Below are 72089 nucleotides of genomic sequence, written 5' to 3' on the forward strand. Positions count from 1 at the left end.
GCTCGTGGAGCAACCTTGATGGATTCTTCTGCAAATCAGTGCAACAGCCGTTCTCCTAGACACAGAGAGGCTTCAATTCCAAAAAACCATTTGGCATGGACTTGCTACACTTTTACCCTTTGAGAGGCTCGCTGGGCCGAAAACCCGGAAGGGCGGCCCAGGCAAAAGTTAGAGCAAGAGAAAAATACAAAAAAAAGAGAAAAATACAAAAAGAAAGATTAAAAAAAAAAAGAAAAAAGAAAAAAAGCAAGAAAAGAAAAGAAAAGAAACGAACAAAAGAAAATGAAAAGAAGCTCGCAAGGTCGAAAACCCGCATTGGGCGCCTTGGCAAAAGTGAGAGCCAAACAAAGTGAAGGTTAAAATACCCGAGTGGACCTTAACCGGAACTACGTAAGGCTTGATTCCCATGTTTGGGATACGTAGGCAACTTCATCATGAAGTCCAGCCCCCAACGCTTTCATAAGCGTCTCAGTCCATGCAATGGTTTCGATTTCATCTCAAAGTCCAGCCGCCAACACCCTTCAAAGGCGACTGTGTCCATATATTTGTTGTGACCGTCTTCGTCATCTCTGCGTCCAAGAGCTCGACCACCGCCAATGAAGACTGTCTGCGGATTGCTGCGGCACCATCCCAAACAAGGGGCAACTTTCCGTTGCCACGAGCCGCCGTGAGCCGCCATTCAAACTAGGGGCAACTTTCCGTTGCCTCACACCCCCCTTCAAACCAGGGGCAATTTTCCATTGCCTCCGATCCGAGGTTGCGCGTCTCGAAGGGTAAGCTCCATGCTCGTCGAGCATTGACTGTTTGAAAAATAGTTTTTGAAAATTTTTACTGAGGTTGACTATTTTCTCGAAAACTATTCCATTTTCCAAAATCGGACCATTGTCTTGGACCCAAAAAGGGAAAATTTTCAGTGCTTGCTGCCTGACTTGCACGGTTTTCAAATCAAAAATTGAACAAGTACGTTAATCCGACTCTCGTTTTGATCAAAACCGTTTTAGTAGAAGGCAAAAATGAAAAAATGGTTAAAATGATGAACTAGGGGCACAGTTGAGCCAGGCGTTCTGTCTTTCCCCCGTCATCGACGTACTTGCCAGAAGGGCGCTCTGCCCGCCAGAAGAAATAGCTGTGAGCTAACGGCATCGGGCGTGAACCCACACCTTTCTATTTATCCATCAATCACCCCGGGGAGGGATGAAAAATGAGAGAATGAAGAATAGAGAGGTGTAAGTTGAGAGAAAAGTGAGGAAAAGGGTTTTGAGAGAAAATCCGAGCTCGAGAGCCGAGTGATGTGAGAATCACAAATCAGACAGGGTGGGAAACAATACCCAAATTGAACTGGCTCCTCGTGGTCCGAGGTCCCCCATCTTCGTTTACGCGTCTGTGTGTCGTGTCTCTTTCATTTGACGGTCTCGTCTTTTGTTTTGAGTCTCTCCCGAGCGTGTCTCGTTGTGTTTAGGTCGTGTACCTCTATATTTGAGTCCTCCCCGCTGTGTTCAGTTGTAGGCTCGATATCCCGGTTTGAAAAACCCTCGTTTGATTTCAAAAATCATTTATGCTCAGAATGCTGTGCCATTCTCTACATTTGAACATGTTTCGACTCCAACCAGTTCCATCTTTGAGGTCCGTCCTGTTAGATTAGGCTGTTTGTTTGAGAATTGCCGTGTGCAGATTGAATCGAATGTTGTGTTATGAGCTGTGTGCAGATTAATCCCCAGTAAAGCAAGGGCTGTGTGTCCAGAATTAGGCAGTGGGTTGCTTGGGTTATTTTGCTGTTGGCTGTTTAGTTATCTGATTATTACAGTGCGAGCGTTTAATTTTCAGACAACCAATCAATTCCATTTACATTGAGGTGTAACATGATGAGATGCGATGCAATTCATGAAATGTGTAAATGTAAACATTTTTTCAGATAAAAAGTCCGTTTCATTTCATTATCTTTTCAAATGTACAAGTTTTGGAAACAAAATCTGCCTACGGCAGTACAAGGTAATCTATCTACCAACAAAAAGAAAAAGTACAAGAAAGAAAAGATAGCAAAAATCTGCATCTGTGTCAAGCACTCCGAAGGGCCGTCAGTCTGTCCTGGTCCTCTTCCTGGACGAGGGTCCAGGAGCATCATCAGCGTCGTCATCAGAGCCCGAGCTAGAACCGTCTCCGGTCTCCTCCTCCGATGACCCTGCCTCCGCCTCTGACTCCTCGTCGTCGTCATCGTCCGGGACTGGAGCTCCCGAGCTACTCCCGACGTGAGTACGCCCTCCCCTGGTACGGGGAAATATCCTGCCCTCCTCATCTCTCCTCCGAGCAGGGACAGAAGGTCTAGCTAGAGCACCTCCTGCCATGGGAATCTGGAAAGGAGGCTGAAAAAGTACACAAAAGGGAAATGCATCAATATACTGTAGACATTTTATCAGTACAGAATGCAGTGTGTGAGTACAGTGTATGAATGCCGTGAGCAGTTTAACAGTGCAGAATGCAATGCCGAGTATGGTGTATGAATACCGTGAGCAGTTTAGCAATGCAGAATGCAGTGTGTGAGTACAGTGTATGAATGCCGTGAGCAGTTTATCAGTACAGAGTACGGTGCAGAATGCAGTGTATACAGTGTGTCAGATGCTGTGAGATCAGTGTATCAGGTGTTGTGCCGTGCATCAGATTATGTAAAGCAGTGTATGAATGGTTTCAGGCCAGTGTCAGAAGGACATACCGGTATGCTGTAGACGGCTAGGAGGTCAAAAGTCCGCTGGAGCATCCCCATCATCGAGGCATTCATCGCCAACGACTGACGGGTGTACTCAGAAGAGGCCTGCAAAAGTATCAGATGCATCAATATTCTGTGGAATATCAAGTAAACTGAGATGAATGACTGTACAAAAATGCAGTAATACGTACCGGAGGTAAGTCGGGGACATCAATGAACTCGTGACCAGCCGGTGGAGGGGCGAAGGGGATCTGATAGGTCGACCCACCCTGCCCCTGGAAAGTCAGTACAGCAGGCAAGGCAGGCCAGCCAGCTCCTCGTCCTCCCTGCACTCCGCCCCTACCACGGACCCGGGCCCTCCTCGAAGATCCAGCCCCTGCTCCCGCTCCGGCCCCAGCCGCCGATGCTACAGGCCTGGCCCCCTCTGCTCGACGACCGCTCAGGGGGCGCATCAGGTACGTCCGCACGTACTCCTGATAGTCGCCGGTGCCTCGGAAGCCGACCTCCTCCCAGCCGATGGAGTAATCATCCAGCTGCTCAGTGGTCAGCCCCTCGGTCTCCCTCATCTCTACAGGAGGGTGAGCCGGGACTATCTGCTCAGGTAACCCGCGGGTCTGGCGTAGAAAACGCTCCCCCAGGTACCAAGCCCGACAGACCGGGCCCTCAAGCAAAATCCGAAAACGCGAGGTCTCCTCAGCACCAGGGAATCGACCCCGCATCGCCGACGGCAAGGAAGCCCATGGCCGCCATGTGATCTGAAAGTGACGCACAGTTTGTTATCTACTGTTATTGAAACATGCAGTGGGAAAGCGAAGCTAAATGAACTGAAAGTAAAGCATACCTCGGCCGGGGTGATGGTGTCAAAATATCGGCGGAAGAAGCCGAATGTCTCCCGTGGTCGCCGGGTGCATCTCCCGTCGAAGCGACTCGAGAACGGGACAGCCGGAGGAGGCTCCGCGACTGGCACGGGTGCAAGCCTAGGAAAGTAGGCGTAAACCCACAACTGCAAAACAGATGTCAGTATGACCATCAGATAAAGCAGGATATATAGAATAAAGCAGAAATGGCAGAGCCGTGTTTTGTGCAGTGTATTGTGTGCAGTGTACAGTGTGAGCAGTGTACAGTCAGTGTAAAACAGAATGTATGTGTGTGCCGTGTGTACAGTATACAGCAAATGTAAGGCAGACTACAGTGTGTGCAGTGTACAGAGTACAGAGAATATCGGACAAAAATGAAAAAGCGGAGAAGAAGTATACCTCCCAAGCCCGCCAGTAGCCTCCGAGGAGCTGGCCGCTGCCACGAGAAGCCGAGCTCATATACCCATAGAGAGTGGCCAGAGCAGCGCCACCCCAGTCGTAGTGCAGGATGTCCCGGACGTCCACCAGTGCGCTGAGAAGGCAGAGAGGCACGGTGTTCGCCCGGTCGGCGAAGATGGTAGTCCCGAACAAGAACATGAGGAAGCCGCGAGCATACCTCTCCTCGTCCTCTAGGGTCATCTGCACCTCCTCCAAAGCAGGCTGGACCCGAAACTGTGTCTCGAACCAGGAGTACCGCACGAAGCCTGGGCGAGCTAGTGGTGGGGCCTCCCCCAGTAAATGGACCTGAGCGGCGATCCACTCATCCATGTCGGTGTCGAAGGGGATCGGATCACCCCCTACCCCGATGCCTGTGAGCATCGAGAAGTCATAAGGGGTCATCGTCATGTCCTCTGCAGCAGAGAAGTGGAAAGAATCGGTGGTGTCCTACCACCTCTCCGCCAAAGCAGTAAGAAGAGGTCTGCATGTGGACAACCTAGAGAGCCCTCGGCAGAAGGTGCCGAAGCCCGCTCAGTCCACGATGCGCTGGACCGCATCAGGGAGCTCACCATACCACTCCCGTGCACCAGTATTCCCATACCCACGAATGGTATGGGAACCCTCCTGCAAACAGAAAATGACAATTGCAAGACAACATTCAAAATGCAGTTTTGAAAGGACAGATATGGCATGTATGCAAGTTTGTCAGATTCAGGCAAATACCGGATGCCGGTGTGCTTACAGTAAAATACGTGTGCTGTGTCAACGTGTTTAGGTGTTCCAGAACAGATGTAGCGTGTGTGCAAATCTAACAGATTCAGATAAATACTGGATGCCAGTGTATGTAGTGAAATACAGTGTGTGCCGTGTGTTTGGGTGATTCAGGGCTAGTGCAGTGTGTGTGCATGTGTCACTCTCAAGCAGATATCAGTTGTATGTATGTTTACAGTCAACTACGGTCTATGGTGTATCAGATTTCAGCAGTTAAAGAATACAACTAACTATGGCAGTTTTGTATCCTACATTGCGGAAAGTAAAGCAGAAAGAAGAGAGTTACCTCGGAAGTGCCGAATGAAAGGTGGGAGGTAGGCTCACGCAGCAGTAGCTCAGGCGCCGCGTACCTCTCAAAGCTCCGGAACTGACGCAGGCCGTCTGGGGGCAGAACGTGGATCGCCGGCCGGTAGGTCGCCGGGTCGAACGGGCGCTTGCTCAGTGGTAAGAGCTCGACCCCGGGACCCATCTCGTGGTCCGGGGGAGTCCCGTCACGTGGAATGTCGTCCGCCATGTAGAGAATGGTGTGAAAATGGCCCGGAAAAGGAAAACTGGGTCGGAATACGAAGAGTCAACCGGAAAGTCAACTCCCGAGAAGGTCGGAAATGGCCGGGAAGGCCGGAATGTGAAAGGGCACGGAAATGAAGAGGAAAGTGAGGGGAACAAACCCCGAAAAGGCGAGAACGCCAAACGAGGCACCGAAACGAGAATGTGATCGGTGGAAAACGTCCGAAACGCGAAGAGGAACGCGAATCCGACGACGAAACGGGCGTAGAACGCGAAGAAACGGAGAAACGGGAAGAGAAAAAGCTCTAGAGAGAGAGAACAAGGGTTTTCGGCGGTGGAGAAGTGAAGAAATAGGGGTTGAAGCCCTATTTTATAACACCCAAGGTGAAAAGTCAAAACTGCCCCGCACCAGCAACTGTTTGCCGGTCGACAATGTTTTGTGCCGGCCGGCACTTTTTTGTGCCGATGGAATTGTTTTTGTGCCGATGGCCAGCCGGTGGCCTCATTTTTCGGCCGGTGGGGTTCCCACAGCCTTGTTTAGGCCATATGAGAAGTTCGTGGTCTTCATAGCTCAAGAAAGTGCAAGAAAGTGCATCTCCGACATTCAATCGGCCTCCGTTTTGACCGCGGGCCGTGTCTCCAGTGCGTGGCACTCGAATTCATGCAAGGTGTATCCTTTTTGTATCCTTTTTTAAATTCACAAGTTGCCCCATGTGTGTTGCACGAGTTCATCACACTACTTCGGTGCATTACATTGCGCTGTCATGCGCCACACATTTGCATTGTTATGCACGTGTTACATGCGTTGCAACACGCACCCCTTTGCATTATCGTGCACATTTCTCATGCATCATCATTGCATTTCCATTCCATGCATTGTCATGCATTCTGGAATACGTGCGTTGTTGCGCATTCAAGCCCATTTACACTCCGTGTGGCCTGCGTGTCGCACTTAGCGTTGCATTGTTTTGTGCATTTCAAACCTCGCGCTGTTCTGCGCATCGCACTGTTTTGTGCACTTCAAACCATCGCACTGTTTTGTGCATTTCAAAATTGTTCGCGCTGTTCTGCGCATCGCACTGTTTTGTGCATTTCAAACCATCGCACTGTTTTGTGCGTTTCAAATCGTCGCACTGTTTTGTGCATTTCAAATCGGCGCACTGTTTTGTGCATTTCAAACTATTGCACTGTTTTGTGCATTTCAAATAGTCGCACTGTTTTGTGCATTGCACTCCGTTGCGCGGTTTTGCGCATCTCATTACATTACCTGCGTAGACCGCATGTTTGTAATCAATTCCTTTACTTGCGTAGACTGCATGTTAATTACTTTCCCTGCGTAGACCGCATGTTTGTAATCTTTTCTTTCATTGCGTAGACCGCATGTTAATTACATTACCTGCGTAGACCGCATGTTTGTAATCATTTCTTTACTTGCGTAGACCGCATGTTCATTACATTACCTGCGTAGACCGCATGTATCGCTTGCGTAGACCGCATGTTCATTACATTACCTGCGTAGACAGCATATATTGCTTGCGTAGACCGCATGACTGTTCAAATTCTTTCCTTGCGTAGACCGCATATTTATTGTTCAATTTCTTTACCTGCGTAGACCGCATGTATTGCTTGCGTAGACCGCATAACTGTTCAAATTCTTTCCTTGCGTAGACCGCATATTTATTGTTCAATTTCTTTACCTGCGTAGACCGCATGTTTTGATTGCGTAGACCGCATGTTTAATTCCATTACCTGCGTAGACCGCATGTTTTGATTGCGTAGACCGCATGCTAATTTCATTACCTGCGTAGACCGCATGTTTTGATTGCGTTGACCGCATGCTTAATTTCATTACCTGCGTAGACCGCATGTTTTGATTGCGTTGACCGCATGCTTAATTCCATTACTTGCGTAGACCGCATGTTTTGATTGTGTAGACCGCATGTTTAATTTCATTACTTGCGTAGACCACATGTTTTGATTGCGTAGACCGCATGCTTAATTCCATTACCTGCGTAGACCGCATGTTTTGCTTGCGTAGACCGTATGTTTAATCCCATTGATTGCGTAGACCGCATGTTCATTACAATATCTGCGTAGACCGCATGTTCATTACAATACCTGCGTAGACCGCATGTTTTGATTGCGTAGACCGCATGCTAATTCCATTACCTGCGTAGACCGCATGTTTTGATTGCGTAGACCGCATGCTAATTCCATTACCTGCGTAGACCGCATGTTTTGATTGCGTAGACCGCATGCTTAATTTCAATACTTGCGTAGACCGCATGTTTTGATCGCGTAGACCGCATGTTTAATTTCATTACTTGCGTAGACCGCATGTTTAGTTTCATTATCTGCGTAGACCGCATGTTTTAATCGCGTAGACCGCATGTTTAGTTTCATCACCTGCGTAGACCGCATGTTTCAACTGCGTAGACCGCATGTTCATGATCAGTTTCGTCGCCTGCGTAGACCGCTTGCTCCACGTACCTATTTGTATCTTCACAGCATTATCATGCTCCCCACTTGCTTTGCGCTGTCACGCATTTCGAGTACACCACTATCCTTGCATTGTCATGCATGTTGCTAACAATATTGTACCTGTTAAGTTTGTTTTCTTTGCAGGCACGATATTGTATGTACGGTTCATTTGAAGCTGGTGCAACCAGACGAGCCGCACAGGTATTGTATCTCCCGAGTGAGACGTATTGAGAATTCCATAATTCTCTTACATTATTTCTGCATTGTAGTGTAGTTTGGTATGCTAGCTTAAAATTGTCGCATGTTTGCTTCATTACAGCTTTCTTTGCATGATCATAAGTTATGCTCGACTCCGTGCATTGTCTTGCATTTTGCCCCTGCCTTCGGGCGCATATCTTATTTGTCTTGTATGTTTGTCTGAGTCTTCGGCCTTGTCAAAAATGGGTCGTCTCTGGGCTTTGAAATTCACTCCCGTCATTGTTATGACTTTCGAGTTCTGTCAAAGAGGGGCAACTGTAGACACCCCATTTTTGACCGTCCTCAAGACTTGGACGTCACCGTTTGAACACTCGGTGATTATCCATGTTTGTGTTCGTTTGGAGTTCCCGGAGGTCTCGGCTCGCGCGCCTTGCCTCAGGATCCTCGAACTTGACCGTTTAGTGTCTGGTTTTGCACCAAACACTTGCATCTTGCCTTTGAGAGGCAGGGTGGGGCTTGTAGACCATCCCCACCCACCACCGGCAGTGGCTAGATGCCACCGGCTGGTTTTTGCTGCCACCGGCAATATAGTTTGCCGGCCGGCACTCTTTGTTGCCGGTCAGCACTATTTGTTGCCGACCGGCACTCTTTTTGGCCAAGATGGCATTTTTGGCCGGCCGATTGCTGTTCATCTGCTTTTGCAGATATTTTTAGACAGTTGTATTGCTTTTGCTCCCCTCCATACACGTGTATGGAGGGATCTCCCTCTTGCAAAGCTTGTCTTGTAAGCTTTACAAGAGGCATATAGAGAGAAGCCCTCTCTAAGGCAAAAGGGGAGAGCTTTTAGACATTTTTGAGAGAGAAAAATACAGACCAAGCTCTGGTTTTTCTAGGGTTAGGGTTAGATATACACTCTCTATCTCTCTTTCCCTCTTATTTGCACACTAGGTGTTTTGTGTCTCACTATTGCACACAAACACCTAGTGTTCCACCTTCCTCTTGGAGCTGAGGTTCTAAAGGGTTTGTTTTGAGATTTTGGTGTTGGATTCAAGCTCAAGGAGGCCATTGGAGCACCATTTGTGAAGAGGACTACAAGGGTAAGAAATTAGTCCCTTTTTCCCCCATTTTTGCATTGATTTTCCACCTGTCTTAGAGCTGTATTTGTGATTATTGTATAACATAAAAAAGTTCTGTTTTTAGGCCCTCTTTATTGTTTATTAAGAGTGTTTTGTTGTTTGAGGGTTGTTGACCACCCTTAGGCCTCAAAAGGCCTCATTTTGAGCCATTTTGTGTTAGCTCCGGGATTTTGGTGTTGAGGTCTCTTCACCACTGAAATCTTGAGGGATTTCAGTGGTGAAGATGATGCTTTGATGTCCCAAGAAGGAGAGGGCCACCCCCTCTCCTTGTTGTCCTTGAAAAGGGCATATTTTGGCCTCTAAAGGAAGCCTATGCTTGAGTGTGTGTTGAGCATGTTTGGTTTGTTTTTCATGCTTATATATCCATAATATAACATGATTTCAAGTTGGTTTTGGAACTCCATGCATGTTTAGCATAGTTGCCATGTAATGCCTTATTTGTGCCTTAACATGTTCTAGGTTGTTAGCCTTTGTTGGAGCATGTTTTTGGCTTAGTCTTGTGAAGATTATGTGCTTATCTTGACATGTTTTAGCTCTGTCCATAGTCGTTTGGGTTGATCTTTGCATGCTTGACATAGCTCCTTTGTATTTGGGCTTGTTGGCCTCGAGTATGTGCATGTGTAGCATGATATCTTTGCATTGTTTTGGTGATTTGGGGTCACTTTATATGTTATTTCAGTCCCATTTCCATGCTTGCTTGATTGCCTTGCATGCATCTTTAATGCCTCATAAGCATGTGTTGCATGCCCCATGTTTTGGCTATTGTGTATGCCTTTGTATTTGAGCCACTTAGATGCCATCTAAGGAGTCCTTTGGCCTTGTTTTAACATGCTAAAAATCTGTTTTTAGTTGTTTAATGCATGCCATGTTTGGTCTTGCTAAGTGTAGTTCAATCCCCCATTGGTTTGCTTTGAACACTTGGACTATTTGTTGCATGTTTTGGCTTGATTTTGTTGCTTGGTTTGGCACCATCCTAACATGATTTCAATACTTATGTTGCATGCTAATTAGTCCATGATTGTCCCTTTCAAGTGTGCTTGAATGTTGCTTGATTCGCGCTTAAGTGTTGGTCCTTATGTGCATGTGTGTGTGCATGCTATTTAGCCCTCACTTTTTAGCACGATGGCCACTGTTTTAGGTCTATTTTAGAGCTGCCTAATTCATGTATAAGTCCATCTTGCCATCCATTTGCATTGCCTCATGTATGCTTGCATGCTTGCATAAGTGCTCCCCCATGCCATGTCGCATCCTTAGCTTGCATGCTTAGGTTGCATTGCATCTTACATGCATGCCTTGTTCCTTGACTTGATGATAGGAATTGGGCCTTGTTTGGTTTGATTTGGTTTGCATGCATTTGAAATCAAAGATTGCATACTTGGTTCTTTGGGCCATCATACGTGGAAATGCGTGATTGGTGGTCCGAGAATCGAGGCACATGCCCCTTTGAGTCGCAAACATGATAAGGGACATGGTTAATGCATACATGCCTTGAATTGTGCTGCCATGCTTTGCCTTGCCCTCTGTTGCTGCCAGTTGCAGGTTCTGCAGGCTTTCTCTGCCGACCGGCAGTGTAAGGTGCCGGCCGGCAATCTTTTTCTGCCGACAGCTTCAATTTTGTGCCGATGGACACATGCCAGTGCCGGTGATGATCCCACTCAGCCGGTGATACTCCCCAGTGCCCAGGGATGTAACCCTGAGGTTTTGACAGCCTCTAGAGGAGTGAAGGAAGGAAAACAGAGGCAGCCCATGCATGGTGGCGCGCTTCCCGAGGCATTTTCCTGTTTTAATTAATTTATTTAATTTGTTAATTAAATTAGTTAATTTGTAATATTAATTAGCTTGCGTAGTTAATTAATTTGTAATATTTATTCGGCCCCTCCGAGCGAGGGCAAATTTGTAATAAGTGTGTGTGGGTGGTGTGTATGTCTTCCAACCCCACTTCTTTCTTCCCTTTTATTTACCTGCTTACGGTGGTAGATTAGGGCATGTTTAATTTAGCATACCTTATGCTACGCATGTGTGCATCCATGCATTTGTATTACATGCATTAGGCTCGGTACATCACGCTAATTGCATTCGTACTTCAAATCAAAAATTGAATATGTGATAATTGTGCATTTTCACATGACATGTCTAGGATTAGCCGAGCCTATCTTAGCAACATTTTGTATGCGATGCATTAGGCACTTCACATGGACTTGGATCATGCATGTTTGCTAACAAGTTCTTTGTTTTGGCACGGAGTACTATGTAAGTATTTCCGCTTTAGCATATCACATGAGTGTGAATATTGCCATGACAGCATGCTTAACATATGGCTAGATGCTTATGTGTTAAACTGTTTTGAATGCCTGTGGGTGAAGGTTGGGTTGTTTGAGTTGGAAAAACTCGTTAAAATCCGTATTTTAGCCTACTTGCGAGTAGCAAATTCCAAAGCATTTTCAAACCGAACGGATATGAAATGTTTATTTCCAAATTAGGCAATCTAGTCTATACTTGTTTGCTGCGCGCATAACATAGTAATTCTAGGCTAATAAATGGAATAGGAACACATAAAGTTTTCAAAAACGGATATCACGGTTAGTAGAGGCCGGTCTTCGGACCGAGCGAAAGGGGGTGCTCATAGCTGACCTTCCCCGATCGTACCCAAGCTCCCGAGCCGAGACAACTCCGGTGATGACGGACATGTGGCCTTCGGCACCGAGTCAGGGTTTCCTAAATTTCCCCATTTTAAAAATATTTAGGTGGCGACTCTGTATCTGGCAAAGCAGTCCATGTTTGGCACTACTTTTTCAAAAATCTGTTTCTCAAAACGATTTGCCAGATTTGGACTCTTTGGTTCAGATTAAGAACCGTGACACAAATCGAGAGTCCGAACTGTAGCAGCGAGGTCCCCCCCCCCGCGGGCGTTGTTACATCAGGGTACGCCGCCCTCTCAGATGCCAGTTTCGTCATTTCTTCCTCCAAGGCCTTCTCCAGCCCCGCCTTCTCTGCCGCTGCCTTGGCTCGCTCGTCTGCCAGATCTCTCTCCAACCCAGCGATCGTCAGATCTGTTTCTTCTTTTTCTTTGGTCGTCTGGGTGCGCAGATTCTCATTAAGGTCATCGCCTCATCCCACCGTTCGTTGGCGACGGTGCAGTTCCTATGCGCCTCTTCTAATCTTTTCTACTCGCCGACCAGCTAGAATTTGAGCGACACCACCTTGCAGCGTTCCGTCTCCAGCTCCAACTTGGTTGCGAGCAGCTCAGCGTGGGCACGGTCGGCAACATTCCTCTATACCGTCGCCAACACCTCCATTTTCTTCACCTTCTGGGCCTCTTCCAGCCCTCTGGCACACGCACTCCGCGCGCTCTTTCTCCACCCTGCAGTCTCCATCCTCAAATTTTCAAGTTGGGCCTTCAGCTTCGTCTTCAACGGCTCAGTTTCGCCCTTTACGTACGCCACTTTCCTTTGTAAGGCTCCTGCTAAGGTCGTCGCCTCCATCTGGGCAGAACACAACCCCCTTAGCAGTTCGGCCTCAGTGAAACTGGCTATTGAGGGCACGGCTACCTCTTCCACTACCCCTAAAAGGCGATCTGCAGCTGTCCTGGCTTGACCTCCTTCTTCTTCCAGTCGCCCAGACACTGCTGGAGCATGGTAGATGGCAGTCTTCAACTTGACCCCTTCTCCTTGGCGCGCAGGACCCCCCTTGGGTTACTGCTCCACACCCTCCTCAAGGCCAGCTGACCCACTTTCCACTTGCATCTTGGGGCCCATGGCACTCATGTACTCTTCTTTCTCTTGGGCCCCTTGACCTTTTTCCCCCTGCGCCTCTGGGATAACCACCCCTTCTAGAGTAGCCCCCACCCCCCTCTCATCTGCGTTCTCCTCCATGAGGGTGCCCTCCCCACCAACCCTCATCTTCTTTGAACCGGGCGCATCTGTAGCCCCCTCAGTGGCAACCCTCATCTTTTTCGACCTTTTCAGTCCCACCTCCACCTCTCGTCTGCCCCTCTCCTTCAGGGGGTCTATGGGTTGTGGCAGTGGGGCAAACTCACTCAGATTCTTATCGCCCAGTGGCTTAGGGCAAGGTCGAATCCTCTCCCTCATTACCACCTTTGGGGCAGGACCCAAATTTTCCTCTTTATACTTGTCTACTCGGGCGAACAATCTCCTCTCCTCCTCCGTCTTTCTCTGCGCCTCTAGCTCTTCCCTCGCTAGGTCCTCTCCCAACGGTTGCGGTCCCAATTTCAGGGTGAACAACGTTGAAGGCAGGACCAACTCATCCCATCTTACCCCTTTCTCTTCCCTCCATTCCCTCACCTTCTTCACTCGATCTTCAGCCTCCTCGCCCAACTTAGGCTCGACTGATTTGCTGGGGACCTTCCACGTTGTACGCATCCCAGCCCCACCGCTCACCGACACAAAGAACCATCTCGGTCTCCACCTCTTCAACGACGATGGAAGACCTGCCACCAGGCCTCGCCCCGCCACCGCTTGCAGCGTCACCCAGGTCTCCTGCTGACCGAAGACCTTGTAGCAGGAGAAGAACTCCTCTACTGTCATTGCTGTCCCTCCGGTCGCCTGCGGCCAGGCACCCGCACACGCCATTACTATCTTCCAAGCGTTCGGTATCAACTCCCCTGGCGCCGCTACTAGCTTGTTTAGCACGTCCACCACTACTAGGAGAAGAGGTAGCCTCAAACCCCCTCGCAAAGCCTCCTCGTACAAGCTAAATTTGCCCGGTCACACATCTGATGCCCTCTCCTTGGTTGTGGGCAATCTTAGCCCTATCTCCGAGGCAATTTGATACTTCTTCCTTATCCTCTCAAACTCCTTTGCTGTCAGTACGGATCTGTCTGGTTTGGTGTGCCAATGGTCTGGCTCCACCTGACTAATAGGTCTCGCGACCGAAATTATTGTCTTGGGGCGAGCCCGCACAGCCTGACTCGCTCCCTCCCCCTTCCTACGCTCCGTGCGATATTGTTTCACCAAATCCACCGCATCGTCGTCGCCCAATGGATCAACCCTCGCGGTTGTTGCTTTCTCTTGGGCCATCTCTCTGGTGTGTCTGCAAATAGCTTCAGATGCTGGTGCGAGGTAGTCCACAAAATGTTGCAAAGGGGTATCACTCAACACAAAGGAGTTTACACTTGGAATATTTTGGTTGTTTGCAAAGAGATACGTAAAACGGATAATACCAAAAGCCCAAGGCTTGCCTGTATTCCAAGGGTCACAATTAAATTTCGCCATTTTGAAAATTTTCAAAAATTCGCAAAACTGTCTTTTCAACACCCTATATTGACCTATCGTTACATTTTTTACTCAACGCCAAACCTTCCCCATCATGGGATTCCGCCACGTGTACGCCCACGATCCACGGCTCCCTTCCCCTACCCTATTTTTTCCACTTCAAATCACCACGTGCCCTGCCACTCCTCGAGCCCCACACACCGCCACTTGCCCATCCCCTCATGGTCGGTCCCTCCACTCGATCACCCTTCGCGGTTGGCCCTCCTCCTGGTCGGTCCCTCCACTCGGTCACCCTTTGCGGTCAGCCCTTCTCCTCGTCGGTCTCTCCACTCGGTCACCCACCCTCCTCTTCTTCGACCTTTTCAGTCCTACCTCCACCTCTCGTCTACCCCCTCTCCTTCAGGGGGTCTATGGGTTATGGCAGTGGGGCAAACTCACTCAGGTTCTTATCGCCCAGTGGCTTAGGGCGAGGTCGAATCCTCTCCCTCATTACCACATTTGGAGCAGGACCTAAATTTGCCTCTTTATACTTGTCCGCTCGGGCGAAAAATCTCCTCTCCTCCTCCGTTCGCCCGAGCGGACAAGTATAAAGAGGCAAATTTGGGTCCTGCTCTAAAGGTGGTAATGAGGGAGAGGATTCGACCTCGCCCCAAGCCACTGGGCGATAAGAATCTGAGTGAGTTTGCCCCGCTGCCATAACCCGTAGACCCTCTGAAGGAGAGGGGCAGACGAGAGGTGGAGGTGGGACTGAAAAGGTCGAAGATGATGAGGGTTGCCACTGAGGGGGCTACAGATGCGCCTGGTTCGAAGAAGATGAGGGTTGGTGGGAAGGGCACCTCCATGGAGGAGAACGAAGAGAAGAGAAGGGTGGGGGCTACTCCAGAAGGGATGGTTTCCCAGAGGCGCAGGGGAAAAAAGGTCAAGGAGCCCAAGAGGAAGAAGTGTACATGAGTGCCATGGGCCCCAAGATGCAAGTGGAAAATGGGTCAGTTGGCCCTGAGGAGGGTGTGGAGTAGCAGCCCAAGGGGGGTCCTGCGCGCCAAGGAGAAGGGGTCAAGCTAAAGACTGCCATTTACCATGCTCCAGTAGTGTCTGGGCGACTGGAGGGAGAAGGAGGTCCAGCTAGGACAGCTGCAGATCGCCTTTTGGAGGTAATGGAAAAGGCAGTCGTGCACTCAATGGACAGTTTCACTGAGGCCGAACTGCTAAGGGGGTTGTGTTCTGCCCAGATGGAGGCGACGACCTTAGCAGGAGCCTTACTGAGGAAAGCGGCGTACGCAAAGGGCGAAACTGAGCGTTGAAGACGAAGTTGGGGGAGATGAAGGCCCAGCTTGAAAATTTGAGGATGGAGACTGTAGAGTGGAGAAAGAGCGCGCGGAGTGCGTGTGCCAGAGGGCTGGAAGAGGCCCAGAAGGTGAAGAAAATGGAGGTGTTGGCGACGGTATAGAGGAATGTTGCCGACCGTGCCCACGCTGAGCTGCTCGCAACCAAGTTGGAGTTGGAGACGGAACACTGCAAGGTGGTGTCGCTCAAATTCTAGCTGGTCGGCGAGTAGAAGAGATTAGAAGAGGCGCATAGGAACTGCACCGTCGCCAACGAACGGTGGGATGAGGCGATGACCTTAATGAGAATCTGCGCACCCAAACGACCAAAGAAAAAGAAGAAACAGATCTAAAGATCGCTGGGTTGGAGAGAGATCTGGCAGACGAGCGAGCCAAGGCAGCGGCAGAGAAGGCGGGGCTGGAGAAGGCCTTGGAGGAAGAAATGACGAAACTGGCATCTGAGAGGGCGGCGTACCCTGACCTATGTGTTGCAGCGGTTGAGCAGTTTAAGGGGTCCACCGACTTCCAGATGGCCATTGATGCCACGATCGCCAGCAACTTGGCAAGAGAGGTGTTTGGGGAGGCTGGCCCGTTGGGAGTGACCGCTGGGAGAAGGAGTGAAGAAGAAGTAATCCAGAGCTTCCAGCGGTCGGACTTCTATAAACATGAGATGGCTGAATTCTGGGACAACGACTAGAAGATGTTTAAGCGCAAAGCAGAAGAGCTATTCCCAGACTAGGATTTCAACACTGTTAGAATAGATGAAGACGACGTGGCCTAGACCCCCTTAGATGAAGGTGTTGAAAAAGAAGATCTTGTTTCGAGTGAAGAGGAATGAAGAATGCAAAATTTTTGTACTCCGTTGGTAAATAAATAAATAAAATTTTTGTTGCTGCTTTGTTTGTGGTTGTTTGTCTTTCTCTTCTTTTTTTTCTTTTTTTTTTTTGTGTTGGGCGTGTAACTTCTGTAGTAAACTTTATGTATAAGTCTGTGAATAAATAAAATTCTGAGTTGTGTTTGTCACATTGTGGCCTTTATTTTTGTAAATTTGAAAAGAATGAGAGTGGTTGTTCAAATAAGGCTGGAGTATAAATTGTGGTGGAAATTAAGCACTAGGGAGCCAAGTTAGCTTATGAGAAAATTATGATGCAAAGGATGCTATTAATAAGAACGTTGAAATGTAAATTTCTTGAAAGATGGAGGTCTTGAAAAGGTCTCAAAATGTGACAGTCTTGAGATGTTAAATGGTTGGCAAATGAAAATTAAAAAATGTAAAGAATGTTAAGAGGCGTAAAAGCATGGACCTAGAATTTGACCAAGTATGACAACTATGCAACAACACATGCAGTTGTAAGAATGCTTGAGCCATAACTAACTCAGTCCGGCTGAGCCCTTGGTGCTCAGGCTGGCTGAGGCTTTAAGTAATTCGGTCTGGCTGAGCCCTCTGTGTTCAGTCAGGCTGAGACTTTAAGTAACTTAGTCGGGCTAAGCTCTTCATGCTCAGTCTGACTGAGGCTGTCATGCTCAGTCTGACTGAGGCATTTTATGCTCAGTCTGACTGAGGTTTTAAGTAACTCAGTCGGGCTGAGCTCTTCATGCTCAGTTTGGCTGAGACTTTAAGTAATTCGGTCTGGCTGAGCTCTTCATGCTTGTAATTTTATTTTATTTTATTTTTTAAATTTCCAAGTTAATGATTGTAATTAATAAACCAAATCAACAATTAATAAATAATTCAGAAAATTCAAAGCTAGTTGCAACAACTTGGGTAGCAATCTCATATTGTCATTTAAAACTTGCCTCTTGCATTAATAAATAAACAAATAAATAAAAACTCATTATCAATCGACGCATGAGAATGATTCATCATATATATATATATATATATATATATATGTGTGATTGTTTATATTTTGACATAAGTAGAATATCATAAAATATAATATTATTTTATTTTTTTAGATTCATGAATAATCATGGTCAAACCTCAAAGCCTCAAAAATAAATAAATGAATAAAATAAAATAAAATAAAATTGTACAAGACTAAAGTTTGCATATAATTTATGCTTGGCGTAGGCTATTTGGGCTAAAATAGTCACTAAAAGATAAAATAAGCTAAAAAATCTGACAAAATTTCATACCCAAACCATAATCATTTCATTTTTTCTCTTACAAAAATCAAAAAAGTAAAAAAAACTATTCCAAACGAGGCTTTTTAGCTCCATACTAAAATGGTCAAAAAGCTAAGAAGTCAAAAAGCCAATTCACATCCCAAACAAAGGTTTTGTATGCATGATTTCTAATCTTCACAAAATAATTAAAAGGAAATTTTTATGTTACACACCCCTTAAAAAGTTTTTCCCATAAGGATTAGTTATAAAGCATTGAGATTTTGTGGTATTTTTTTTACTAGCAATTAAATTTTTGTTTTTTTATTTGATTCATAGATGATATTATAATAAAACCCAATCAATTACAATAGTAATGATGAAGATCAAATTTTTAAAGTGATAGAGAAAAGTCCCAATAAATAAGACTAATATGCATATGGGACTCTTAATGAAATTCAAAAATTTTGACTAATTAAACTAGATCCATTGATTTAATTAAAATTTGGTTTTGATCATGGAGTTAAAGTGATTTTTTTTGTTATAAGTTGAAGTGGTCCATTTTTTTAAATAAAGTTCTGTGTTATTTTGTTACAAATCAAAATGTTGTGGTTATAAGACTAATGTAATATTTTTATTAGGGGCAATTATTCTCAGTAGTATTCAGAAAATTATTTATAAGAAAATGATAAAAACTATAAATATTAATAATTAAAATTATAAATTTTTTCACTAATATATAATAATTTTTGGAACCCTCACCTGAATAGTAATTTTTCCTTTTTATTATGAACCAATTTAATTTTTTTAAAAAATAATGAAAATTATAAACCATAAGAAGTGAAATTTTAGTATTTGGCTTCCCTCCGGTCTGTGATCGAATTAGAGGGTGCTGTTAGATCCGTGAGGGCCCACCATAGGTCCCTTTTTGATAATCTGAACCATTTAATATGTAAAACTCGTTGAGTGCTGTATATTTATACAAAATCACGTTAATCGGATATCGATAGCTGTGTGATCAAATCAATTTTGTATTAAAAAAATAGAAGGTGAAAAAATAAACGGTTGACATAAATCTAATCTGATGAAATAGTTATCGATATCCGATTAACGTGATTTTTTACAAATATATAATACTCGATAAATTTTACACATTAAATAATTTAAATTATTAAAAGAAGATCTATAATGAACCCTTACAAACCTAACCATATCCTCCAATCTAATCATAAACCGAGAAGAAACCAATCCGTTAAGATTTTTATCATCACACTTTCCACTACTATCCACAACACATGATTGCGGAGAAAAGCACGGGTTGATTTCAGGATTAAAATAGTAGGGGTGCTAAATATATAATAGTAACTGTTGAATCTCATTTTAAGGTGTATTATAGTTTATTTTTATAATTTGAACCCTTCATTTTATAAAATTTATTGAATATTTTATATTTACCAAAAATCATATTAATCAGATATCAATAACTATATGATCGAATTGCATATTTTTTATGTTATTTCTGGAAAGAAATTTTTTTTTTTTTTTTATTATCAATCATATAATTATTGATATCCAATTATTATGATTTTTGATTGACACAAAATACTCAACAAACCTTAAAAAATGAGCGGTTCGAAGGCACAACACCAGACTGGCCATCCTACTTTGGAGGCAGATCCTCCGGCCTATATTTTGGGAGGGAGATCCCGCAGAAGATCCAGACTGTTAACTAATTAATCCATGTATTTTTCCTAAAGGATAATATCTATATTTTATTTTGTTATAAACACGAAATCGTCAACTAATTGGACTGTAATTTATAAGTGTACTAAGGTATGTCCGTATTTGAAGGTACAATATAATAACGTTAAAATTAAAATATAATTACAATCTTAATATTATTTAAATTTATTTTTTAATTTAATAAATTCACAAATTTCTTATAAAATTTTGTAGTTTTCATAAAACTCCTCACGAAAACTCGTTTTGGCTTATACAATATAAAGCTAGATAGATAGATGTGCCTGACATACATGTAATTTTTATATACAATATTGTTTTTACTTATATAATTATATGAAAATTATATGTATGCCCGTAATGTCCTATTGTATTACGAGCATACATACATTGTATGGAAATATGTGTAAAATATATTGAACAAAAAGAAAAAAATAGAAAAATAAACAAATTGAGAGAAAAATAAAAATGGGAGAAAATAAAAAAAATAAAATGAAAAAAAGGGAGGAAGGTGGGATTATGGGATCATGAAAGGATGAGTGAGAAAAGGAAAAAGTAAGAGAGAGAAGCGGGAAAATAGAAATGTAGATGTAGGATATTTTTTGAAAAATATATCTCAGCCGTTATTTTATAATTTGAATAAATCTGGGCCGTCCAAATGTCCTAGTAGGACAAATGTGTAGGACTAATTCAAAAATTATCCTACTTTATTATATAGATGTTGAAGATTTATATGAGATCTAAATTTACGAAATCTATCAGGTATTCAATATAATTAAAAATAATAATTAATTTTTCAAATTCATTTAATTTGTGAACTAAAAAATTCACTAATATAATCGCCACTACACACAGTAAAATCTGGCACCTAATTTTGGGATCACAGACTTTTCCATATAATATGAATAAAAATAAGTGAAAAAAATGAGAAAATAAAAAAAATAAATAGAGAGAAGAATAAAAATGGAAGAAAATAAAAAAAAATAAAAAGAAAAGAAAGAGGAATGTGGGATCATGGGATCATAGAAGGATGAGTGAGAAAAGAAAAAAGTAAGAGAGAGAAGCGAAAAAATAGAAAATGTACATGTAGGATATTATTTGAAAAAATATATCTCAGCCGTTGTTTTATAATTTGAATAGATCTGAGCCGTCCAAATGTCTTAGTAGAACAAATGTGAGTAGGAAAAATTCAAAAACTATCCTACTTTATTATATAGATAAAGAGATACACTCTATTATAAAATGAAGGAAAAATTGCAAGTCAGTGCATATTTTTAAAAATAATTTTAAATTAGTGAGAAATTTTATAAATTTTAATAATTAAAATTATATATTTTTTATAAATATTTTATGAAATACCGCTGATGTATAATTTTTCTAAAATGAATGAAGATGAATTATTATTATTATTATTATTATTATTATTATTATTATTATTTGTGCTGTCTTAGTAAAGACCTGTATTATTTATATAAATTCTGGATAGTCTAAGACCAAAGAAGAAGAAGAAAGTCTATAGGAGTGAAAAACAAAATGACAATTTCAAACACCCTATGAGATTTATGAACAATAAATTTGACTCTCACATATTTAAAAAAATTCACCCCGCCCCAACAATGTCTCTAGTTTTTGTGACAATCATTAGATCAACTAACTAATTTTGTTGATATTAAAAAAAAAAATACATTTTTTACCTTTCATTTCTCTCTCTCCTTAAATCCAACAGTATATCCGTATAAACCCTTGCCCCTCTACATTCTAACACTCGCTCATTTCAATGAATGGGTGGTTTGCAACAACGAAACCCTAATTTCAATCTAAACAAAGGCACATGGAACTAATTTCAACATAAATGGTGAAATGTTATTCGAGTTTATTTTTTGAATAATACTATATGCACTAATTAATGTAATAATTAATGTATTAATTAATGATGTGACATAATTTAAGAAATTTTTGATATTTATAATTTGTATAAATGAGTGGAGTCAATAATAATACCATAACTAGTGTTAATACACTAATTAATACACTAATTAATGCATGTAACACTACTATTATTTTTTTGCTCTTCTTCATCACATAGTCCGAAATAGTATATAAGGTAATCCATGTTGACTAATCAAATTTTAGCATTACAAATTGGAAATGTTTTTCTTAGGACTTCACCATACCCAAAAAATGATGTCTGCGGCTAGAGTAGCAAAAGAAACATTAAGGTTGCATTTGGTTGTGTTTTGTAAATGTGATTTGAGAGTATGAGTTGTATTTTGAGTTTGTGTGTTGTAGAATTATGATTTGAGTGTAGAAAATTTTTTTGGTAAAGAGTTTTGAAAATAGTTTTGGAAAAGATGTTTGATTTGAGTAGGGAATGGTTGATGTGATATTTAATATGTGATACAAAAATTTACAACTCATAACTAAACATACAACTCGAAATTATTTTAAAGCACATTAAAAATTAAAAAAATTTCAGAAAATATTTTTCCCAATTATATAAATCAATTGCAAAAAAAAAAAAAAATTCTGTACAGCGGAGGACATCCGAGTGGATGTCCCCAAGGACGTCCGGGCGAATGACCCCAAGGACGTCCGGGCAGTCTTCCCTTGGCCAAAATTTTCACAAAAAACGCGGCTGTGATACAGAGCTCTCTGTAGAGGTTTTGAAAGTTGATTCCAAACACACAACCAAACATCATACTGAAACACACATGTGGAATTACGTTTTGAATTCATAACCAAACAGACCCTAAGGCTTTGTTTGGTGGAGCTCTAGAACTCCAGAGTTTGATTTGAACATAGTATTTGTTTATGATTTTCAAAAATTAATTCCACATTCACTTTTGAAAATGCGGTTGAAGGCGGAAAAATTTGAGCTAACTGATCGTCCCACCGGTCGTTCGGCCGGTTCACCAGAACAGTATAATTTTTATCATGTCGATGTTTTTTGGTGTAGGCTTTTTTGGCATGATGTGTCTTCTGAAACTCTCCGCTCGTCGATTCTCCTCGGCCGACCTCCTGTCAAGGTCGATGCGAACGCTCCATTCCTCTGTCATGCTGAGGGACTTTGGGGATTGCTTTCTGTCCCCCTTTCTGGGTATCGTTCTTGGCCGCTGGAATCGGTGTATCTTCCAATGGAAATGGTGGCTTCATGACGTTGTTCTGCATCATGAAATTGACGACCGATTGCAGGTCTGCCAATTTGTTTGTCATTCCCTTCATCTCCTCGTCCCTCCTCAAGCATCTATCTTTCCATACCTAGAGGTCGCTTTCGTTGTAATACGCGCCCTGACATGCTTTCTTCGGTACGTCTCCCTCTTGACCGACGTCTTTCTCTCCGGGATTCTTATCCCGAGATTCTTCGTTACAGTTGTCCTCCTCTACGTTAGGTTCGACGTTTTTACCATTCCCACTAGGGATGTCGCCCCAAATTCTTTCTTTCTATCCGTCGTTGACCATCTATTCTTCTTATGATTCCCACATATAGCGCCAAATTGTGGGTGCTGTAATAATTGCATAATTTCACTTATGAATCACAAATTGTCATAACTCTTATGAAAAATTTGTAAAACATTTATTACAAAAATACATAATATACATTACAAAAATATGTAACAACATGCAAATTGTGATAACAAGTGTCTTGGTTATGACTAGTACTATATTATTGAAAGACACATGCTAACAAGTATATTTACAAAATTGTGAAAATATTTTTAATTTTTTTTTTGCAATCAATAAAAAATTATTTTGAACTTAATAAAAAAAAATTAATTTAATTTAATTTAACTTATTTATTGACTTTTTTTTTTTTTGGTTTCCAACAACACTTGAAATATTTTTTACAAAATTCATGTAAAAGAGCAATGCTATAAAAAAAATCACAAAATTTATGTAAAATAATCTAGCTTAGTGGTAGGCCTAATAAGGGATTATCTGTCATAAATTGTTATATCTTCATCTCTCAAAATAACCACAATCCTATAATTATGTTTGAAAATTTCAATATTTTACAAATGAAACATAATTTAATAATTACAAGTATTTTTAAAGTAATATTATAATTATGTCTAAAAAATTCAATATTTCAAAAATTGATACATAATTTAATAGTTACAAGTATTTTTAAAAGAAAGGGAGAAATTAAGTACAAAAAATCCTTTGTCAATACCTCGTTCTGTAAAGAATTCATTAAAATCTTTTAGGGCAAATTACATATACCCCTCGAGATTTGGCTAAATTACAGATACCTCCTGAGGTTTGAGAAATTACGAATTCCCCCCTTAATACTATATTTGCATAAGAAATTAGGGGGTAATTTGTTATGAAATATAAACTTCAGGGGGCAAATTATTATGAAAATACAAATCTCAGGGGTGGGATGTAATTTTCAAAACCTCAGGGGATATCTGTAATTTAGCCAAACCTCGAAGGGTATATGTAATTTGTCCAATCTTGTAATTATAAAATTTGTTACATCTTATCATTTTAGTGGGAAATTCTGTAACATTTGAGAGGGCTTAAAATAATAATAATAATAAAAAAATTAATAGGACAACAAAGAAATCCGAGCTAGAAAATCACAGTACAAAACAGCTACGAACATGTCAACGTCATGGAAAGAAGTGATTGTTTAGAGTGTTCTAAATAAGTGTACTTTTGTCCTTTTAGATTAAAAAATCGAGGATAAAAATATGGATGTTTGGGTTAACTTTTTAAATTTTTATGAAAAAATGTGTATTAAAAAATTGTATAAATTAATATGTAGAGGAAAATTAGGATCGAGAATTGTGCAGTTATAATTTTTAATTTTTGATGAATAGTGATAATTTTTTAACTTTTTAAATAAATTTTTAACTTTTTGACTTTTTGACAACTACCTAAGAATTGAGCAACGCCTACACCTACCAAATTTTAGTACACTACGCCTACCAAATTTTAGCTTGTTTGAATAGCTTCAATGCCGGTCATTTGATTGTTAATTCGGTAATAAGGTGATAGTCGTGATAAGAGGCTATTTTGGGAAGTTGGCTAAAAGTCACTTTTTTTGGTTTGTAGCAAAAGTCAAAAGTTGGCTTTTTTATCTTTTTTTTCATTTGGGAAGTTGGTTTTTAGCCAACGGTACCCTCATGGGTCAAAATGTGTTACATAGGTGAAGTCGTAAATATTTTAAATAAATGGGGGTAGTTTGGTCATTTTATTATGATTTGACATCATAAACAAACATTAATCAAAAAAGTCAAAAGTCACTTTTTACCAACTTCCCAAATCATTTGTCTAAAAAAATCAAAAGCTTGGTTAAAAGTCAAAAAATCACTTTTCACCATCTTCCCAAAATAAGCCAAGGATTGCATTGGTCATTTAAATGATCGTTCGCGCAGTCAACTGATATGCATAAATTTGGATTATTAGGACAACTTTAAATTTGATAAGTGAATTATTTTTTATAAGAATTTAATAATCTCATGTAAGTTATTATATTTTTATCTCCAAATAATTTTCTTAAATAAAATTCCTTACTATAAAATCATGTTACTCATGATCAAAACATTTGGCACAAAATTTATTTATTTATTTAGATAAATTACAAATACACTTCTTAATATTTACTTAAAATATAAATTACTTCATGTAGTTATAAAAAATTACATCTTGGCTAATGAAAATTTTAATTTCATAACAAATAGTCATTTTATTAATAAATTATTAAGTTAATTAATAATTATTAATGATATATAAATTTATTTTAATAAATAATTTAGGTAATTTTATTATCGTATACGAGAACAGTTAAGAATTTTATTTTTTTAATTAATTCTGTAAAATAAAAAATTTTAACAAGAAAATATTTTTAATTTTCTAAACTACAGAAAATAATCTATATTTTAAACAAATTTTAAAAAGCATATTTGTAATTTACCCTATTTGTTCTTAACTAATTGACTTTGATAGCCATTGATGATACGTGTTGTGTATATCTAAAATTGAATTACATATCAAATTCTGTAATTAGTATTACATTTAACATCACATATAAATAATACAGTATATTATAAATAATAATTTCTAGTTAGTAAAAATTAAATGATGTGAGATGATAAATAAATTAATAAAAATAAATATTAAATCTAATATTTTAATATTTTATATTATTACAAAAAATTAAATAATATATATTTTATACATACAACTATTAGCAAAACTTGTCCCCACTCTACGTTCCTGTTGAAACAAGAAAAATCTGTGTATGAAATGGGGTTGATTGAGATGAAGAAAATTACAATCGTGTGAACTTTATCCTCTTACACTAATATAGTATTCACGTCGGGATGAGTTTCTCTCTAGTTTAAATTTAAATTTAATTGTCATGCTTGAATTCTTGAGTTTTATCACAAATGTTATTTCGATAATTCAAACAATTTATTTTATAAAACTTTCCACATATATCTATGAAAAAAATTAGAAACATTTTATAATCTATTTTCAAAATCACACATCTATAACTTTAAATATAAACGCAATGACGTAAAAATATTATAATTCACAAAAAAAAATTAAGGTTTTAGAGATCAAAATTTAAGGACAAAATTATTTTTTAGAGATCAAATATTTTTGTCGCAAAAAGTGTCATTATAATTTTAGCAACAAAATTTGAAAATTAGTGATGAATTATAATCTTTTTTAAACCAAATTTTTTGTCTAAAAAAATAAACTTTTTTGAGATCAAATTATTTTGTCACTAAAAATATATTTATTAGTGATATTTTCAAAATTTTGTCGTTAAAAGTCTTTATTTTTCGAGACGACCTTTTAACGACTATCCTCACGACAATAGAAATTGTTCCGTAAATATTTTTTACAACAAAATTTTCACTTTTAAGGACAAAAGAATTTAACCTCTAAAACTCTTATATGTTGTGATTATTGAATCAATCTTTTTTTTGGATAAATTACAAATACACTTAAAATTTATTTAAAATAGGTATTATCTCTTGAAATTTTTAATTTCATAATAAATATCTTATTTTATTAATAAATTATTAAGTTAATTAATAATTTTTAATGATAAGAATTTATTTGAATTAATAATTTAGATAATTTTATCATTGCATAAAAAATAGTTAGGAATTTTTTTTTAATTTAATTCTATTAAATAAATTTTTTTAATAATAAGATATTTATAATTTTTTAAACCATTTTAAGTAATTCATATTTTAATTAAACGTGGGGTGTTTTTGTAACTTTCTTTTATGAATAATATAAAACAGAAAGTTACAAAACAAACCATTTCAGCTCAACACGTCAGAATAGTGATTAGTCTTGACGGATACCCTCAAATTGAGTTTCCATGCATTAAAAAAAAATTAAAAAAGTTAAGTATAAACAATCTTTTTCCAAACCAACCTTTAACCTTATCACATTTGTCAAAGCTCATGTTCCCTCTTTAGTCCTCGTTGGACAACTGATTTTTTTAGTTAAAAAGTCAAAAAAATTACTAAAAAAATTAAAAATTCAACAACTTATGTTGAAAAGTCAAAAATTTTCTTTTTCTCTTTACTTTTTACACATTTTTTAGTAAAAAGTCTAAAAATCATCTCAAACATACTAATTTTTTTACTCATATTTTAACTAAATAATCAAAAAATTACTAAATTAACATGTTTTCAAACGAAGCTTATAATTGCAAAACGCAACAAACTCAATCCACACACTTGTCCGAGAGAGAGAGGGAGATGGATGAGTTGAAGCCTAGGCTAGCAGCGTCCGGATCCTCTACAGTGATCCTCTAGAGTGATCTTTCATGGAGCGACACGTGTCTCATTAACGGAACCAATGGTTGAGATGATGCCTAGACAAAACGACGTCGTTTTGGTACAAAAAAAAAAAATTCAAAATTTGCAGATTTGCAGATCGAGAGAGAGGATGAGGAAGAAGCAAGGGGATTTGAGGAAGAAGAAAGTGGATGTTGTAAGTAGAACCCAAGATTGCTTCACATATACCTGCTTTCTTCCATGTATGGTGGTGCAGAGGAAGCAAGCGATCCACCCACGTCTTCCATTTTTCAGTTGGGTATCGCCGATCCAGGAACTGGGTTTTCTTGAAATCAGAAATGGTGGGTTTGGAGGATAAAGAAAGAGAAGGAACAGCTCTAATGGAATCTACTGTGGGTTTGAGAAAATGGGCTGTTCTGGAAGTTGGGATTCCACCAGTGGGTGAAACCATAAGCTTTTCTCTCTCCTCCTGGATGGTTTCGTCTTGTGAGGATCTGGACACCTCTGTAATGGGTTTGCAACAATTTCATCCATGGAAATCTATATATAACTGTGTTCTTTCTCTCATGCTGTTACTTCCCAAGAAACCTTGAAGACCCCATCAATGGCTTCTTCTTCTTCATCCTCTCTCTCGATCTGCAAATCTGCAAATTCTGAATTTTTTTTTTTTTGGTACCAAAACGACGTCGTTTTGTCTAGGCATCATCTTAGCCATTGGTTCCATTAATGGGACACGTGTCACTCTACGAAGGATCACTCTAGAGGATCACTTCACAGGATCACTCTAGAGGATCCGGACGCAGGCCAGCAAACTCTAGTCCTTTAACTCCTTTGGGCTTACTAGAAAGAGTGCTACAGTGTATGGGGACTGTCCTTCTGTGGTGTACAACACCATTTACACGTGGTCAGACACCCACCGTCGATGCCTCCGAGTTGCCTCCTCAATCGCATTCATGGGCATCAAACAAGAGTCAAGATTCCCTCCTTGCGCTTCTTCCTTTCATTCCTATTTACAGGGTTATTTGGCTCACTTTTTGGCCCAATTTTAATAATTCGAACCGTTCATATTTTAAGATTTGTTCAGTATATCATATCTGTAAAAAATTAAGTTGATCGGATATCAGAAAGTAAGTGTTCGGAAAACTATTTATTAAATTTAAAAAAAAATAGTTTTTAGTTCGATTTTTCCGAACATATACTTTCTGATATCCGATCAACTTGATTTTTTACAAGTATAATATACTGAACAAATCTTAAAATATGAACGATTCGGATTATTAAAATTGAACTTAAAAGCACGCTCAGTAACCCTGCAAGTAGGAAATGATGCAAGGTGGGATCCTTGCTCATCAAACAAGGCCACGTGGTGTCCGTGGTGGCCCCCAACATCCTCGCCATGTACGAGCTCCAATTCGCCGTCCCCATGTCCGGCGCCATCCTCAACTCCATCAACACCCGCCTCGACGCCGGCACCGTCTCCGTCCTCCTCCGTCACAGCGAATCAAAGCACGTCTTCATCGATTACCAATCCACCTCTGTCGTCTTCCAAGCCCTCTCTCTCTTCCCCCCAACCTCTCCATGCCCACCTCTCATCCTCATCGCCGCCGACGACGGAGCTCCGCCGCAAGCCGCCGTTGACTTCATCAGCACGTATGAGAGCTTGGTGGAGAGAGGTGATCTTGAGTTCAAGTGGGTCCGGCCGAAGAGCGAGTGGGACCCGATGATCTTGAATTATACCTCCGGTTCCACTTCATCTCCCAAGGGGGTAGGTCACAGCCACCGTGGGCTTTTCATCATCACCGTCGATTCACTGATAGACTGGTCAGTACCCAACAGGCCGTCTACCTGTGGACCCTACCCATGTTCCACGCCAACGGCTGGAGCTTCACCTGGGGGATGGCGGCTGTCGGCGGTATCAACGTCTGCGTCCGGAAATTCGACGCGGCGGTGATCTACGCCGCTATACGTAAACACGGCGTCACCCATTTATGCGGCGCTCCCGTGGTTCTCAACATGCTATCTAACTCCCCCGACGGTAAGCCGCTGGAGAAGCCGGTTCAGATTCTGACCGCCGGAGCACTGCCGCCAGCGGCGGTGCTGTTTCGGACCGAATCCATGGGTTTTGTAGTGAGTCACGGGTACGGGTTGACGAAAACGGCCGGGTTGGTGGTGTCGTGCGAGCGGAAACCCAAGTGGAATCGGCTACCGGCGACGGAGAGAGCGAGGCTGAAGGCGAGACAAGGGGTGAGGACTATTGGGATGACGGAGATCGATGTAATTGATCCGGATACTGGGTTGAGCGTGAAGCGAGACGGGTTGACACTGGGTGAAGTGGTTCTAAGAGGTGGGGCGGTCATGTTGGGTTACCTGAAAGACCCGTAAGGAACATCGAAATGCATGGCAGAGAACGGGTGGTTCTACACCGGAGATGTAGGGGTTATGCACCCAGATGGGTATTTGGAGATCAAAGACCGATCCAAAGACATCATCATCACCGGCGGCGAGAACGTGAGCAGCGTGGAGGTAGAGTCGTGTTAGAAAAAATAGTACCAAACTATATGGAAAATATAATTTAAAAATATGCAAACGATTTTTGGGCAAATCCAAAAACTCAAATATATCAACATAATAACGTGATAAAACTTACAGTACGTAAACAGATAAAACCTGATCGAGTCGAGTGTGTGACACTCTTTCCTTAAGACAGATTCGTCCTCCCACCGGTGCTTAGGATTCAATGGACGTCTATCTCCCAGGATACAACGATCAATGTCTTGCACTAACAGCACTACTATTGCAAGCCTAGCGAACTTTGCTGTGCATAAACTCTCTTTATAGGAAAATTAGACTCAAGAAATATGAAGAATAAATACAAAGTGAAAAAGTATGGCAATTCTCTATCCAAAAATGAAGTGAGGGACATGGAATGTAAAGACTTCTATGTGACTCTTCAGAAAGGTTGTGATCCTTCAAAAGGACACACTCTTTGATCTCAAGAGACACAACCAATGAAGTAAATTAAATTCAAATTTTCCAACAATCCCCCACATGAATGAAATTTACGGAAAGGACATGCAACAACATGCAGACAAAGAGAGAGTACATTATGGAAATATCCTGCATCGGGATAGGTAGCTTTCGGCTTTGAACCTTCCCTAGTGAAAGCCTATCGGACTTACTAGCTAATCAGTGGACGTGATGCCTTGAACTGTTCAGCCGTTTGTGTAAGCCAAGACAATAGAATTCACACAAAATATCTTCAAACACAGCTTAGTTCTCACAGTTGTGCCCGTTTTGGCCTTGGGCAAGTCCTGGTGTTTCTTGAGTGCTTTAGAGAATTTAGCCTTATCAATTCTCATAGAAGCGGCCCCTTCACACTCATATAGGTGATCCTTATTTCGAGTCTCTTAAATACTCCTCTTGAAAGATACCCCTCTAGGATTTCCAGGATATAAGTAATCATTAAAAGCATAGCTTACCCTAAGTTCCCTGCATTCAACACATGTTGCAGATATCACTCTCATCATACGAATGGATAGGAGTTAGACTCCTTTAGTGATTTCTGGCGAGCCACACATAACTTCATGTCTCAATGTTAATGAAGTATATACTGGATCCTAGTCATGTGATTGATCATGCACCGTTGCAGTTTAAGGAGGATTTGACATATGAGGAACTCCCTATACGAATTGTTGATAGGAAGGAACAGGTTTTGAGGCGTCGAGTCATCCACTATGTTAAGGTTCAATAGAGTAATCACTCAGAAAGAGAAGCAACTTGGGAACTTGATGATGAAATGAAACGATGTTTATGCTTTACATGGTTTATGTGATCCAAGAAATAAAATAACTGAATCCTTCTAATGTCAAAAAAGCACCGATCCAAATCTAATATTTATAAAATAAAAGAAGATTGATTTACGAAATCCCAATATTGTTTAATCAAAATATATGTTCTTCATACTACATCATCATCATCATCAGGACATACATGATACACCACTAAATGCCTTTGTGTGAAAATCAAAGCATGATAAAAACAATTGAACACATCAATAAATAATAAATACATATAAAAATTGATAAGTCAATTTTCTGTAAAACTCTGAAAACAATCATCCAATACCAACTATGAAAATCAATTCAAACTCTCTTACCAGTATTTATAGAACTTAGATCTGTCTTATCATAATATTTTCTATAACACACAAATAATAATAAACAGATATGCATTCTGAACTAACATGATTACTCAAACAAAAATACCAATTTTGAATTAATGAGTGAAGTTTCATAACAAACCAATTGACTCCCAATATAAATTCAAACATATTATAATAGAAAAGATGTAAATTGATTTCTGATAGATGCAAACTATTTATAAGTTATAACCGAAACTGTTTTAACAAAGATAAATCTGTTTAATAACAGTTCCTTATACACAAAACTATATTTTTCCAAAAACCATAAACATGGTCGAATCTGTCTTAAGATTGTTAGAAAAAATAGTACCAAACTATATGGAAAATATAATTTAAAAATATGCAAACGATTTTTGGGCAAATCCAAAAACTCAAAAATATCAACATAATAACGTGATAAAACTTACAGTACGTAAACAGATAAAACCTGATCGAGTCGAGTGTGTGACACTCTTTCCTTAAGACAGATTCGTCCTCCCACCGGTGCTTAGGATTCAATGGACGTCTATCTCCCAGGATACAACGATCAATGTCTTGCACTAGCAGCACTACTATTGCAAGCCTAGCGAACTTTGCTGTGCATGAACTCTCTTTATAGGAAAATTAGACTCAAGAAATATGAAGAATAAATACAAAGTGAAGAAGTATGGCAATTCTCTATCCAAAAATGAAGTGAGGGACATGGAATGTAAAGACTTCTATGTGACTCTTCAGAAAGGTTGTGATCCTTCAAAAGGACACACTCTTTGATCTCAAGAGACACAACCAATGAAGTAAATTACATTTAAGAAGAAGATGTAGTATTATTAATAACTGAGGGTACAACGGTCATTACATTTAACTTGAAAAGGCCATCAGACATGTAACCTTTTCCTACATACATCCCATTCTTAGTAAGTACAAATTTATCACTCTCAAATACTAGCCTAAACCCATTCTTACTCAACAAAGATCCGGAAACAAGATTCTTGCGAATGTCCGGTACATGCAGCACATTGTTGAGAGTGAGTTCCTTTCCAGATGTCATCTTGAGTACAAGCTTTCCTTGTCCTTCAACTTTGGAAGTTGAGGAGTTGCCCATAAAAAGTTGTTCACCATTATCCACTGTAGAATAAGATGTGAACATCTTTTTGTCGGCACAGATATGGCGAGTAGCACCAGTGTCCACCCACCATTCTTTAGGATTTCCGACAAGATTTGCCTCGGAAACAACTGCAGAAAGATTGATGTCATCGACACCATTGGAAATATTATCCACTTCGGTCATGTGGGCTTGAGCAGGCTTCTTGCTTGTTCTTCTTTTGTTTTTGCCTTTGCAACGGCAATCTTTGGCCCGATGTCCCTCTTTGTCACAGATGTAACATTTGCCATTAAACTTGTACTTTTTATTATCCCCCCCTTTAGAGCCTTGTGATGAACTTTCTCCAGAAGACTTTCGTTTCTTGGTTTTTGAAGTATGTTCCACCACATTTGCCTTAGACTCCATAGGATGCTTACCAGCCCGCTTTTCAGAATTGCGGTTATCCTCCTCAATCCTCAAACGCACAATTAACTCATCCTTAGAAATTTCTTTGCGCTTATGTTTGAGGTAGTTCTTGAATTCCTTCCAGCCTTTTGGTAATTTTTCAATTAAGGCTGCAACTTGAAAGGATTCACTGAGAGACATACCTTCTACGTGAATGTCATGCAGAATGAGTTGGAAATCTTGAGCTTGGCTGATCACAGTTTTTGAATCAACCATTACAAAATCCAAGAATCTGCCAACCACAAATTTCTTTGAGCCGGCATCTTCCGTTTTGTACTTTTTCTCCAACGATTCCCAAAGTTCCTTTGCAGTCTTGATTGGACTGTAGACGTTGTATAATGTGTTGTCAAGTCCGTTCAAGACGTAATTCCGGCAAAGGAAATCGGCATGTTTCCAGGCATCAACCGCAGCAACCACTTGCCGGTCGGTTTCATCCTCTTTCAGGATAGGAGCATCTTCACGGAGGAAACGAGCCAGGTTCAGAGTTGTAAGATAGAACAACACCTTCTGTTGCCATCTTTTAAAGTCAGTTCCTAAGAACTTCTCTGGCTTTTCACCGTGATTTACTGGTACTGTTACAACAGGAGAGGGGGTTGGCGTCATTGCAGCCACCACAGTAGTACTTGTTTGGGCATTCGTTTCAGTAGCCATCAATTCTAATATATAAAACAAAATTATAATTAGAATTTACACTACACAGAAAATTAAACCAAATCCACAGAATTAAATTTCGTAAAAATAAAAGAAACAAGAATGTAACTTTTATTTTCCAATTAATTTGAAAATAAAATAAAATTTTATTTAAACAAATTAATTCCACACAGAAAATTAAATTCTGTAAAATAAAAGAAATAAAAACTATAACTTTTATTTATCAATTAATTTGGAAATAAAATAAAATTTTATTTAACCAAAATAATTCCACACAAGAAATTAAATTCTATAAAAATAAAAGAAATAATAACTATAACTTTTATTTTTCAATTAATTTGGAAATAAAATAAAATTTTATTTAACCAAATTAATTCCACACAAGAAAATTAATTTCAGTAACACTTCAATAATTAAAATACTGAAACAGAATTTTAATTAATGAAAACTCAGAAAATAATTTCTAAAACCCAAAATTAATTTCTGAAAAAATTTCACAAAAATATATTCTGAATTGTTAATGACACCAGTATCGTACTACTAGTTGTTGTCAAAGAAAAGAGACAGTATATTACTACTATCTGTCAAATAGCATATAACCACTATTTGTTTTTCCAACCAGAATATTATTTTGTAAATTCACAGATTTATAAGGAACTGTTATTAAACAGATTTATCTTTGTTAAAACAGTTTCGGTTATAACTTATAAATAGTTTGCATCTATCAGAAATCAATTTACATCTTTTCTATTATAATATGTTTGAATTTATATTGGGAGTCAATTGGTTTGTTATGAAACTTCACTCATTAATTCAAAATTGGTATTTTTGTTTGAGTAATCATGTTAGTTCAGAATGCATATCTGTTTATTATTATTTGTGTGTTATAGAAAATATTATGATAAGACAGATCTAAGTTCTATAAATACTGGTAAGAGAGTTTGAATTGATTTTCATAGTTGGTATTGGATGATTGTTTTCAGAGTTTTACAGAAAATTGACTTATCAATTTTTATATGTATTTATTATTTATTGATGTGTTCAATTGTTTTTATCATGCTTTGATTTTCACACAAAGGCATTTAGTGGTGTATCATGTATGTCCTGATGATGATGATGATGTAGTATGAAGAACATATATTTTGATTAAACAATATTGGGATTTCGTAAATCAATCTTCTTTTATTTTATAAATATTAGATTTGGATCGGTGCTTTTTTGACATTAGAAGGATTCAGTTATTTTATTTCTTGGATCACATAAACCATGTAAAGCATAAGCATTTGCTTGTTTTTAAAAGAATTGTTGTGAATTAGTTTTATATAATCTTCTTGGTTTACATATTCAGAAACTGTTTGTTTCTTTTTTGGTATTTATATATTTATTTCGGATTACTGTTAATTTTGATTGTACACAGAATTTTCTTTTGCCGTTTCATAAATGGATGTCTCTAACTTCGTGGATAAAGAGTGCTCATTATATATATATATATATATATTTATGATCTTTGTATAAGATTTGGTTTGCCTATATAAAAACAGTTTTTTGTCTTTACTTGCAGACATAACCGGGATGAAAAGTTACAACTTTTCGAATTATATTTATGGAGAAACTCAGATTCTTTTGATTTTTGGTTTGTCTTTTGACAAATATTTGGTCTCTTTTCTGACTTTAATCCATTGGAATGGCTTTACCTTTAATGAGATCTTTAACTGTTTTAAGTCAGATTAATAATTTTATTTGATTAACTTAAGACATGTTTAGTTTTTCTTGTTTTTTAAAACCAAGCATATGGTATATATGGTGCCTGATCCATTATACAAATGTAGAGATGTCATTTACATGTGCATATTAATTTGTAGTAATTCTAATTAATTTGCAATGAGTTTTATGGTGTCATATGTTGCCTTGAAATCTTTTATGGAAAAAGAAAAATGTGATGTGTTAGTTTTTGACTAATTTATTTCCAGTACTTTGTCAGGGATTTAAATTAAATTTTATTTGAAAGTTTGTGAAATTTTTAATTAATTTGTGATTGTGATGATGACATACCAATGGATCTCTTGTGGGGTGTTATTTCGAAAAGTATAATTAATCCTTTTGTTTGATTGTGATAGTAGTATTAACAATCGTTAACACCAGAAAAGTTTAAACATGATGATTTAACTAGTAGTGTTGTTCCATTTAATTGGAAATAATTTGAGAAATCTTTTGGGTTGATTATTATTTTTGTTAATAATCAATTAAAAGTTATTTTTAAAGTAACTTCGAATTTTCTGAGATAAGATGTCATCAATCTTTGTTTCACTTGTGTGGTAGAATTGGTTTAACCATGAACCATAATATTAATGTGGGTATTTATCTCTTGAATTAAAAGAGATAATTTAATTTCTTTTGTTACAAATATTCTTGAATGAATAATGTATGAATTTATCAAAAAATGAGTTATTATTTGTGACAGTGACACTTGTTTCGGCAATGAATCATGTTGTTTGTGCTAATTTATGTATTATCACAAATGTGGGGGAGAGAGATTAATTGGACAATTATGATTATCTTTGATTTGTTAATCTTGTCCATGTCTACATATGTTGTAGAGTTGACAATTTATGATGTCATTAATATCAATTTGATATGTGGTGTATTATAAATGGCTGTCACTTATTTATCGAAGTATTGATATATTATAAATGGATGTTAATTACTTATCAAAGTATTGTTAGAAAAAATAGTACCAAACTATATGGAAAATATAATTTAAAAATATGCAAACGATTTTTGGGCAAATCCAAAAACTCAAATATATCAACATAATAACGTGATAAAACTTACAGTACGTAAACAGATAAAACCTGATCGAGTCGAGTGTGTGACACTCTTTCCTTAAGACAGATTCGTCCTCCCACCGGTGCTTAGGATTCAATGGACGTCTATCTCCCAGGATACAACGATCAATGTCTTGCACTAGCAGCACTACTATTGCAAGCCTAGCGAACTTTGCTGTGCATGAACTCTCTTTATAGGAAAATTAGACTCAAGAAATATGAAGAATAAATACAAAGTGAAGAAGTATGGCAATTCTCTATCCAAAAATGAAGTGAGGGACATGGAATGTAAAGACTTCTATGTGACTCTTCAGAAAGGTTGTGATCCTTCAAAAGGACACACTCTTTGATCTCAAGAGACACAACCAATGAAGTAAATTAAATTCAAATTTTCCAACAAGTCGATGCTATACTCTCACCCGGCGGTGAACGAGGCGGCGGTGGTGGCTCGGCCGGACGAGTTTTGGGGAGAAACCTCATGTGCATTTGTGAGTCTGAAGCCGGAAATCCCTAGAAAGAAGCCGACGGAGAAGGAAATAATAGAGTATTGTAGAGCGAAGATGCCGCGCTATATGGTGACAAAGACGGTGGTGTTCAAGGAAGAGGTTCCGAAGTCATCGACTGGGAAGATTCAGAAGTTCGTGCTCAGAGACCTTGCCAAAGCCATGGGATCTATAAACAAAGAGTAATGCTACACATCATGAAAAGAATATTATGAAAAGTTTCACGAAACAAATCCAAGGGTGATTGTATAATATACAATAAAACATTACAAACACTATAAACTAATTCAAAGGTGGAGATTCTTCATGAAGACTTTTCATGATACTTCTTTCATGATACCTAGTATTCTTGATAAACAAAAGTCGTACGTGAATGAGTTTGTCTTCGCGTTCTTGATTGCTCAATCAATCTTATTAATTCAATTTGAGAATATAATTAAAAGTTAAATTTTAATTTTTAATTTATTTTGAGTTATATTATTTTTTTATTTTTTATATATTTTTTTAATAAAAATTTAAAAAAATTAAATTTTCATTAACTTTTTAAAATAATTGTATAGAAACTTTACTAGAACTATTTTGTTGAGAAAAATGTTTTTTTTTTTTTTTTTTATCAAGTTGAGAAAAATGTTTAGGAACACATAAATTCATCTTTCAAGTAGATATAATTGTTTCAAATAAATTGTGTTTTATGGGTTGTATTTGATTTTGTATTCAGAATTTATTTGACATTTTTTAAATAAGTATATTCATTTATTTAGATAAGTATATTTATTTAAATTATACATTTTTTTTTTATTTTTTTTACATATTTTTTTTTATAAAAAATTAAAAAATACACTTATTTATCCGTAATAAATTAAGAATAGTGAAAACGGAAAAGTATTTTATGCAATTATTTATTATTATTCTCAATGACCACTCAAAATAAAATAAATTAAAATTAATAATAATCTATGAAGACTTTAGCAAAAATGTGGCTTGACCAATAACACAATAACATAAATGAATTGCAATAGTGGACTAACAAATTAGGTTTGACTTGGAAGTTAGTGCACTCAACTTGGGAAGATGATAACTACTAGAGTTATAAAACACTCTCCGATCAATTGTATATTTATTTGCATTAAATTAATTTTTTGAAAATACTTTCTTACAGTTAGTCACAAAAATTTTAGTAAATTTTTTTTCTAATTAATCTCAGAATCTTGAAACTAACTACCAAACAAACTTTTGGTTTAGGTATTTGAATTTTCTGCAATAAATTTAATTTTTTATTTTAAGATTTTCTTTGTATTAATTACATGTTGTATTTAATCTTTATTATGATTCTAATTTATTAGACTTTATTGTAATATGACAAATTAATTAAAATAATTAAAAAAAAAACTGCCTCCAATTTAATTTTTCATAATATACTCAAATTACTCTAAGTCAATATAACAAAAGAATTTTTTGTTTTTTCACTTCTTGTACCCTGATCCCATTGATAATGACCCAAAATAATTCAATCCGAGTTGTAAAATCATATCACATAGTTCCAGTAACAACAAATGGCTTCAAAAAATATAAAAATAAAATTGAATTATTTAGGTGCTTTATCAATGGAATAGGTTTGTTAAGGGCAGTTTTTAAGTGTGCAAATATATACTATATATATTTGTATAAGTTTTCACAAATATATATGATATGGGTTTCGATAACCATTTTGTGTAATCGGGTATAAACCTTAAAACTTGTAGCCCATGAGGGCATTAAATTATATTCGACTCGTAGTGTCACATGCTATAGATTCATATTTTAGAAAATGTTGAATGTATAACTACATGTGGAATATTTTTGTTAATCTCTAGAGTATAATGAATATGAAATTTAGAGATTTGATTATGATTTAAATGATAAGACATTATATTTTGTATACATATATGTAATGGGAGTTATTAAGTTTGGAATAAGGCCATACTGATGGAGTAAATTTGAGTTTTTCTTATGTTAATAATTTGGGGGCGTTACAAATCAACCAATGCAAATTAAAGCCCTACTTGATCATCTTGTTTATGTGAATATATTTAAAATTGGTAAATAAATACCTTTAATATTTTTTTCATAATAAAAATAACAAATATGTACATATTTATGCATGTTTGTTAAAAAATTTACATTTGGGTAAAATTTTATTTAATAATATCCAAATTTATTAAATTAATATTTAGATATAATTATGTATGAAAAAAAATAATCCAAGACCAAGTTGAGTTAGATACATCCTATACCCGGATCTAGCTAAGAAAATTAAATAAAGTCATACACACCAATTTGTGTAATATTTGGTAAATGATTAATTAAAATTATATAATAGTTTGGGTAAATTACATTCACCTTTCTGAGATTTTTGACAAATACAAGAACGTCCCATATGGTTTCAGTAATTACAGTAATCTCTTCTATTTTACTTGACATTTTCCAAATTCCCTCATTCCGTCAAATTGGAACAAACTGTGTTACTTGCATATAATAAATGACCTTATTACCCTTCCTTTTGAGCACAAAAAGACAATATTACCCTTGTGCCCTCTGTTGACGTCATACAGTAATCAACTCAGACACGACCTACCAGCTGATCAAACACAACATATGGTTTTTTTTTTTTTTTTGGATTTATTTTTTTAAAATATTAAAAAATGTTAAAGAAAATTTTATTTTTTATTTTAATTATATAATTTTTTTTAATTTTTTATTTTAAATATTTTATTTTATTTTGAAAATATTTTGATTTTTTTAAATTTTAATATTTTAAACTCAAAACACAACTCCACACTTAAATCGTAACCAAACACATAACTCAAAATTAAATTCAAAAATTATTTTCAAACCTCGTAACCAAACACATAACTCAAAATTTTACATTACTTTCAAAACTCTACATTCAAATCGTAACCAAATACATAATAAAAAATTAAATTATTTAAAAATATATTTATAATATAAAATAAAAAATATTTAAAATAAAAACTATATATTTAAAATAAAAAAATAATTTTTAAAAAATTTTAATATTTAAAATATATATAAAAAAATACAATACATAAATGTATGAAACATAGTGCAAATTAAATAAATAAATAAATATTTAAATATAAAATATTTACCCTAAAAAAATCCAAAAAATTTCAAAAAAATAAATATTTAAAATATAAAATACAACTCAAAATTCTTTTCGAAACTTATAATCAAACAAATTTTCTTTTTTCAAAACACATAACTCAAAATGCGACTCCACACTCAAATTATGATTCTAAAAATAATTTTAAAAAATAAAATAAAAAAAATTCTTTTAAAAATAGTGTTTTGAAAAAAAAAAAAAATTGATTTTGAGTTTTGAAAAGACTTTTGAATTGAATTTTGAATTGTGTATTTAGTTATGAATTTTAAAAAAAAATTGAAAATTTCTAATTGGAATTGTGATTCTAAAAGAGAACCAAACATGTTTCTTTGTTATTGTTTAGCTAATTAATTGTTTATTCCACCTCATTGTAAACTGAAATTTTGATTGGAGTAATACTATAAAATAAATAAATAAGAATAAATTTTAAGATAAATTTTAATAGTTATGGATAACTTGCCTGTTGTTGTATTTTTAAATAAAAGGTTGCAATTGCCAAAAAAAAAAAAAAAACACTGCTTCAAATGACTGGTTGAACGTCTAGGTGGATGACTGGCCAGCATTTGGTATTGTTATATATGGATTGGTTGAGGACACTTGAGGGCATTATGGACATTTTAGTGTGTGGCATTGATGACATCAATAGGTTCTGTGAATCAAGTAAACGGAAGTCAAAAAATAAGTGAATCTGGAGAATGTCAAGTAAAGTAGAGAAGGTTACTGTAATTATTGAAACCACATGAGAAGTCCCTGTATTTGTCAGAAACCTCACGAGAGGTGAGAGTAATTTACCCTAATAGTTTTGTAGATTGTAATGAGCATGTGTTAGCTTAGGAGTGTTACAACTGGATTGGGCACTAAACAAAGCCTAAAAATCAATTTTGGGTTGACTTTTATACCATTATTGTCCTAAATTTAGTTATTGAAAAATTATTACTTGATGGTCAATCCATCAGTTACTTGTCTACTTATTTATTTCTTTGTATTGAATTGTTATATATAAAATCAAAATAAGAAACATGTATATAAATTCTATTTGCATATTGATTAATATTTTAAAATTTTAATTATGAAATTTATATATTTATTCTTAAAACATAACCAATGTCTATTTTATTAATTTTAAGGTATATTTAAATATTAGACCGAGCATGTAATGTGCTTTTTGGCCTAGGACTTGCTTAAGAGAAGTGAATTGTTAATTATTGGTTTAAACTTTATATTTAAAATTTTAAGTTTTAATTTCATATTTTTTTTAATAGGATTAGGGCATGTATACTTGAATTTTATAACTTTTTTATAAATTACTATTAAAATTTTATTTCATTTTTTTCTTCTAAATTTTAAGTTAGTTGTAGGGTTAAGTATGGTTACATTTTTGTTTTAAATTACATTTAAAAAAAAAAAAATTAAACTTAGATATGGCTAGATAAGCCAATACTTTTATGCCACACGTGTTTCATGCCACATTTATATTTCATTTTTTTAAAAATACAAATATATTCAAGTTTTATAAGGGTAAAATTAATTTTAAAATATTATTTTAATTTATTTTTTTAATTTCAAATTAGATATGACGTAGATTTTGATAAAAGATATGACTAAAATTCATTTTTTGACTTTCTATATAAGTAATTTTGAAATTTAAAATTATAGAAATAGAATACAGATATAGATAGTAATGACAACAGATACCATAAATAAATAGTTCAATGTTAATAAATTTAAAAGATTTTTCATATTAATAAAGGATTTAATTAAAATATTAAACTAGAATAACCAATGATAATGTCTCATGTGTATTTTTAATAATTTTTTAATTCAATAATTTGAGAAAATTACATTGAGGCTTTAAGTCTTAAAGATTCAACAGCTTTTTCATTTATATTATATAATTTATTTTAGTAGTTGATTTATTTATTTAATTATTTTTTTGATTCATAAAATGGATATGCAGATAAGTTACTCTACATACTTACCAGGAAGTATTGCCCTTAGCACTCACAACATATCTGCAGGGAATCTCACCGCACCTACATCGGGGGCCTACACTTAGGCCCCCCGTATGTTCCAAGTGCTAAAGAGTATGTTTAACAGCAATAAGGAGCTATGGAGACTCAAACCCAGGCTTTGAGCGAGGGATTCGAAGGCCTTACCACTAAACCAACCCCTGTTGGTAATAATTGATTTATGTATATACAGAAAAATTGCTACGAAGGTACAGTATTTTTGACGGATTTCCAACTGGAAAATCTAATCCAAGCTCTACCTTTAGCTTTTCCCATCTGCTATCAACTATTTACCTATTTTTCAGTATGAATCGAAATCGAGCGTAAACTCTGCTCATCCAAACTGGGATTTTAAGCGAAAGAAAGATCTTCCGCCCTTAAAAGACTTTTTCAATTTTAGTAGTTAACAACGTCGTCAACTAGTAACCAGGGACTAGAAGTATGCCTCCCAAGACTACTCAATCCCTGTTGTATGCCCTACTGTTGACCTTATTGAGACAATGAGAGTGCGTCTCATTTGAATAGAAAGGCTTTATCTCTCTTGTTGGATGGTGACTAATGTAGACACCCTATTTTGACCACCCTTAAGACTTGGGCGCTTCATTTCGAACACCCAATGATGAAAGGTTACACTGTGCGATCTTTTGAACTCTCAGCAAAGAAATCCGAGTTTAAGCTCTAAACCCCAACCTTACACCCCATTTTGACCAAAAATGTTTTAGGCCTCAAAACCTTATTTGTAAAGCATTTCACCAACCTGCACTAACCATTCAACAGTAGGGCAGAAGACAACTTTTAGTCTCGGTCGTAGGTATTTGGACCTGGCCGAGTCTCATTAGCGATAGATAGTGTATTTGGTGGGATTTCGCTAGATGTCCTTTTTTGAAGATATTTTCGACTAAAAAATCTCAAATTCTATAAATAGACCCTCCCCCTTCATAATTTAGGGTTGAAAAAAACTATTGAAAGGCCTTGAGGTTGTTAGGAGTTTAGAGCATACCCTTTACTTACAAAGACCTCCATACCACCTTTTGTTAGAATAGCATATTATTAGTTGGGTTATTCTTAGATTGTAATTGTTCTATATCTTAGGGCTCTCTTGTAATTATTAATCTTCATTAATATAAAGGGGGGGATGATATCACAATCATTCCTTAATCTTTGTATTCTCTAAATTACCATGATATTAGAGCCTAACCATAAAACCTAAACCCATCTACCCATACAGTTCTTGTTACCCACAAGGGTCATCAGTCGAAGACATCCTACGCAGCCAGCGACTACCTTTCAGTAGCCGACAGGCTCTCTATTTGTCGACTCAAGCTGACTCCACCCTGAGGGGTTTCGGCTTAAGCCGAGAAAGACCTAGGTTGTTTCTGGGTGGGTTAATGCCTGTCTAAGGTTCAAAACTCACCCTGGTTGATCAAAATTAGCACCGAGGATCTCTAGGGTTTGAACCTTACCTAGGTTGGTCGAAATCCTCACCACAGGCCTTCTAGTCCCTCGTTGGTCTTTGCCAATAGGCCTCCTGGCTTAGTCGACCACTGGTGACGGCTTATCTCGCCTGGCTGACTACCATGGATGGTCTCTGTACCTCAGCTAACGATCATCTCTCTCTATTTCTCGATAGTCTTTGTTTGACATGTCGTCATTTTATTTCTTCATAGTTGACCTCATTCTCTGTTCTAAAAACATTCTCTAAAAAAAAATTAAAAGAAAAGAAAGAAAAAGAAAACATCTATGAGTTCTTAATATTTTCTTTATGCTTTCATAGTGGTCGTTGTGTCTTTCCTTCCACCACTACCTTCCGGGTTTATGATTGGCACTAGTTTTGTTGAGGGTTTGATAGTACAGTATCCATGGCAGATTTCCCCAGTGTGTCCACTACTTCTCAGACACCTAGGAGTGAGAGTTCCATTCTACCTACTACTATGACTAAAAACCCCAACCCTACTCTTAAAATCACCACATTTCCATTTAATGGTCAGAACTATTTAGCATGGTCACAGAGTTTGACTATTTTTTTGAAAAGCATAGGGAAGATGGGGTATGTTGATGGTAGGATATAGGCACCCAGCACCACTTGTAACGCCTCCAAATTTATTAAACTAAAACATCACTCTTAATTTGCTTAATCTGATATCTTTCCAAACCAATAATAACAATAATCTCAAAAATCCTCTTTTCAATTGATCTACATATCAAATATTACAATTTTCATGTTCTTGTCCTTGTAATAATAACATTTACATAATCCGAGAAACTAGAAAATAAAAATAATAATGCCTTAATAGCGTACAAACAACAAGGCATAGCCTTGGTACAACAAAATAGACACATGGTCCCAATACACATTAGCCCCGAAGCTTCACCAATTAATAATCAATGAGCCCACTTGCTACGTGCAAAAATCTTCAACGCCTTGTCACTTGGACAGAATCACACCAACAATTCCTGAAATGTTAGATAGGAATGAGCTAGATGCCCAGTAGAAATACTTTTAACAATGTATCTAATTATCTGAAAATCCATGTGGCATTATCACAACCAAAACATTTTCCTTTTTAAACACATGATAAATGTTTAAGCATCAAAAATCAAATATTATCATTTCCATGAGAAATCACATTTCAAAACATGGGGTAAATGAGTCATGAAGTCCCTAAAGAGAGCCCCAATACATACATACATATATATAGTTTTATATCCAAAATACCTCCACATTTACGGACTACAATATGGCAGGACCAGAGGACACCCAAAAACATTTTCCCACATTCATCTGGCGATAAGCTCAAGACAGGGCAATTGGGCACCTTGACTCCCCGCGCAGGTACCAACATAACACATAACTCTTTTTAAAACCGACTCAATACTCGGACTCATATGCTATTTATCATCCCCTTAAAACAACATTTCCAATGTTTTCATAAATTCCAAGCATTTATACATCCATGAGAACAAAGGTAAATATCACCATGCAAATAATTGCACTATTATAGATACATAATCATCATATTTCCAAGGAAAAATCTCAAAGGTTTTCAAATTCATAAATCTCAAGCACTACATATTCAAAATATCATAATCCATTCATCAATTTAAAGATTTGAAATCAATTTCATCTTTTCTCCAAATTTGACAGCTAGGGTTTTCATAAATTTGGGAATTTTGCCCATAAACCATGTAAAATGCTATCTTCAAACTAAAATCTCCATAATCTATGGCCATTAATAAAAATCTCAAGAGAAAATAAAGGAAATCTCATTTTTGAAACAAAACCCAATTTTGTAAACTCAAATTTTTAATTATAGCATCAATGTTACAATAATACCAAATAATCATCCTCAAAATAAAGAGATACAAAGCTAAAAGTAATCCTATCTCAAGGAAAGAGCAAGAGAGCAAGACTTCTAGGAGAATCCATCACAAAACCAAGATCCAATCGGTTAAAAATGCTCATCTTCACTTGTTCTTCATCTTTAATGCAAGATCCAAGGTGGATTATAGGTGAAATATGGATGAAATCAGGGTTTTTTTTTTAGGGCTAGGGTTTCGGGTATGGAGGAGAGGGGGAGAAGAGAGGAAGAAAAAATAAAGTTTTTGGGCCAAAAAGTCACTTTAAAGAGATTAATATCGATCAGTTTGCTCGAGTGAAGAAAATTAGGCTCGAGCGCAGAAAAAGAGCTCCCAGAATCTCTAAAATTCATGCAGACTGCTCAAGTGCAACTTCTTGCGCTTGAGCAGACTTGCTTCCTACACGGATACTCGAAATTCAAACGAGCATAACTCCTTCGTCTGAACTCTATTTTAGGCCGTTCTTGTGTCCAAATCGAAGTCCCTAAAACAAGATTTCCAATGGCTCTAGCCTTACATCCAAATTCAAAGTGTGGAAAAATAAAAGGGCAAAAGAGTGATGACTGTTCATAGGACAATTATCCAAATCAAAGTTTTTGGTTCAATCCTACTTTCCAAACATGATACCACCTCAATCAATATTCCAAAATCAATCTAAAAGGTTCCAAGTATAATAATAAAGGTGGTCAGAGCAATCCCATTAATCCAAGAAGTATGGCTTGTCACGATCTCCCCACCTTAGCAAATTTCGCACTCGAAATTAGACTGTTCAAGAATCAAAGTTTTGAACAACCAAAATGGAACGGATATTGGAATTAGCACTTACTCTAACGAATCATGAACAATTTCTACTCAATCACAAGTTTCTAGAAAGGTCTCCCAACGTAACTAATTTCACGAGTTGGATAAGAAACAATTCTCAATTGATTTACAATCGCCACACCAAATCTAATTTGAAATCTAAAGGAAACTTTCATCTTTCAGCCCCACACTGATATTTTGATAGTACCCAAATGTTATGACAATAATTCCAAAGTGGTGAACCTCATTTTCAACCCATTCACAATAATTACCTCTATGAGCCACAAGAAACAAAAATCGAACAAAAGATCTCACTAACATATCCAACCGTGCTCGTGTCTCAACTAGACTCCACCTCAAGGAAATAACCTTCTGTTGTCTAACAACCTAGAACCTTAGAAAAATAAGCTTCCAATTCACATTCGCACCCCAAGAAACAACTGTCAGTCTCTCAACAACCAAATTTCTACACAATTACCTCACATTACTACACAAGTCCTCAATCCATTTTCATGAGAAGAAAAGCTTCTAATAAAAGTTTCATCCGCCAATCATGGCCTTCAACAATACGTAACTCAACGAAACCAAGCACCACAAACTTCGTGTTTGCAACACAACTAGTATTCCATGCCTTCACATTACTCAACTACGATTTTAAAATACTTAAGAACCAAAAAAAAGAACATCCGATAATATATTTTTTGACTTTTGAATTTTAAAAGAGATCATTCTTGGTAAAAGACTTTATATGAAAATGTTTTAGATATACAAAAATGATTTGTAAAAGTAGTGGGTTTTAAGAAAAGATATATTTATTTATTTATTTTGAAATTGTTAAGAATCATACACATCATAAGACTCAATATGCCTCTTTCATAATTACTTCTCATTTACTAACTGGTCTATCCATAACATTGCATTCCCAATTTTAGTAAAAACAAGGTCACGCTCAACAGGAGAACTCCATTCTCATCTCTTTTCTCAAACATTTTCAAACCTGTGACTCTCAAATATCACCCCACCAATGATCCTATCACTATAGTGATTGCCACAATCCCTTTATAGTTATTTAAGCAATAACCACTCATAACAACACGAGGAGACTAAACATCACAAGTTTGGTAAGTCACATCTCATTCACAACTACTACGATAATCCACCAACTACTCATTATTTATCTTATGTTTGCATCATAATTTTCACAATTAACCCCATTTTGGGGGATCACACACAATCAACTAAAAGTAATTACCAAGCAATTTACACGACTTGTCACTCCCCTGAGTGACACACACGCTCATCAAACAATTAATTCTCATTTTATAGCGATCCCGATTTTGCCCCAGCCTTCATTGTGTTCCGGACTTGGGTTCCGTGATTGAATATTGTATCCATGTCTTTTTTTTCTCCTTTGACCTTTGATGTTTGAGTTTTAGAACTTGTTGGGCGAGTTTGGAACAGGTTGGTTGTAGTTGGGTTAGATTGTTGTTGCCCAGGTTTTGGCCTCTTCGCTCGAGCGAGGCTTCTTGCGCTCGAGCGAGCTTTTTTTAATTTGCTTATTCGCTCGAGTGAAGTTTCTTGTGCTCGAGCGAGAATTAGGAGTTCTCAGGTTTCCTTCCAGATGCAGCATTTTTGAGGAAGATGAAGTTCTTCACTTGAGCGAGGCTTCTTGCGCTCGAGTGAGGTTTCTTGCGCTCGAGCGAGCGTGTGCGTTTGTGACAGACCTGAAGCTTTGTATTGTGCACTAGAGCAAGGTCACTTGTTGTGTCTGGTCGCTCGAGCGACAACTTCTTCGCTCGAGCGAAGACCACGTATATCAGTTCACATCAAAGGATTTTGTATCACTTTTTTGTATCTCTTTTCACTCAAAACCCTAATCTGGCAGCCTCTCTCGCTCTAAAACTCTCTCTCTTTCTACAAATACCCCTTGATCTAAGCATTTCTCTACCCTACTCCCTTTGTTAAAAAGGTAGAGCACCTTGAGGGCTCCGTGTTGATCCAAATGGATCGTGGTTTCAGCTTGTTTAAAGTGTCTCCATCTCCTCCTTTGGTCTCCTAACGTTGAGGTAGGGATATTCTACACTTTGTTATGAATTTTAACCTAGTTATTTGTTATTATGAATATATGGTGAGATTTGGGATGTTTGGAGGAAATCTAGGGTTAAGATTCAAATTTATAAAGAGGGGTTTTCATGTGTTGTTGCATATTTGATCATGGGGCTGGGTTATGAGGTTGTTTGCTGTTAAAATGATGGAATCTAGCTATTTGGTAGAATTTGAGAAAAGTGGGAGGATTGCCCTAATTTGAGTTAAATAAATTATTTTGCATAAATGATGAAATTGATATGGGAAATATGAAATTAGGAGGGTGCATGAATGAATGGTGTAGTTGGATTTGTTAAATCACTCACTTATGAAAATCTGATAAATTATCTGTTTAAAAGATTGGATATCTGTTTTGGGCTATCGGTGGAGGATAGCTATGTGTGGAGAAGTGGTTTGGAAATACTCTTTTGATCCTGGGGAACGCTCGTGATCCTCTTCCGGTCACCTGAAAAGGAATATACACTCAGGCGGGGGTGCCAGAATTAGCACTCCGACGGAAAAGTCAGTAACTACACTCAAGAATACTTATATTCTAAGTTAAGCACTACAATTCTCACATACCTCTTTCTGGCTGATGTTCTTCTATTTGTATCTTTTCTTCCATGGGCCTCGGGATTAGGTCCATTTCCAACTCATATTCGGCACATCTTATAATAGACTGACCCTCACTCAGCCCCTTGCCTAATCGGCTATTTGGCCGAATAGGGTTGGATTTGAGCATGCGAGCCAATTACCGAGTGCTTCGAATCTCGACTCTCCGAGATTCGACTATCCAGAATCTCTACGACTCCCTCTTCTCGGCCCTTACAATTGTCCCCCAAGCACTCCACTAATGACAGTTGGTTGGAATGTTTGGTTTCGAACTCGAAGAGTCAGAGCCGAAATTCGGCGACTAACCATATTCCAATGCAAATGTCTGTATACACGCTTCCCGGTTATCATTTTAACTTCCCGCCTTTTCGTACATTTCTATTTATTGTGATTTGAAATTTCGATGTCTTTTCAAATGCATACATGCTTTTAGACGCCTGTCGCTGGATTGCCTTCTGAACTACCTCTGTAACTTCCTACTCTTCTCTATCTCCTTTGCCTCTTGTAAGTTCTCTCTTTCTCTATTTTGTTATTCTTTTGGATTAGCATAATCTTATTGGTTGGAGGAATGGCGAAACATTTAAAAGATCTCCTCTCACCAGATCGAATTTCTGGCTTTTGACGTCATTTTTTCATTCCTGATGATGTCCGTCTGTCATTTGTGGCAGACGGCACCCTCGATATGGAGGGTTGATGAGACCACGATCGTCTTCCCTCTTCTATCAATCGCAGAGGGTGGGGTCCATTTTCCCCTTCACCCTCTCCTTAGGGCCGTGCTTTGCCACTGGGGGTTAATCCCTTCCCAACCCAACGTCAACTTCTATAGGATCGTGATGAGGATTATCGCACTAAATCGCCGCTTTAGGCTTAACCTTGGCATTCTCGCTATTCGGCATTACTATGCCTTGGCCAAGTCTTCTGGTCGGCACGGGCGTTATTTCCTTAGGGCCAAAGACACCGACCATCAACTAGTGACTATGCTTTCCAGCTTTGGGAAGCGAGTCGATGATGTTATCGTCGTCGTCCAAGAAAACTGGGAATTTGGCGAAGGTGAGGATCGCCTTGATCGTATTCCTAGACGGAGGGGTGAACTAGGTGGCCGAGTATCATCTTTTATTTATTTACTTGTTATATTTATTAAACTTTATTTTCGGGACCTCATGGTTTTGCTTTTGCAGGAAATGATTTGAAGAAAGTCTTGATATCGACCGACAATGCCGTCCTTTCAGAAATCAAGACTGCGCTTAAGTATTTCGGCCGACCGAGTCTTCAGAAGCAGGGGAGGGCGGCCCACGTTCTGCTCCGCTACGAGCCGACTTATACAACCTTTTCGGCGGCGGAGAACATTCCAATTCCGGAGGGTGAGGAGTTTCTTATCGCCCTTATCTTGACTGATTTTAGAAATTTGAGGCAAATCGGTCGCGAGGGGTCAGATTCGGAGCGACCGAAAATAGCTGAGGCCGCCAAGTCAGACCAATCCGAAACTGAGGTTGACGAGGCTTTGAAGTTAGCATTTGAAGAAGCCGTCCTCAATTCGGCTAATCCTCCGTCCACTTCGGGTCGGGAGGACCGTCCGCTCGACGATATTTTTCACGGTCTAGAGGACCTTCCCGGCACGTTCCCAGAAGATATGGATGGGTTGAGCCTCACTAAACTTGCCAAGAAGGCAACGTGGAAAGGATGGCCGCGCGGCGAAAGGCGGAGGAGATTCGGGCTGCCGAATCTTAGTCCCAGACCTCCTTGCCTGTTATTGAGCGGACGACAAAGAACGGAAGTACCGAGGCAGAACCTTTTGTGTAGGCAAGTGTGGAAGCTGAGCAAAGGGTAGAGAAATGCCTTGCCGATGTCGAGGCCGGCTCAGAAGAACGTGCCGACAAACGACCTCGTTTGGAAGAGTCAGATGTGATCGTTCCTTTTGTTATCTAGCCCAAGATAAAGAATATACCGATCTCCTCTGATGCTTTGGTGATCAAAGATCCAGCGGTTGCACTCAGCTTGGCGACGTCCGTTTCACTGCCTGTTGACAAGGCGGCTTTTCGGGTAGAGTCGGATCTAGTTGCAATTGGGTTGGCCGCGCAATCGGCTCTTTTAGTATATATCTGCACTTTGTCTTTTCTCTTTACGCAAATATTATTTTGTTCTTATCTTCCTGTTTTGCAGGCCGTTGAAAGAATAGCCAACATGGGTCGTCGCTATCACGATGCCGTCAAGCTATTGGCCGTTTACAAGCGGAGGTTGAGGGCCAAAGGAGTAGGGCGTAGATGGATGGTGCCCATGCCGAGGTCGAGATGGAAAGATCCTGCAATGCTGAAGAATTGAGATCAGTTGCCAAGAAAAAGGCGGATGCGAGCGACGACGCGCTTAAATTGGCCTAGAAGGTGATCTCTAAATTGAAGGCTGGGTTGGAAGAGATAAAGGCGGCGAAGGAAACGGCCGACCTGAAGGCTTCCAGCGCATTCGATGCTAGGAAAAAATCTGCTTTTGATGAATATGTAGACGAAGTCTCCAAATTTGAGAATCGGGGATTTAAACAAGATTGGCTTAAAGCCATTGCTGCTGCTGATGTGACATTGGCTACGCCAATTCCATACGAGCAAGTGGATGTTGAGCCGCTGGAGTCTGACTCCGAGGACTAATTTGGGTGGCTCTTGTTTTTTGTTTTAGGATTTGCATGTAATTTTCAGCTTTTTACAGCTTTTTGTCTAGTAATTTTCATATGTAAAATAGTTACAATTTGTGCCCAATTTACTTAATGAAAATTCATTTTGTACTTTGCTGTTACTAATGAACGGAATTGTTTGGTTGCTGTTTTGGATAAAATGTTTTGTATACTTGCCGAGTAGATGATAGGCCGTTTAGATAGTTAGGCCATTTAAAAAGCCAAAAATCAGTACATGAAGTGGCTGTGGCACCTTCGATCGGTATAGGGCCAAGATACTCGGCCGGTTAGATTAATAAATCTATCCTTGCCCCAGCCAGTGCATAGACTTCAAGGCATTCGCCCATAATCGCCGTTTAGATAATTAGGCCGTTTTAACAAGCCAAAAATCAGTACGTGAAGTGGCTATGGCACATAGCAATCGGCATGGGGCCAAGATGCTCGGCCAGTTAGATTAATAAATCTGCCTTTGCCCCAGCCAGTGCATGGACTTCAAGGCATTCGCCCATAATCGCCGTTTAGATAATTAGGCCATTTTAACAAGCCAAAAATCAGTATGTGAAGTGGCTGTGACACATATCAATCGGCATGGGGCCAAGATGCTCGGCCGGTTAGATTAATAAATTTTCCCTTGCCCCAGCCAGTGCATGGACTTCGAGGCATTCGCCCATAATCGCCGTTTAGATAATTAGGCCGTTTTAACAAGTCAAAAATCAGTACGTGAAGTGGCTGTGGCACATATCAATCAGCATGGGGCCAAGATGCTCGGCCGGTTAGATTAATAAATCTGCCATTGCCCCAGCCAGTGCATGGACTTCGAGGCATTCGCCCATAATTGCCGTTTAGATAATTAGGCCATTTTAACAAGCCAAAAATCAGTACGTGAAGTGGCTGTGACACATATCAATCGGCATGGGGCCAAGATGCTCGGCCGTCATTTGGAGACTGCCAAAAGCGTTAATGAAATTTCCTCGGGGTCGCTGTATGCCTATGAATAAATGGGGTGAGCTCGCGCCAGTGGGTCCACTTACTCTTATTCAGACTCGATTTGAACTAGCTTGGGGCGAGGGCGAATGGCAAACAGACTGTTCTTTAATAGCAGAGGAGAGGGACGGACGCTGGCTGAGCTAGATACTGCGATGAATCGTAGCGACGAGCTTGCGCGTGCGGGAGGAAGGACGTCCAAGGAAAGTGAAAAACGTCAACCTTAAAGCCGTCGAAGCAGATCACCCCGAAGAGAGAAGCATCAACGGGGAAGCTCCCCGCGACCACGATTGAGGAATGAGTCAGACGCGACGCCACGACTATTGAGTTTTGCGGTGTTCGTGGGGAATAAACCGATGACTGAGGCAGATTCCATCGTCAATGATCCGGGTGTAGCGATCGAGTTCGCCCGAAAAATCTTTCCACCAAAAGTCCAACAATCAATGGTTGGACGACGAGATTTCGAAGTGTTTCGAGAAGGAATTCATGGGGCGGTGAAGGGGCTGTACACCACCTACGAAGTCGGCATGCGTCTGCGCGCCGCGTGGCGGGAAATGGAGAAAATGGACGAATGGGCCCACAGTTTCGAGGCTCGTGCAGAGAAGGCGGAGGGCAAGCTTAGGGAACTTAGGAAGGTTAAAGTCGCCGATCCGCATGCAGCGGGTCAATCTAACCCGATTGTGGACGAGAGGGTGACCCAACGGCTATTGAGTCATGCCATCGCCGACCGAGATACGGCAGGCATGTTTGCTATAGCAAATGCGAGGGCCAAGGGTTTCCATGCTGGCCGAAAAGTTGAGATCGACAAAACGAAAGAGACACTTGCCGAGAAGGTCTGCCGATGTGAGAATCGCGGCTCTAAGCATGGTTGGCTTGCGGCTCTTCAGGCCGCGAAGGCTTTCCGAACGAAGGGTGTTGATTTCAACTTATGTCACCTGGATCATCGTGATTGTTTGGCCTTTTCCGCTTTTGAAGTTGAAAAGAGCGATGATGAAGGAGACGCCGAATAAAAATATTCGTTATAAATGTTAAAACGCGGATCGCATATAAGATTATGTAATTATTGGTTGGTCGAATAAAAAAACATTTTATTTTCAATGTTTTTGTTATAAGTTTTGTTCGGCACACATATGCTTGCATGCGTTTTATTATATAAATGTTTAAATAAACATATTCCAGATGATTGAATGGACATTGTTCGGCTTGATTTAATCGACATCATTGTGTTATCGGCCCAAAAACGTCCTTCGCCGATGAGGCTCCGAATTCGGAGACTTGCATTGGCCAATCATTATATCCACGAAGGGCGCTCCGAATCCGGAGGGTTTATCGGCCCAAAGACGTTATTCGCCGATGGGGCTCAGAATCTGGAGACTTGCATTGGCCAATCGTGATATCCACGAAGGGCGCTCCGAATCCGGAGGCTTTATCGGCCAATCGTGACATCCACGAAGGGCGCTCCGAATCCGGAGACTTGAATTGGTCAATTGTGATATCCACGAAGGGCGCTCCGAATCCGGAGGCTTTATCGGCCCAAAGATGTCATTCGCCGATGGGGCTCCGAATCTGGAGACTTTAATCGGCCAATCGTGATATCCACGAAGGGCACTCGGAATCCGAAGGCTTTATCAGCCTAAAGACGTCATTCGCCGATGGGGCTCTGAATCCGGAGACTTGCATTGGCCAATCGTGATATCCACGAAGGGCACTCCAGATCCAGAGGCTTTATCGGCCAATCGTGACATCCACGAAGGGCGCTCTGAATCCGGAGACTTGAATTGGCCAATTATGATATCCACGAAGGGCGCTCCAAATCCGGAGGCTTTATCGGCCCAAAAATGTCATTCGCTGATGGGGCTCCGAATCTGGAGACTTTAATCGGCCAATCGTGATATCCACGAAAGGCACTCCGAATCCGGAGGCTTTATCGACCCAATGACGTCATTCGCCGATGGGGCTTTGAATTCGGAGACTTGAATTGGCCAATCGTGATATCTACGAAGGGCGCTCCGAATCTGGAGACTTTAATTGGCCAATCATGATATCCACGAAGGGCGCTCCGAATCCGGAGGCTTTATCGGCCTAAAGACGTCATTCGCCGATGGGGCTCCGAATCCGGAGACTTGAATTGGCCAATTGTGATATCCACGAAGGGCACTCCGAATCCGGAGACTTGAATTGGCCAATCGTGATATCCACGAAGGGCGCTCCGAATCCGGAGACTTGAATTGGCCAATCGTGATATCCACGAAGGTCGCTCCGAATCCGGAGACTTGAACTGGCCAATCGTGATATCCACGAAGGGCGCTCCGAATCTGGAGGCTTTATCAGCCCAAAGACGTCATTCGCCGATGGAGCTCTGAATCCGGAGACTTGAATTGGCCAATCATGATACCCACGAAGGGCGCTTTGAATTCGGAGACTTGAATTGGCCAATCGTGATATCCATGAAGGGTGCTCCGAATCCAGAGGCTATATCGGCCCAAAGACGTCATTCGCTGATGGGGTTCCGAATCCGGAGACTTGAATTGGCCAATCATGATATCCACGAAGGGCGCTCCGAATCCGGAGACTTGAATTGGCCAATCGTGATATCCACGAAGGGCGCTCCGAATCCGGAGACTTGAATTGGCCAAGCGTGATATCCACGAAGGTCGCTCCGAATCCGGAGACTTTATCGGCCCAATGACGTCATTCGCCGATGGGGCTCTGAATCCGGAGACTTGAATTGGCCAATCATGATATCCATGAAGGGCGCTCCAAATTTGGAGACTTGAATTGGCCAATCGTGATATCCATGAAGGGTGCTCCGAATCCAGAGGCTATATCGGCCCAAAGACGTCATTTGCCGATGGGGCTCCGAATCCGGAGACTTGAATTGGCCAATCGTGATATCCACGAAGGGCGCTCCGAATCTGAAAACTTGAATTGGCCAATCGTGATATCCACGAAGGGCGCTCCGAATCCGGAGGCTTTATCGGCCCAAAGACGTCATTCGCCGATGGGGCTCTGAATCCGGAGACTTGAATTGGCCAATCGTGATATCTACGAAGGGCGTTCCGAATCTGGAGGCTTTATCGGCACATCTTTGAACTAGATTCTGTAGTAGGTGAATGGGAATCTTTGTATTACAGAAAAAGTGATGTACATAGCAAACAGTTCAGAACAAGCATTATGTCCCACAAGTCGGGTCAATGACAAAATTTGCGTAGATGCGTGGAATTCTAGGGCCACGGCAGACTCCTTCCTGACATGTCTTTGAGCCGATATGCCCCTACTTCGACGATTGAATCAATCTGGTAAGGGCCATTCCAGTTAGGACCTAATTTTCCATCGGCCAGTTTCTTGTCAGCTGGAAGCACCTTTTTTAGGACCAATTCTTCTGGTATGTAGCGACGCAACTGAACCCGTTGATTACACGACTTTACCAGCTGCTGCTGGTACCGTGCCATAGGCGCAAGGGCTCGGTCTCTTCGTTCTTCGATTAGAATCAAATCCAAAGCCAGCATCATGTCATTTCGGCCCGTATCAAAAACTTACGACTTGAGTGTCGGGTGGCCGATCTCCTGGGGTAAGATTGCCTGGGTTCTAAAGCATAGGGCAAACGACGTTTCTCTAGTCAATCTTCTCGGTGTAGTTCGATGAGCCCACAGTACACTCGGCAGTTCTTCGACCCATTTTCCTTTGGCTTTTTCCAGCATCTTCTTGATGCCGTCCAAGATGGATTTATTAGAGGCTTCGGCCTAGCCATTGCTTTGGGTGTAAGCCGGCGTAGAAAAGTAAGGCCAAATACCATATTTGCTGCACAGCTCTGGGTATACACCACAATCAAACTGGGTACCGTTGTTTGAGATAAGAGCTCTGGGAATGCCAAATCGTGTTATGATGTTCCTCCACACAAAGCGCTTAAGGTCAGCTTCTCAGATGTGTGTTAATGCCTCCGCTTCGACCCATTTCGTGAAGTAATCTGTTGCGACGATCAGGTATCGCTTGTTTTCTGGAGCCCTCGGCAATTGCCCTATGATGTCAAGCCCCCACTAGGCGAATGGCCAAGGGCTGGTGATAGAGTTTAACTCTTTAGCAGGCAGATGGTTTAACGGGGAGAATTTCTGGCACTGTTCACACTTTTTTGCATAACACTCGGCGTCCGCTCTCATTGGCGGCCGATAATACCCTTGTGTTATAGCTCGATGGGCCAAAGAGCGTCCGCCAGAATGGGCTCCACAACTGCCTTTGTGTATTTCAGTTAGAAGCTCTCCGACTTTGTTCGGGTGCACACATTCCAAATATGGGCCGGAGAGTGACTTTTTATAAATCCTTCCTTGCGGATCCAAGTAGTATCGCATGGCTTTGTTTCGCAGCTTGTGTGCTTCTTTCTTGTCCTCTGGGAGCTGTTTAGAAGATAAGAATGCAACAATGGGATCCATCCAACTTGGTGCAGATTCAACAACGTTGATTTGGACTTCCTTCGGAGGGCCAATGCTTGGCTCTAGGATGAATCCTACTTCGATGGTCTGTTTAACCTCTGAGTTGATTGCGGAGGCTAGGCAAGCCAAGGCATCTGCATGGGTGTTCTGATCATGTGTTATCTGGTTCAACTCATGATGGTCAAATTTTGCCAACAGGGAATTGGCCGTTTTCATGTAGGCCGCCATACGGTCGTTTCTTGCCGCGTATTCCCCCTTTAGCTGATTGATCACCAGTTTTGAGTCACAAAAAATAAGCAAACGACGAGCTCCCAGAATATGCGCGTTCCGCAAACTGGCTAAAAGGACTTCGTATTCGGCTTCGTTAGTTGATGCTTCGAAGCCGAGCTTGACGGCCTGCTCAATTATTGCGACGTCGGGGGTCATGATTACAACTCCAGCTCCGCTGCCCCGTTGATTGGACGATCCATCACAATATAACTGCCAGATGTCCCCAACATAAATCCTCCAGTTCGGCTTCGGTCGAATTTCATTTGACTTGAAGTTGGCGACATCAGACTTGAAGTCGGCAAGGCCCCCAGTGAATTCGGCGACGAAGTCAGCAAGCACCTGTCCCTTGATTGAGGTTCTGGATAGAAATTGAATATCGTACTGGCCAAGTTCCAGAGCCCACTTTGAAACACGTCCAGATGCTTCCGCACTGCGTAGTACTGATCGGAGGGGATAATCTGTCAGCACCCCAATGCTATGCCCCTAGAAGTAATGCATGAGCTTCCTTGCCGCCGTAACTAGGGCTAGGATGATCTTTTCCAGCGGAAGGTAGCGTGTTTCAGCGTCAACCATTGCCTTGCTCACATAATATACTGGCTGTTGCTCCCCCAGCTCTTCTTTTATCAATACGGCGCTGACGGCTCGATCAGAAACTGCCAGGTACAAAATGAGCGGGTCACCAGCAGAGGGTGTTGTCAGGAGTGGTACTAAGTGTAGACACCCCATTTTTGACCGTCCTCAAGACTTGGACGTCACCGTTTGAACACCCGGTGATCATCCATGTTTGTGTTCATTTGGAGTTCCCGGAGGTCTCGGCTATGCGCCTTGCCTCAGGATCTCCGAACTCGACTGTTTAAGTGTCTGGTTTTGCACCAAACACTTGCATTTTGCCTTGGAAGGGCAGGGAATGCCTTGTGAGGCATCCCCGCACACCACCGGCCATGGCCATAGGCCACCGACTGGTTTTTGCTGCCACCGGCAATGTATATTGCCGGTCGGCACTCCATTTTGCCAAAATGGCATTTTGGTCGGCCGACTACTGTGCATCTGCTTTTGCAGATATTTTAAGGCAGCTGTCTTGCATTTGGCTCCCCTCCATACACGTGTATGGAGGGATCTCCCTCTATAGAAGCTTGTCTTGTAAGCTTTACAAGACAAAAAGGCTCTATAAGAGAGGGGCTCTCTTTTGTTGCAAGGGTTAGAGACTTGAGACATTTTAGAGATAGAAAACACAGAGAGAAGCTCTGGTTTTTAGGGTTAGGATCCATACATCTCCTATCTCTCTTTTTCTCTCTTTGTGTTCTAGGTGTTTTAGTCCATACTATTGCACACAAACACCTAGTGTTTCACCTTCCTTTGGTTCCTGAGGTTCTAAGGGGCTGATTTTGGTGTTTTGATGTTGGATTCAAGCCAAGGAGGGCCATTGGAGCATCATTGTTGAAGAGGTCTTCAAGGGTAAGAATCTTACCCCTTTTTACCCCATTTTTGCATCTTGTTTTTGCCTATCTTAGAACTATTTTTGTGCTTAGTGTATAATACAAAAAAATTCTTTTTTTTAGCCCTCTTGATTGTTTATTTAGAGTGTTTTGTGGTTTGAGGGTGTTTGACCCCTCTTAGGCCTTGAAAGGCCTCATTTTGTGCTATTTTGTACAAGTTTCGAGACTTTGGTGTTTGGGCCTGATCACCACTGAAATCTTGAGGGATTTCAGTGGTGAAGATGTTGCCTTGAAGTCTCCAAAAGAGGAGGGCCACCCCCTCTCCTTGTTGTCCTTGAAATGGACCGTTTTTGGCCTCTTGAGGGAGCATCATGTTAGAGTATGTATTGATCATGCCTTGGCTGTTTCTCATGCTTAATATGTCATAACATACCTCTGTTTTTTGTTAGTTTTGGTACACCATGCATGCTTAGCATACCTACCATGTAATGCCTTGTTATTGCCTTAATATGCCTTAGGTTGTTAGCCCTTGTTCAAGCATGTTTTAGGCTTAGTCTTGTGAAGGTTTTGTGCATATTTTTCCATGTCTTAGGTCTGTCCATGGTTGTTTGGGTCAGATTTGGCATGCTTAGTATAGCCCCTTTGCATTCCGGCTTGTCGGCCTTAAGTGTGTAAATGTATAGCATGACATTGTTGTATTGATTTGGTGATTTGGAACCATCCACCATGTCATTTCAGTCCCATTTGCATGCTTATATGTTTACCTTGGATGCATCTTTAATGCTTTGAAAGCTTGTGTAGCATGCTCCATGTTTTGGCATTTGTGCATGCCTTTGAATTTGAGCCACTTAGATGCCATCTAAGAACCCCCTTTGCATGGTCTAGGTCTGTCTTAAACCTATTTTAAGTCCTCTTAGCCTTGTGAGGCTTGGTTGGCTTAGCCATGGTTCAAGTCCCCTTGACTTGCTTCAAGTACTTGGACCATTTGCATGCTAATGTTTAGCCTATCTTGTTGCTTGGTTTGACCCCATCTTAGCATAATTTTCAGAGCTTATGTTGCATGCTAATTGTCCATGTTATCCCTCACTTAAATGTGTTTGAGAGTTGCTTCACTTGTGCCTAAGCATTGGCCCTTTAACATGTGCATGTGTGTATGTGTTTTGGTCCTTTATTTTGGTCACTTTGGCCACTGTTTTGGGCCTATTTAGAGCTGCCCAAATCATGTATAAGTCTGTTTTTTCATCCATTTGCATTGCCTCATGTTTGCTTGTATGCTTGCATAAGTTTTTTTGCCATGCCATGTTGCATCCTTAGCTTGTATGCCTAGGTTGCATTGCATCTTGCATGCATGCCTTGTTCCTTGACTTGGTGATAGGAATTGGGCCTTGGTTTGTTTGTTTGGTTTGCATTTCATTTGACATGAAAGCTGCACACTTGACTCTTTGGGCCATCATGCATAGAAATGCGTGATTGGTGGTCCGAGAATCGAGGCACATGTCCCTTTGAGTCACAAACATGATAGGGGACATGATTGGTGCATATATGCCTTGAATTGTACTGCCATGCTTTGCCTTGCCCTCTGTTGCTGTCAATTGCAGATTCTGCAAGAACACTCTGCCGACCGGCAATGCCAAGTGCCGACCGGCAATCCTCTCTCTGCCGATAGCTCCACCAATGGCCGGTGGCCACATGACACTGCCGATGGTAATTCTATGTAGCCGGTGATGTCTCCCAGCATCCAGAGAAGCAATCCTGAGGTTTTGGCAGCCTCCAGAGGAGTAAAGGAAGGAAAACAGAGGCAGCCTATGCATGGCGGTGCATTCCCGAGGCGGTTTACTGCTTTTCCTAGATTAGTTAATTTGCTTAGCTGATTAGGCAATTTGTAATATTTAATTAGCTTGCGTAGTTAATTAATTTGTATTATTTATTTGGTCCCTCCGAGCGAGGGCAAATCTGTAATAAGTGTGTGTGAGTGGTGTGTATGTCTTCCAATCTCCACTTCTTTCTTCCCTTTTACTTACCTGTTTTGATGGTTAGTATTAGGGCACGTTTAATTTAGCATACCTTATGCTATGCATGCATGCATTCATGCATTTGTACTACATGCATTAGGCTCGGTACATCACGCTAACTGCATTTGTACTTCAATTCAAAAATTGAATATGTGATAGTTGATCGCATTTCACATGCCATGCTTAGGTTAGCCGGGCCTACTTCGATTGCATCTTGTGTGTGTTGCATTAGGCAATTTAACATGAACTAGGACATGCATGTTTGCTAACTAGTTTATTGTTTTGGCACGGAGTACGATGTAAGTATTTATGCTTTAGCATCCCGCATGCGTGTGAGTGTTGCCATGACAGTATGCTTGCCATGTGGCTAGATGCTTATGTGATAAACTGTTTGAATGCCTGTGGGTGAAGGTCGGATTGTTTGAGTTGGAAAAACTCGTTGAAATCCGTGTTTTAGCCTACTTGCGAGTAGCAAATTCTAAAGCATTTTTTTAAAACAAACGGATATGCAATGCTTATTCCCAAATTAGACAATCTAGTCTATACTTGTTTGCTGTGCGCATAACATAGAAATTCTAGGTTAATAAATGGATTAAGAACACATAACGTTTTCAAAAACGGATATCACGGTTAGTAGAGGCCGGTCTTTAGACCGGGCGAGAGGGGGTGCTCATAGCTGACCTTTCCTAATCGTACCCTAGCTCCCGAGCCGAGACAACTCCGGTGATGACGGACATGTGGCCTTCGGCACTGAGTCAGGGTTTCCTAAATTCTCCCATTTTAAAATATTTAGGTGGCGACTCTGTATCTGGCAAAGCAGTCCATGTTTGGTACTTCTTTCAAAAAATCTGTTTTTCTCAAAACGATTTGCCAGATTTGGACTCTTTGGTTCAGATTAAGAATCGTGACACAAATCGAGAGTCCGAACTGTAACGAGGTCCCCCGCGGACTTGTTACACTAAGCGGAGGTAGGTCTTTAGGCCGTTGAAAGCAGCTTCGCACTCGGTGGACCATTCAAAGGCCTTGCCCTGCCGTAATGTATGAAAGAATTGTCCGCAGCGATCTGTGGACCGGCTTATAAACTTGTTGAGTGCGGCAACCATCCCCATCAACTTTTGGACCTCATTTACTGAGCGAGCGGAGCTGAGCTCCAGGATTGCTGTGATTTGCCTTGGGTTGGGTTGCCTTTTCGGACGTACTTTTGTAGCCGGCCGTCTTGTACCAATTTATCGTCGTACATGGTGAATGACGGTGCTTTGAATTTCTTGGGTGGCACTGCCTTTGCGATCTGTCGTGGAAAAGGATCGTCTTGATCGTCATCCGAGCTGTTTCTTCTTTGCTTACGCCTTGTACGGGGACTCTCTTCAGAAGAACTGGCAATTTCAGATCGTCCCTTCTTCTTGAGCTCCGAGGATAATGAGTCAGAGTTGCTATCAATATCTTGTTGTCGAGCTCGAGATCGTCGACCAGTTGCCCTCACAGGTTGTTCTGGGCCTTGATATGCAGCTTGTTTGGACTTCGCCACCTCCAAGGCCAAATCCTGACGGAGATGTTCGTTCTCTGCAATCATGTTCTCCAATCTTTGTTCATTTTTCTTTGCTTTGCTTGTTCTAGGATTGCTTGCATTGCGTCGTGCTCTGAAGTCGAGGATGAGGCGAAATTCAAGGCACGTCTTGCGCGCGAAAGTCTCTGTTCCAAGCATGGTTGTTGGAGTGGTTGCATCTTGCGGTATAGGGTCGACAGTGACTGTCGGAGGATCTTCCGTTACGCTCGCCATGGATGTGCTTGAGTATTCCCACAGACGGCGCCAATTGTGGAGAAGTGGTTTGTAAATACTCTTCTGATCTTAGGGAACGCTCGTGATCCTCTTCCTGTCACCTGAAAAGGAACATACACTCCGGCAGGGGTGCCGGAATTAGCACTCCGACGGACAAGTCAGTAACCACACTCAGGAATACTTATATTCTAAGTTAAGCACTACAATTCTCACATACCTCTTTCTGGCTGATGTTCTTCTATTTGTATCTTTTCTTCCATGGACCTCGGGATTAGGTCCATTTCCAACTCATATTCGACACATCTTATAATAGATCGACCCTCACTCGGCCCCTTGCCTAATCGGCTATTTGGCCGAATAGGGTTGGATTTGAACATGCGAGCCAGTTGCCGAGTGCTTCGAATCTCGACTCTCTGAGATTCGACTATCCGGAATCTCTACGACTCCCTCTTCTCGGCCCCCACACTATGATTATTGTAGAAACTGCATGTGGATTAGGTGAATTGAAACCTATCGTTTAAGTTACCTCATTGAATGTAATGGTATGATTTAGATATTGAATATGTGCCGTAGATAGTCATTGTATATGACGATGCTGTTAAATACATTGTATATGTGTAAGTGTTTGGGAGGAGATAGGGGATGTACTCCATATGTGATTATGTGCTTTAATACATTGTATATGTATCATTGTTTAGGAGGAGATAGGAGATGAACTCCATTTAAAATTAAGTTGGCCGGAGTGTCCAAGTGAAAGTCCCGAAACCTTATATACATATAGGTGCCGGTTCCCTCGGACGAAAATTCCATAAAATGGCAAAATTGAAGTGTTTGAATAATAGTTGTATTGAATTGTGAATCATTGAGTTGTAGTCTCATTTGGGTTGTTTAGATAACAATGAACTTGTTGTAGACACCCAATTTTTGACCGTCCTCAAGACTTGGATGTTCTTGTAGGTTCATCCAGCAACAAGTTTGATTGCTCGTCGAGTGTTTGACTTTCGCGACGGAATGCTCCAAGTTTGATCCTTCTAAACCCTATTTCCATTCTGTCTCATTTTTGGACCATGTGCTGGTCTTTGCTTTGTGAAGTCCTTGATGGCCTGCCAGCCATCATAAAGGGCTGCCGACCATGGGCTACGCCCTGCCGGCCATCATTAGGCATATCGGCCATCAATGAGGCACTGCCGGCCACCACTGATGGCCGGCCGACCGGCCACCCATGTTTTAACAGATATTTCCTCAGATATTTTTGAGCCAGTTGTAGCTCACTGAGCCCTCCTCCATACACGTGTATGGAGGGATGGAAGGCAAGCTTTAAACTTGTCAAGCAAGCTTTTGCTTGCATTGCCTATATAAGGAGAGACCTCTCCCCCTATTCAGGGTTCAGATTTTTCAGAGACAAAAATCTCTCTCTCTATAGAATTCTCACACACACTCTCTCTCTATATATTGTCCTCTATATTGCTTGAAAGTGAGTGTTCTTCACACATTTTTCCTACAACCCCTTAGCCAAACATCTTGACCTTGGAGCTGAGATTCTCTAAGGCTTGTTTGGGCATTCTAAAGCTGGTTTTGGCTTAAAAAAGCTGCTAGTTTTTGCTATTCTTCAAGGGTAAGGCCCTAACCCTTTTAAGGCTTTGTTTCCTTTGTTTGACTGACCACCTTTGCATGCTATTTTTGGCCTAGTTGTCAACTATTAAAAGTTTTATTTTTGAGTGTTAAAAATGTTGGTTTGAGTCCATGTTGGAGTTAGGGGTGGTCCACCCCCCTTTTATTACTTATTTGCTAAGCTTTTGTACCACCTCTTTAGGCTTTTCAAGCTATCTCTTTTTGGCCTTTTAACTACTGAATTCCAGAGGAATTTTAGTGGTGGAAAGGTGATTTTGAGGTCCAAAATAAGAGGAGGTGGTCCCCTCTCCTCTTGTCTTGCTTGCTTGTGCTGATGGCCTCATGCTTGAGCATGTTTTTCTACCATCTCTTGACTTGATCTAAGCATGTTTTTGTGACTTTTTAAACATGTTTTGGCTCTGTCTGTGGTTGGCTTGGCCACTTCTTGCATGCTCCTTACACTTGTAGTGTAAATCTTGCTTACTAGCTTAATATGCTTGTTATTTTGGCCTATTATTCTAGCTTATTTTGGCTACACTCCAGCATGTTTTGGCATGATTGAACTCTTTTTTGGGTGGTCTTAGTCTTATGAGGCTTATTTTGTATAGCTATAGCATGGTAGGCTTTAATAGCTTTGTGTTATGAGTCGTCTAGTATGCTTTGCTTGAGTTTTTTGCAAGATTTGGCATCTTTAATATGGGATTTCAGAGCATATATCACTGTCATATTCTCATAAGTATCACTCTTTCAATGCTTTTGAGAAGTTAAGCCTCATGTCTTGTTTGTGAGCCAATACATGAGCATATCTTTTTTTCCATTTATGTTACAAATCTAGCATGTTTTTGCTACTGTTTTGACCTGCCTTAGGTCTGTTTTGAATGGTCAAGGTCATTTGAGCATTGCTTAGTATGGTTATAGTGTAAAGGACCTTGACTAGCTTTAAGTTTTGAGGCTTTTAACATGTTATGCATGTGATATTTGCATGCACCATTTAGCATGTAATTTCAGTGTATATAGTGTAGTCATAATCTCACACACTTCACTCCTTCATTGCTTTTGAGGGTTGTGTATTGTGCCTTGTTTGTGGCCTAACATGTATGCATGTTTGTCTAGTCCTTTGAGCTTCAATTTTAGCATGTCTTGGCCTCTGATTTGGCATGACTGAGCTCTGTCCAGAGCTGGTGTGGTTGTTTAGGCTATGCATTGCATGTCTCTTGTATGATGCTCTTCACTAGCCTTAGTGTTTTGGGCCATTAACATGTCTTGCATGCATTGCTTACATGATAGAGTCTTGTGCATGCCACTTTAACATTGAAATGTCTGTCATCTTTCCCATTAGAGGACTTTCATAATTGGACCAACCGGTTAAGGAATTGATTGGTAATCTAAAATGTGTAAACAAAATCAATCAAGTAAAACATGCCAAGATAAGCATGTTGTTTGCATTGCATGGTGTTCAATCGGACGTTATATTGAACACAAGATGAATTGGTTCATTTCATACTTAAAGTGATGAAAATGAGCCAATTCTCTTTGTCTCCATTGCCTTTGATCACTCATGATAAGGTTGTGGTCTTAATGTCTCGTTTGTTGTGCATTTATTGAATGTGTACAAGTTAGGTCTTAGACGATCATGCATTCAAAATGCTTGGTTGATGGTCTTGGATTCAATTATGCGACTCCTTTGATGTTTTGAGGTGATAAGGATGGGCATGGTATACACATACCCTTAGGAGACCCTCCATTTCCTCTGTTTTGTGCTCTATTACAGTTTGGTGTCACAGCACACCAGTGGCCGGCAGTGCCACATTGATGGCTGGCACCCTTGCATTGTTGGCCGGCAGGTGGCCTTCAGCAGCTCCTCATGGCCGACAGGCCACTGGTGCACTCCCCAGCATGGATTTGGTAAGTTTCAGCAGAGGGTTCTTGAAGACACCCTGCAAACAGAGCCTCAAGAAAGCAAACCGGAAGGCGTTTCGAGGCGACAACCGAGAGCATGCATCCTTCATTGTCCAAGGTAGAGCTGAGGTAGCCTAGGTTTAAATATCATGCATGTTTATTTGGTTTTGTAATTTAATTAATTAATTTGTTAATTAGTTAAAGTGTTGTAATAATTAGTAAGTAGTTTGCTGGTTATTCAATTTGTTGTGTAATAATTAGTCTAATTAGTTTAATTAGATTAGTTAATTTAGCTTAGCTTAGATTAGCTTAGCTTGTTTATTCGGATCCTCCGTCACGAGGGTACAATGTTGTAATAAGGGTGCATGTGTGTGTGCATATCTTCCAACCCCATTTCTTTCTCCCATTTACTTACCGCTTTCGATGGTTAGTTTTAGGGCACGTTTTGATTAGCATACCTTATGCTTTGCATGTTTGCATCATTCACTTGTCTTGCATGCACCTGGCTCGGCGCATCATTCAAACTGCATTGTGTTTCAATACCTATTTGAATACATGTTATCAAGTGTTGCATTCATATGCCATAGTAGATAGCCGAGCCTATTAGTTGCACTATTGCATGTGTTGCATTAGGCATCTTGTATAGTTAGGATCATGCATGATTTCTAACTAGTTTTCTGTTTTGGCTTGGAGTACGCTGTAAGTGTTTATGCTTTAGCATCCTTGCATGTTTGTAAGTGACTGCCATGATAGTATGATTGCCATGAGGCTATTTGCTTAATTGATAAATTGCATGAATGCCTGTGGATGAAGGCTTCATTACTTGAATTGGAACAATTCATCAAAATGTGAGTTTTAAGCCCACTTGGAGTGGCAAATCATCATGTTTTAAGCCCACCTTTTTTGGTGGCAAATTCAAACCATTTTTAAAAACAAACATTGAATTGTTTTGTTCCAATTTAGGTGATCTAGTCTATACTTGTATGCTGTGCGCATCACGTAGTAAGTTAGCTAAATAACCAGAACAAGAACACATGAGGTTTATAAAAACAACATATCATGTTTAGTAGAGGCTGATCTTTGATCGGGCGAGCGGGGGTGCTCATTTCAAGACCTTCCCCTCTCGTACCCAAGTTCCCGAGCCGAGGCAACTTTGGTGATGACGGACACGTGGCCTTTGGCACGAGTCAGGGTTTCCTAAATTTTTCAAAAACAAAATATTTTGGTGGCGACTCTGTAATCTGGCAAAACAATCTATGTTTGGCGCTTTTTGATTAAAACCGATTTTCCAAAACGATTTGCCAGATTTGGACTCTTTGGTGATTTATCGGTCTTACATTGCACTTTGTGAGATTAGATTCAGAACCGTGATAGGATTCTGAACTGTAGTAGCTAGAACCCAATTTGCGCCCTCTCCGAAAGGGAGATGCGCGGAGAGAGTTTCGGACGGTCTACACTTGTCTCATGAATTGACTTAGAATTAATTGAATTATAATGAAATGAATAATTGGAAATGGATCGAGATATGGGTATCAATATTGAAAGATCATGGAAAGAAAGTAAGTTGGTTATGAATGTGGAGCATTTATCTAGCGCTTATATCTTAGTTGAACTTCATATATTGTGTTAGTATATCTCTACTGGGCTTTGACTCACCCCACTTGGGAAACCATTTTTAGGTATCGGTGACGTGCCACTTCCAAGGAGGTAGCTTGGGAGGATTTAGGAGCTGAAGGCTCTATTTTGTTGTTTGTTGTTTAGATGCTTAAATGATTGTTCAAGCCTAAGGCTTTATATGTAATGAGCATGTGACTCTCTTTTGTTGTAACCAAGTAATGTCTTGGAAAGATGTAAGCCCGAAGGGCATTTGTCTATGTTAAACCCTCTTGTATTATCAACTTCATGTAATGAAAGGATTACTTACACTCTGATTTATGTAATTCTTGTTTATGCTTGGGTTATATCTATGGTATATTTTGGGGGTGTTACAACTTGGTATCAAAGCATACTGGGTTTGAATACTTTGGGTACGTGGGAAGTTGTTATTACCATAATGGGTTTGTCTCACTTAGTTGAGGCATTAGTATGCATTGTATGCTTATTTGATAACATGCTTGTATAATTATATGGGTATGGGATTTAATTTCTAGGATGCTGATCGAGTCCATGGGTTTCTGGGAGTCTTGTTGGAAAGGCACTTGATCACTGCCGTTTCTAACCGGAACTCTAGCAACGCCGCGGGATGCTCATTATCCAGAAATGAAATTCATATGTGCTTATGTGATTATATGCTTATGCGGAGTGATTTACTATGGTCTAATGTATTAGGACGCGAGTGAGATAGCCTCGGCGCATTTGTAAATATGCTAATATCTTTGTTACCCTCACTAGGATGCCTAGACGAGGAAGTGATAATTTCCCTCCTTCCACACGGGAAGAGTTACGGAAAGAGTTTGTGGAGTTATGCCAAGGTACTACACCTTTGGTACAGTTTTAACCATGATTCACTAACCTGTTGAGATTTGCCCCGGAGTTAGTAGAGACTGAGGAACTTCGTTGTTCAGAGTTTGAGAGTAGGTTGTGTGACGACACCCGAGAAAGGACTGTTGGGTCTTGGCATAGGAGTTATAGTGTGCTTGTTAAGGCGGCAACTCATGTAAAGGCAGCGGTACTAGCCATGGGACAGAGTAGGGAGGAGGCCATTTCGGCGACTCCTGTAGCTCGGGGTGTTGGTAGGCCTTTTAAGAGGTAGAGGGGTTTTAACCCACAACAGTTTTAGAGAGCTCAGTCTAGCTCTACCTTTTTAGTGCCGAGTTTGGGTTCGAGAAAGAGTAAGCAGAGGGATTTCACTTGTTTCAAATGTGGACAGCTGGGCCACTATCACAACCCAAACCCGCCCCTATAGGTTTAGCATCGTAATCGGCCAGTAATCCCTGGGATTACTAAAGGCCTCTGAACAGAATAATATATAACAGGGGCTGTCGAAGTAAATATACTAAACATACATAGTCCATAGAGCTGTGCAGACATACATGGGACAAGAAATTTTCAAAATAACTTATATATATATATATATATACAAATGTGGCGTCAAAAATACATTAGTCTTACATCACCCAAGCCACTTATACAAAACTTTCAAACGTGTTCAGACCAGACATAAGCATTTAGAAAGTACAACAGTCCCAAGGACACAAAAACTTGAGCATAACTCAAAAGGAAACCTCCATGAGAGGCATGATGGTTGGCTGACACCAAAACTTGCTAGGCAACAACTGAGGCCTGGTCACGCGCCTGCTCACCTACATACATACAAATAAATAGTGAGCGGAAATCAGAGTTTATATCAAAAACATATTCGTTTCGGAAACAGAGTCTTATGCATATTCACATTTCAAATCAGAATTGGATTCAGATACATGCTCATATTCATATTCAAATTTTGCATAAGATCATACGTGGTACACCAATTAGCTATCATATCAACTTGGTCCTGAGACCCACATGTATAGTCGGTACCGACGACCATAAAGGTCCATATCTTGCGCGCAAGTAGCCATGGTATTGTTACCACCAGGCAAGGGCCACGTGAATATAGGCCTCAATATTATTACCCCCGGACAACGGCCACGTGAATATAAGCCACAGTATTGTTATCCCTAGGCGAGGGCCACGTGTATATTGGCCACGGTATTGTTACCCCCGGGAGAGGGCCACGTGAACTAAGGATACCACAAATACATTTCAGAAAAATGGACATTCATTCATAATTCATAAAATAGCATTTCAGAAAACAGATCGTATCATATCAGTCAGAAAATACTTGTAATTAAACATAGCTTTATAGAGTTATTACTCACTGGGCTTCCGTTCACTGTTTATTTGTATGTTTGTAGGTGAGCAGGTGCATGACTAGGCCTAAGTTGCTGCCTGGCGAGTTTTGTTGTCAGCCAGCCAGCCACCATGCCTCTCGTGGAGGTTTCCTTTTGAGTTCTGCTCAAGTTTTTGTGTCCTTGGGACTATTGTACTTTCTAAATGCTTATGTCTGGTCTGAACACGTTTGAAAGTTTTGTATAAGTGGCTTGGGTGATGTAAGACTAATATATTTTCGACGCCACATTTGTATATATATAAGTTGTTTTGAAAATTTCCTGTCCCATGTATGTCTACACAGCTCTATGGACTATGAATGTTTAGTGTATTTGCTTCTACAGCCCCTGTTATATATTATTTTGTTCAGAGGCCTTTAGTGATCCCAGGAATTACTGGCCGATTACGATGCTAAACCTATAGGGGCAGGTTTGGGTCGTGACAGAGTGGTATCAGAGCACGTGTTTTACCACACGCATGAGTCCATATGAGCTTAGGATGTCCTAGTAATAAGTAGGGGTTCCATCTGCATGAGTGAGTGTGTGGTAATCTTCATGAATGTGGAAACTGAAATTTGAATATGGATAGATGAAATAGAAAAGAAATGAATAAGATCATTCCTATGTTTAATATTACTTGGTGTCTCTATAGTAACATGGAGAATGCAAGAGGAAATGATACAAGCGAATCTTATGAGGCCTGAATAAACAAAATAGAACAGATGCTTGCGGCTTTGCCTGAAACAATGACGCAACAACCCAGACAACAACCTTTACCTTCTCCACCTCCGCCAGTGCTAGCCAAACCGGACAATAATGACATCATCAATTTGACTTAGAAATTTATGAAAATGAAACCGCCGACCTTCTTGGGTGGTATTGAACCATTGAAAGCAGAAACTTGGTTATTGGAAATGGAAAAGTTATTTGAAGTATTCCCTTGCTTTGCAACTCAGAAAGTCCTTTTGGCTACTTACACCCTAAAGGATGAAGCCCGGAGATAGTGGCTGTTGGTTCGAAATAACAATGGGGACATGACATGGGCACACTTCAATGAGATATTCTACAACAAGTACTTTCCCCAATGCTTCAGGGACCGAAAAGTTTTTGAATTCCAAAAACTTAAACAAGGCAGAATGTTAGTGGTCGAATATGAAGCTAAGTTTACTGAATTAGCTCGTTTTGCCCCGCACATGGTAGACACTGATTATAAGAAAACGCGAAAGTTCGAGGGAGGACTGGACCTGGAAGTGTTTGATTGAGTAGGTGTCTTGAAATTACCTACTTATGTAGAAGTGCTCGATAGGGCATTGATGGCAGAAACCATAATAGCAGCTAAGAAACAAACTACAACTCCAACAACTGAATGGAAGGGAAAGAGGGACGGATTTAATTTCGAGAAGGACCGATCATTTTTGAAGAAGAAAAATACAGGATCTTCCAGTAGCTCTAGTCAAAGTAGCGGATCTACTCCAAATTGCCTCGACTGCGGGAGGAAGCACAAAGGTGCATGTTACCGTGCATTAGGTGCGTGTTTTCGATGTGGCAAGATTGGCCACATGGTTAGGGATTGCCCGATGAGATCCAATGAGGTTAGCTGTCCTGTGGCAAGTTCAGCCGAGTCTGTTTCTGCAGCAAGATCAAATGCAAGAACCAATGCTAGAGGTGACACTAACAATGAAACGTTAGGCAAAGGAGAGTGTTCACACTAGTACCCAGAGATGTACAGAACAACGAGTCTGTGGTGTCAGGTATAATTTCCACTTGTGCCCAAAATGCATATGTCTTGATAGATTCTAGTTCTATACACTCATTTGTGTCGCATGCCTTTTTCTCAAAAACTAACTAGACCTTTAGAATCCATGAATTATTTGTTGTCTATATCTACGCCATCTGGGGGTTCTATGGTATGTGCATATGTACATCCGACATGTGATGTTTTAATTGGCGACGTGACATTATACGTTGATTTGCTGCCTTTGAGTATTGACCACTTTGATTGCATCTTGGGTATGAATTGGTTAACAAAGTATTGTGCTACTATTGATTGTGTAAACAAAATCGTCATGTTCAAACCACTTGGTATGCCTGAGTTTACTTTCACTGGGAATGGGGTAGTTCCTCCGCCATACTTGATTTCGTTTGTGAAAGCC

General features: G+C 39.7%; 1 pseudogene; it reads left to right on the plus strand.

Moving 5' to 3' along the window:
- Positions 1–27221: 27221 nt before the first annotated feature.
- On the plus strand, positions 27222–29786 carry LOC145794594 (2-methylpropanoate--CoA ligase CCL4-like; annotated as a pseudogene).
- The last annotated feature ends 42303 nt before the right edge of the window (positions 29787–72089 follow it).

Source organism: Camellia sinensis, chromosome 7 (assembly GCF_055761805.1).
Source record: "Camellia sinensis isolate YWXY chromosome 7, ASM5576180v1, whole genome shotgun sequence".
Classification (NCBI taxonomy): domain Eukaryota; kingdom Viridiplantae; phylum Streptophyta; class Magnoliopsida; order Ericales; family Theaceae; genus Camellia; species Camellia sinensis.